Source organism: Cupressus sempervirens, chromosome 4 (assembly GCF_028749045.1).
Source record: "Cupressus sempervirens isolate cs-2001-9-10 chromosome 4, ASM2874904v1, whole genome shotgun sequence".
NCBI lineage: Eukaryota > Viridiplantae > Streptophyta > Pinopsida > Cupressales > Cupressaceae > Cupressus > Cupressus sempervirens.
In genome coordinates this window covers 850752849-850824937 of record NC_143121.1, presented here as the reverse complement: position 1 = coordinate 850824937, position 72089 = coordinate 850752849, and positions in this window count along the sequence as shown.

Sequence of the window (72089 nt, the reverse complement as noted above, 5' to 3'; positions counted from 1 at the left end):
ATGAAGATGTGCAAGCTTGTGCAAGAAGATGACTTCTTGTGTGAAAATCTAGTGTAAATTGGAAATTTTAATTTTTGAAAATTGATTTTCTCATTGTTATTTTGTGCTTTCATTTACCATGTTTACTTATCTAATATTGATTGTGTGCATGTTGTTTTCATGCATGTAGGTTAGCTTTCCCAATGTTAGATTTAGATCACATTACCTACCTTATGGAGCCCTACTATGATAGCTAGATGATGTTGACATGATACATATTGATGCCCTTGGCCTATCATATCTTTGCTAGATTCCTACATTGCTGGTGAATTACAGCCTATTGACAATGCTGGCTGAACATTTCCATTCGAAGATTAACACCTTCCATCTACCCTAGGGAGAGATGACCATTACACTAGAGGACATCTATAGCATTCTTCACATACCATTCCATGGGCCATAGGTAGTAAATGACACAATGCCATCAACAAGTGTAGAGGCACTAAGAGCCATTTTCTAGGAGGTTCTTATGATGGGTAGAGCCATCACATGGGATGAGCTAGTGCATGTACATACAAACCCACACACAGGTTGTCATTAGTATTGGCCATATTTATTAGCTACTTTTGGATGTCAGACAAAGGTCAGCATGGTTTAGAGTGTAGATGGGGATAGATTTTGTAGTTGATGCTAGAGCCACCTGAGAGATATAGATGGGGTTAGTGCATGCTCACCCGAATGTTCCATGAGATGCATGAGATCGTATACCATGAGAGAAAGAGCATGGCCGCCGGGGTCTATGTTCTTCTAGTATGGGCATGGGAGCATTTTCCATCATGAGACCTATTTTTGAAAATAAGAGATAGCCCTTGGAGCCATACATATGTAGATATCAAGGCTAGTTGACCTAGATAGCTCTAGGGAAGATTGAGCAGTGGAGAGGTTGAATGGATGACCTAGTAGCAGTAGTGTGGATACCGTGGAGGGAGATGGAGGCATGGGATGATGCGCCCATAGAGATGGGATACATGTTCATATCTTAACCACTAATTGGTCGCTCTGTAAAGGTGATAGAGAGATTCCCACTAACACAAGTTTGGTGACAGTATGGTCAGCCACAATACATCTCATAGGAGTACTATTCATAAGCATGATTCGCTATAGATCTGGATTGTGGGTGGTCAATGAGGTTAGACCCAGGTCATTCGATGATTGATGTGTGGACCATAGTGGTGACATAGTGGAATTACCTACCAATGGTAGTAGATGGGGGGATGACTCCAACATATTAGGCACACTTTGTGAGTCATCCCTTCCCTCATAGACCTAGTGGGGATGGTCATACCCATATAGCTAGTGCAGGCACAACATCCACCATTACAATAGCCACAATAGGAGAGAGCTAGGTAGAGGACCTAATAGATTTTGATTCCACCTCGACAGATGGGATTAGATCTAGATACTGGTGGTAGTGGGATAGGACACGTACACCCTTAGATCCCTAGGAGCCATCAAAGGGGATACCCAAAGTCCATGTAAAGAGACTGAGTGGATGGCCAATCAAGAAGAGCAAGTGGTAGGTGATGAGGAGATGTAGGATCAGCTTACTGCTAAGCCACAGGGTGGAGATATCCTAGCACAGACCTAGGATTCTGATGGGGACACAACCCCAAGCACAGAATGGACACAAAAAGAAAGGGAAAATTTTATTAACTGTAAAAAATATGCTAGTGCACTTAGTATAGAGAAATAGACTCCAAAATAGGCCCGATGGGCTTACAATAGAATAAAATTGGAGATAATTTCTTCTCCCAGTACCTTCTCTCAAACTCCACTTTGAACTACCTTTTACAATGCTAGAAATGTTCTTAAATAGACATCGTAGGGTTAAGGATTAGGAATACATCCTAGAAAGTGCTAGTTGGCATCCACCGACCAAGTAGAAGGCTCTAGAAGCTGCATTAGAAGTTGGCACAAATCTAGAAGAATCCAGAAATGGTAATCAAACTTTCGGGAGGCATAACTTTTGAACCGTAGCTCCGATTGATGAACCGTTTACATTTCTGGAAAGCTCTTGAAGCGCTCTATAGCCCTATGGACCAGCTTTACTCATCCCACATTTTTTGTCCCTATTTGAGGTCATTTAATGCTCCTAACCTAAATTTGAAGCATTCTTAGGAGGTCTCCAAAAACTGAAAAAATGTGATAACTTTCAAACCATGGGACCTTTTGACCTAATTCTTTTTTTAGAATGCTCTAAATTACAATTACAATCATCTGACCAATTTAAACCTAGTTCACCAAAATGATGGCTCAATTACATAATCCTATTTTTTTGGCATTTACATGTATCCCAAGGTGTTCAAATACTCTATCCTAGAACACTGATAGTGGAACTATGAGAGTTGGAACCTTTATTTGACCCAAATGGGTATCCAGGAATGAAAACACATGAAAAAAAAACTAAGTCTAAGTACATTTTTTTTTTAGATGACACAGGATTGCCCTTATACCTCTGAATGCTCCTGCATCAGATTCCCTAAGCAGATCAATAGATTTAGTAAGGATCACACAACGACAGTTGGGGGAGTTGCATATATAGCTCACTGTGAAACACACAGACATATCAGAGCAAAATTGAGAGATTTGCAAATTGCAAGAGCAAATGGAGTGAGAGGCCCATAGATTAGATAGTAACAGGATAAGATTCAACTACAATTAGTGAGAGTAGCATACTACTATGCAACATATGCTATAGTAGAACTAGATGAGGTAGAGTAGGTGTCCTAATTTTTATAGTATGCTAGAGAGTTAGGTGGTGCACGGCCTTCGGTGAGACCAAATATGCCTCCTCCTCCTCCATTGCCGACTAGAGAGGAGACAGATGGACAAAGTTAGACTTCTTTCTTCTAATTTTTCTCTAGCTATGTATCAAGTGGTGTGCCAGTGCCATTTTGTATCATTTTGAGATCGACAATGCTCGAGTAGCATACAATTTTGCACCAATGTACACTTGACTCCATATTTATGAGATTTTGATTTGAGTATCTTCACATGTATTATCTTTCTTTCTTTATAGTTTATTGTACATGAGATGTTTATGATATGATTATGAATGCAAATTAGATATGATGTATGAATGTAGTGTAGATAAGATGAACCATGATAATATGTATGAAATGCAAAATGTTAATGAACTAACATCTCATGCAGTGTTCCATTTTGTTAATAGTGACAAGTATCCCATGAAGATTGATAGGACAAACCAAAGAACCAAATGCTTGTGTAGTTGTGAAGAAATGTGATACTTTGAAGAAACCAACACTCCCTCATCACAAAGGATGCAAGTAGATTAGTGATCAAATAATGTACCTATGCAATACATCCCTATGCTAGATGCAAACCTAAGTCTAGTTACCAAGCTTCAAAAAATTTCACTTAGTGTTTATCTAAATCCCATATGTTTTATAATTCCCACTAACAGTGCAATCATAGGAATATGAATAGGACATATGTTCTAGTTTTGTTGGGATTAAATGTGAGCGTTTGAGGCACAAGAAGCCAGAATGACCAAAACATTTGTCTCTTTTAATGTAGCAAGCTAACATAAGTATCAAAGCATAAATGCTAGGATGACCAGAATGTTGATTGCATGTAGACGCACTAGATACATGAGAGATCCATCTTATGCTAAGTAATCAATAAGTATTCTATTTGTAAAAACCTTTGCATTCGCAACCTAATAAAAAAGTGTGCTAGGTATACTCGTAGTGACCCATATGTTCACTTAGTAGAACAAGTATCAATATTTACTATACCTAAAGGGTTCACTCCAACAAGTAAGGAGAAGAAACAACCTCAATGAAGAGTCCATATAAAATGAGTTGATGTACACATGGCCATCCAATACAAGATAAAGGCTCTTATAGTGGACACCCCTTTTATATGGATGCTTTAGATCATTGGAACTAAACCATCAAATAGGAAGAAAAGAAAAGATCATGCCCCCAATCCTTACTTCTCTAGTCAAAAGTGACATCATCGAGTTGTTGAAAGAGACATGATAAAGAAAAAGCAAAACAAATAAAGAAAAGCTCAGCATATCCCAAAAAAAATCATCATTTTGAGTTTTTTTGTGTGTTATAGGATTGATGTCAAGTGTCAATGTTGAAAACATGTGTGAAAAAAATCTCTTTAGTAGGGTGACAATAGTAGATAGACATAGTTAGAATAGCTAGTGACTAAAGTGAAAGAGGAATCTTTAGTAAGAAGAACCTTAGTAGGAAATTGAGCAACAATAGATAGACACAATTAGAACAACTAGTGACTAATGTGAGAGATTTTTTGTGAGAGGAATCTCTAAAGTGACATGAGTGACAATAGGAAAATGCGGTTAGAACAACTGGTGACTATCATGAAAGAGATCTTCTATGAGAGGAATCTCAAAATTAACACTAACAATTGTAGGAAGATGCAGTTAGAACAATTGGTGACTATCGTGAAAGAGATCTTCCATGAGAGGAATTTCAAAAGTGACACTAGTGATAGTAGGTAGATGTAGTTAGAACAACTAGTGACTAACACAAGAGATCTTTCATGGAAGGTATCTCAAAAGTGACACTAGCAACAATAGGCAGATGCATTTAGAACAACTGGTGACTAACACAAGAGATTTTTTGTAAGAGGAATCTCAAAAGTGACACTAGCAACAATAGGCAGATGTAGTTAGAACATCTAGTGACTAATACAAAAGAGATTCCTATGACACTATAGGATGTTGCCTTTGAGTTATGATAAGATGTGATCCATGGATGCATGAGTGAGAGCAGCAAACTAAAGCATAAAAGAAATTGTACAAGAGCTAGAAGATGTGCTATGAGATGTAGCATTTGAAACATGAGGTGCCTATTTACCAGGTCTTCACCTTCTTGGTAAAAAAAAAAAATTTGCTACCATGATGGCCATTTTCTAGGCTTTCGTCAATGGTACTTCTTTTGTTTTTCACTTTTTTGTATTTTTCTCTTTTTTAATTTTTTTTTTTTGTATTTTTTCTTTTTTGATTTTTTAAATATTTTTTTGATTTTTCAAATGCTTTTGGTACTACCAAGCTGCCTATTGCTAAGTTTTCACCAAGATAATGATTTTTCTAGACTTTTAAGTATTTGCAAAGAGCTTTTGGAATTAGATTACTTATAGAACCACTTTAGATGGAGAGTATTGGTGGGCTCCTTGAGTGCCTCTCCCTTAACTATAGAAAGTTGGTAAGCCTTAGATCTAAACACTACAATAACTATGTATGGACCAAGCTAGTTTTGTTCGAACTTCCCTTTTTGTACCCATTGTTGCTGATTATTAGGGTTTTCTCTTAGAATGAGATCACTTGGTTGGAAGTCACATGGCTTAACCTTCTTGTTGTAGCTTCTAGATATATGTTGTTGATAAGCTCAAAGATTATCACACACCACTTACCAATGCTCATCTAACAATTCTAGCTCTTGAAGCTGAGATATGTTATAGTCATCATCAGTAATGAGGCCCTTCATGGGGAATCTCAAAGTAGGAATCTCAACCTTAAATGTAAGCACAACATCCACTCTATATACCAAAGCAAAGGATGTTGTACCCATTGGAGTTTTGATACTTGTTTTGTAAGCCCATAGAATTGGATTAATTTGAAGGTGCTAGTCCCTTCCAAATTTGTTAGTTGTGCAATGCAAGATCTTAAGGATTTCCTAACCCACAAGATCAAAGGCCCATTTTTGAAATGGCCATAGTGTGATAGATGGAATTAGCTCCCTAGCTAGAGCATGAATTGGATTTCCATGGAGCTGGAATTGTTTGCAAGACTTGGCATATTTGATTGCCTCTTTCTCCATATTTGGCCAATAATAACCAGCTCTAATAACTTTACAAGCTAGTTTCAAACCATTAGAGTGAGATCCAAAAATTCCCTCATGTACATTAATTAATGTGTATTTGGACTCACTAGGTTCTAGACACCTAAGGAGTGTTCCATTGAGACCTCTACTAAACAAGTCATTAGCAATAATAACATACCATGAAGCATTGTGGATAAAGTGAAATTTTTCACTCTAGGTTAGATTATCTGGGATGGTTTGGTCATGTTGATAAGAGTATATATGGTGGTAGTGGGATTAATCATGTCCTACACTAGAACAAATCATTTGAGATTCAAGGGAATTATAATTAGGGTAGAGTAACTTTTCCACCAAGAACTCATATCAAAGATCATTCTCTGACATCCAAAACATGGAAGCAAGAGCAGTCATTACATCGAACACTTTCTTGTTTGCCCAAGGAATTTGTTGAAAAGTGATGCGAGAAAAGTACTTCTTCAAGTCATCAACCATGCATTTATAAGGTATCATTTTCTCATCCTTCATCTAGTACACATCATTGACCTAGTTGATTATGAGTTGTGAATCACCAATGATATTTAATTCATCCACTGTCCATTCAACTATGATCTTCATGCCATTAATTAAGGCTTCATATTCTACAATTTTGTTTGTGCAAGGAAATAGAATCTTGTATGCCTTAGGTAGTGAATACCTCTATGGTGTTATGAATAAGAGCCCAACACTAGATCCCTATTGTGTGAAGGAACCATCAAAGAACATCACCCAAGTTTGATGCTTTAGCATTAGAATTGATTCATTAGGGAAGCCAATGTTTAGTGGAAGAATACTATGCATTGGTGTTTTTGCTAATTAATTAGTGATCAATTGTCCTTTGATAGCCTTTCTCTCAACATACTGAATGTCAAATTTTCTTAATATCATGACCCATTTAGCCAACCTTCTTGTTAGAGCTGCCTTATTGAGTAAGTATTTCAGTGGATCAATTTTAGCAACCAGTCATGTAGTATGAGTGAGTAGGTAGTGTCTCAACTTTTGGGAAGCAAAGAAAACTACCAAGCAAGCCTTCTCAATGATACAAGAATTCATTTCATAAGAAATCAACATGTGACTCATATAGTAGATATCACTTTCCTTGTTATCATTGTCTTCTCGAGCTAGCAAGATACCAAGAGATGACTCTATTGCTGAGATGTAAAAAATAAGAGGCTTCCTATAGATAGGAGGCATCAAGATCAGTGGATTAGAAAGGTAATTCTTTATCTATATTATACTTTGATTGCAATCTTGGCTCTAGTTATATTTCACACCTTTATGTAGAGTCTTGGTAAAAGGTTGTGACCTATCTACCAACTATGAAATAAATTTTTGAATGGATTGATGTCTTCCTTGTAAGCCCCTCATCTGATTGATATTATGGGGTCGAGGCATGTCCATGATTGCTTGAACTTTCTCTAGATCGACCTCAATTCCTTTTGTAGAGACAATGTAACCAAGTAATTTCTCAAATGTTACACTAAATGCACATTTCTTGGGATTAAGTCTTAGACTAAATTTCTCCATACGATCTAGGATGGGTTCCAAATCTTGAAGGTGGGTGTTGCATTTTGTTCTCTTAAACAAGGTATCATTGACATATTCCTCCATGATCTTATGCATTATATCATGGAAAATTGTAGTAAATACACTTTGATATGTGGCACCAGCATTTTTCAAACAAATGGCATCACATTCCAACAAAAAGTTCCCCATGCACAAGTGAAAGTATTCTTTTCCTAATCTTCTGGTGCAATTTTGATCTGATTATAACCATAAAATCTATCCATGAGTGAGTACATTTCATATCATATTGTCATATCCACTATCATATCAATGTTGGGGAGTGGAAAATCATCTTTTGGACATGCTAATTTCATATCTCATAAATATGTTCAAACTTTGATAGATTTTAACATAGTGAACCACTGACGTCAGCAAAAATCTTCCCACTTGATGATGTCACTACTGACATGTCATGTATCGACTATATAGACTAAAAATGTGGCTATCTACATGGAAAAGCAGGGACAATGAGTTGTTGTTGACTAAATGGACAATGGAAGCTAAGTAGGTGGGTATAGCTGGCACCAGATGATGTGTCACCTTCTGTCTACATTGTGCTATAGAGTACATGTGGGGCTAACATGTCAGAGGGTCTCCGCATGGAGCAATTTCATTTGCACCATGTGGCATGTAGGAACATTTTGGATGTCTATTGTAGTCCAATTTTGGAGGGAGTTTTAAGCTACTAGAGACTCCGTAGTTGGCCAAAAATAATAAATGGAGCCTTTTGTTTCACAGCCACCAAAAACTTTAAGGCCAAAAACTTTTGTTTCACCAATGCTGATGCAGGAGCATCCAGAGGTATAAGGGCAATCCTGTGTCACCCAAAAAAAAAATATACTTAGACTTAGTTTTTGTTTCATGTCTTTACATTTTTGGATACCCATTTGGCTCAAATAAAGGTTCCAACTCTCATAGTTCAACTATCAGTGCATTTGAAAATCCCGAAAAAATAGGAACATGTAATTTGACCATCATTTTAGTGACCTAGAAGGTGCAACTTGGCCAGATGAATGTAATTGAGATTTAGAGCATTCCAAAAAAAGAATCAGGTCAAAAGGCCCCACAGTTTGAAAGTTATTACAGTTTTTCGAGTTTTGGAGACCTCCTAAGAATGCTTCAAAGTTAGGTTTGGGGCATTAAATGACCTCGAAAAGGGTCAAAAAATGGGGGACAAGCAAAGCTTGTCCATAGGGCTATAGAGCGCTTCGAGAGCTTTCCAAAAATGTAAACGGTTCGTCAATCAGAGTTACGGTTCAAAAGTTATGCCTCCCGAAAGTTCGGCTACCATTTCTGGATTCTTCTAGAATTTCACCGACTTCTAACGCAGCTTCCAGAACCTTCTATTTTGTCGGTGGATGCCTACTAGCACTTTCTAGAATGTACTCCTAGTCCTTAACCCTCCAGGGTCTATTTAAGGAGATTTCTGGCATTGTAAAAGGCAGTTCGGATTGGAGCTTGAGAGGAGGTGCTAAAAGGAGAAATATTCTCCAGATTTATGCTATTGTAAGCCCGCAGGGCATGTTTTGAAGTTTATTTTCTCTGCACTATTTGTACTGGCATATTTTCTCAGTTAATATAATTCCCCTTTCTATTGTGTCTATTCTATTGCTGGGTTGTATCCCCATCAAATGCCAGGAACTAAAAGGTTGGAGCCTTTTGTTTTGTAGTCACTAGGTACTTCAAGGCCAAAAACTTTTGTTTTGCCCCTGCTAGATTTGCATTTTAGTGGTCATCAGTGGGATGGAATATATCTCACATGCATGTGGTGGGGAACTTTGCAATGTTTAAAAGCAAAGATCTTTGATATTGAAAAGAAATTAAAGGCCATTGGTTATGTAATGCAATCCACTGGTTGTGTGGGTTATTTCCTAGTTTCTAGTTTGGAATATGAAGTGAAGGCTAGAATTTGCTTTGCAAAAGAAAAATAGAATATTCTGCCAAATATTCATTATAGGGGCTAGGGTTTTAGCACCCGTTTCCTATGAAAAATTTCTCTACAGGCCCTACTAGCCAAAAAAAAAGGTGAAAAAATTAAAAAATTCAAAAATAATTGCAGAGAAAAATTAATTATAGATTTGAAAATTAAAAAAATTGCAAATTTAATAGATCATACTAGATTTGCAAATCGGGCCTTTGGGTGCTAGTTTGCAAAAAAAAATTGCTTCAAAATTGACTTTGGCCCAACATAGGCAAATTTATAGTCAATTTTCACTGAATCAATGCTCTGGATGCAATGGTGAGCTCCTCTTTGGCTCTAGACACTCTCAACATCTGCAAATTCTCTAGATCTGAGTTAAGGTGTCCTCAGAGAGGTGAAGCAAGATTGATCTCCAATGGCTATGAAATGATGCCTCTATGGATCTGATACCATGCAAGAATTTTCCTTAGGGAAAAATTCACCCAAGACCAAGAAACACAATAACTAGCACAAAAGACCAACAAAGTATGATTAGAATAACAATATGATATTGAATTCATTGTATAGTACACTAGAGGTGCCTATATATAAAGGCCTCTATGATGCATCTAGAATGCCTAGGAGTTAGAAACATGATAAGTCTTACAACTAGCTACATGTCCACCAAGTGTAAATTATACTCCATTAAGCATAGGAGTTAGTGCAATGATGAGAGGATAAGCCTATAAAGGTGTAGCATGTACAATTATGTTGTAGACAACATGTGCTAAAATTATAGTGCAAACAACTGTGTTGTCTACATGATGACTCAGTTGTTTATGCAAACTCCAGTGTTGTGGACACCATGTACTAAATTAGAGTTGCTTACTCCTATTTTGTCAACATAACAACTCATATGAGTATGCAAACTCCTAGGTGTCTTACCTAAGAAATAATAAAATAATGCATTTATCCTAAGTAAGCTTAAGTAAAGCATAAATAATAATTATTTACACTAACACCCCCCCTTAAGTGCAATTTAAGGGAATGAACTTAAGCTCACAAAAGCTATGATTAAATGCATAGTGGGTCCTAGCTACAAGGCCATGTTAGGTACCCAAGTACAATGCAATGGTGAAATGCATGAAATCTCTCTACAAATGGAGAAATAGGGAAAACCTCATGGGGAAAACCCTACCATAAAAAAGAGAGATATGTACAATAGAAGAGAAAGATCATGTGACCCCCTTGGTGAAAAATCCCTCACCCCCAAGAGATCTTACAAATGAATAAACTTGACCTCTATAAAGAGCTTGGTAAAGATGTTGGCTACCTGCTACTTAGTAGGGAAATACTATAGTGTGATGACCTACTCATGGATCAACTCTCTTATGTAGTGCATATGAACCTCAATATGTTTTGTTTACTGATGCTAAACTAGATGTTTTGAGATCCCAATAGCACTTTGGTTATCACTATGGATGAATGTGGGTTAGGGTAGATCAAATCCAAACTCCTTCAGAATCTATTGTAGCCAAATAGCTTCTGTCACTACATTCATATCTCCTTGATACTTAGCCTCAGTCGATGAAAGAGTAATGTTATTTTTCTTTTTACTCTACTAACAAATAGGGTTGGAACCAAGATGAAATAGATATCCTGAAGTAGAAGTTCAAGAATTAAGGTCTTCTACACAGGCTGAGTCTATATATCCCATTAACAGAAGACCTATACTAGCTACATAATGTATCCCATGTGTTTGTGTACCCTAGATGTAACATAGGATGTGTTTGGTTGCCTTCCAATGAAGTTCATGTGGTTCTTGCATGAAGCAAGAAACCATGCCAATTACAAATGAAATATCAGAGTGTGTATGTGTCAAGTAGATGAGGCTTTCCACCAATCATCTATACAAAGTCACATCAACAAGTGGAGAGGAACACTTTGTTTCTAACTTAACAACTAAATGGAATGGGGTAGGTGTAGGCTTATAGTCACTCATGTGAAACCGAGCTAGAAGATCAAAAGCATACTTGGGTTGTGATAGTGTGATCCCTAATTAGGACTAATGTATCTCTATACCAAGTAAATAGTGAAGTAGTTTCAAGTTTGTCATCAAAAAAATTGTCCTACAAAGTAGCCTTAATATTCTTGATGATGGATGCAGTACTTCCTATAATGATCAAGTCATCCAAATAAAGTACAAGGAGCAAATGTGAATCATCCCTTTCAAGAATGGAGACATTCAAATCGTAATGACATTTGATGAAGCCATTAGAGAGAAGGAAGGAATCCATCTTGGAGTACTAAGCTTTGGAAGCTTTTTTAAGTCCACAGATAGACTTCTTTACCTTGCAGACCAAGGAAGTATCCTTTATGAATCCCTATGGCTGCTCCATATATATCTCTTCATTTCAATCACCATTCAAAAATGCGCTCTTCACATTCATCTGATGAACAATCCATCTCTGAGTTGTTGTAATAGCTATTATTAAGTGAATGGAATTCATCTTTGCCACTGGTGAAAATGTCTTAGTGTAATCAATTCCAAGTACCTAACAAAAACCTTTTGCAACAAGTTGAGCTTTATGTTTATCAATACTTCCATCCACTATGAATTTGGTCCAATAGATCCACTTACATCAAACCAATTTTCTTCCCTTAAGAAGAGAGACTAAGTCCCATGTATCATTTCTCATAAGAGAGTTATCCTTTTCCTCCATTACTCTATCCCATTCCAAAATATATGATGCTTCTTTGAATGATTGTGGATCTGAAGCAACTACAATATAAGCATGTGGGAGTGAGTTGTGTTGTGATCTTGTCCTCCTTGTATCTGAATGATACCCTACCAATGGTCCTGCTACATCCAATGTCTACTTAGCACATCTAGATCTTGTGGAGGAAGATGTATTAAAAGTATCATTAATCTCAACTAGTTGATGCCTCTATGTTGGTTCGGGATGAACTTCTTCCAAGTCATTATTTTCACTATCACTCTCTTCAATGAAGGAGGAAGAAGGAGGAGTTCAAGAAAAAAATCTTGGACAACTTTCTTCAAAATTTACACTCCTCTCATAGAATATATCATGTGTCTCTAGATCCATTAACTTGTAGGCTTTATGTGAGTTTGCATAGCCAACAAAAATGCAAGGTTTGCTTTGAGCTTCTAATGCCTTGCATTTTTGTGGAGGTATTCTTGCCCATGCTGGACAACCAAAGACTCTGAAGTGCTTAATTGTAGGTTTCCTACCAATCCATGCTTCAAAAGGAGCTATACCATCCAAAGCTTTTTGATGACTCCTATTTTGAATATAGTTAGCACAATTCATTTCTTCAGCCCAAAAGACTTGATTAGGAGATTGTTTAATAGCATGCAAGTGGTCATCTCTTTGAGAGTTCTATTTTTCCATTCAGCAACACCATTCTACTATGGCATATATGGTAGTGAATGTTGAAGGTCAATACCCTCTTGAGTGTAAAAGTCTATAATCTTGTGTTCACATACTCACCCCCATTGTCTATTCAAAGAACTTTGATGAATTTCCTTGATTGCTTTTCCACTTGAGCTTTGAAGCTGAGAAATTTTTCTTACACTTCACTCATATGAGCCATGAAGAAAACCCTAGTAAAGTGAGAGTATTCATCTATGAATATGAGTGCATAGCATGACTTGCCAAATGACGGTATTGGAAATGGTCCCACCACATCACTATGAACCAATTTAAGAACATGTTGTGCTCTCCAAGATTTCCCCTTTTCAAACAACTTTTCTAGATGTTTTCCAAGTGAGCAATCTAAACAAACACCTTCTAAAAACTAAATTTGAGGTAGACCATTGAAAATTTTCTTAATGTTGAGCTATTGAAGATATTTGTAGTTGAGATGTCCATATCTCTCATGCCATAATTTACTTTCTAAATTTGAATGTAATAACAAGGCTTGTACATTTGATGTTCTTTAACTCATCAATTTGTTTGTGGTAACACTCATGTTCATCATGACCCAACTTCTTGCAATAAGCACATTTTTTATTCTCCTTATTAGTGTCCCCCTTCTTGTTTATATTTGAGGAAGACTTGCCTTGTTGATTTGATGTTGATATTGTCTTTTTTGCATCCTCTTGTTTGTTATTCTTCCACTTCTTCTTTTTTCCCTTTCCTTCATTTGAAGTTTGACTAACTAAATTTTGAGAACCCTCATTATTAGCCACCAATGCCTTAAACTTAGACAACTTGAGAATTACCATTGATTTTAACTTCTTTTCTTCATCATCCAATAGTTGAGCATAACCATCAAAAGTAACTTTCTGATAGGTAGCCCCTAATGTCGTCTTTATGGTGTTGTAAGAAGAAACAAATGTGGAGTACTTAGATGGTAGCTTATTATGAATGAGATAGATTAACCTGACATCTTTAACAAAACTACCACAGTCATCAAGTTGTGTTATTAATTCATTCACCTTAATGATAAAATCCTATATAAAGTCAAATGTCTTAGGATCTAGGGAGACAAGCTCATCTTCTATTTTGTAAACATCCTCTACACTAACTTTACCATATAGGTTTTTGAGGGCATCCCATGGTTCCTTGGATGTCTTATACTTCTTGATTTGATAGAAGATTTTATCTTCAACTCCCAACATAATATCACCTAGGGCTTTTCTATCTACCATTTCCCAAGCAATAATATCACTTTTAGATACTTGATCACTTGTTGGTTTAGGAAGGGTACCATCTACATATTGAGAAACTTCATTATGCATTAATTGACACCACATTTTAATAGACCATGTAGTATATTTATGTGGTGTTAATTTTGGAAACTTAAGATTTCTCATGATGCAAGAAATGAAAGATAGCAGCCAAAAAAGAGGAACACAACACCAAGAGAAACACCACCACCCCCCCTGCCCCCCCCCCAAATGAAAGATTTTGGCCCTTTATACTCAGTGTATTTACAATTGTCACTTGCCAATTTTGGCCTTAGATGTCTTCTAATTTTCTATTTACAACCTCCTTTTGGAGTTCAAAATGGAAATTTACAATGTATCTTAGATATACAACAATTCTAAAGTTATATCAAAGCATTACAATGTAGAAAAGGACCTAATTCTGAAAGTGATATTTATATCCACACAAGCCTATAATCTAATTGCTGATCTGGAAAGCAAATGAAAAATAACACATTTTCAAAAAAAATGCAACCTGATTTTGAGTCCAGATGAGCCCCGTACGAAGCATTTGAAGTTGCAAAATGTAGGATTGGATAGGTATAGTCACCAAAAATTTTAATTTCTAACAAATCCATGCACCAAAACTAGGAAATAAGTACACCATTAAAAAATCTAGGAGATTGTATCCAAAATATTAAAAAATGCACCTAATTTGGAGCCTAGATGAATGAGATATGGTTGTTCAAAGCCACACTATCAAATCAAAACTAAATCTAGAGAGGGGTATGATCAACAAAACATGAGGTTAAATTTTATAGTCAAATGGTTGTCATAGTAGTTCTATGTGGCTTGGAAATGATGGTTAGATGTCCATCAATTTTAACATAGTGAAACACTAATGTCAGAAAAATTTGCCCACTTGATGATGTCACTACTGACATGTCTTGTACAGACTGTATAGACTATAAACATGGCTCTCCACATGGAAAAGTATGGATGATGAGCTATTGCTACCTAGATAGATAATGGAAGCTGAGTAGGTAGGTATAGATAGCATTGGTTGATGTGTCACCTACAATCTACATTGTGATACAAAGTACACATGGGGCTAACATGTCGGAGGGATCTTTGCATGGAGCAATTTTGTTTGCACCACATGGCACACAGGAAGGTTTTAGATCTCTATATTAGTCTAGTTCCAGAGGGATTTTTTGGCTATTGGAGACTTTGGAATTGGCCAAAAATAATAAAAGGAGCCTTCTGTTTCACCGCCACTGGAAACTGCAAGGCTAGAAACTTTTGTTTCATCACTACTAGAAACTGCAAGGCTGGAGCCTTTTTTTCATGGTTGCTGGGTACTTCAAGGCTTGAAACTTTTGTTTTGTTGCTACCAAATTTAGATTTTAGTGGTCATTGGTGGGATGGAATATATCCCACATGCACACAATGGGGAACTTTGCAATGTTTAAAAGAAAAGGTCAGGAATATTGAAAAGAAATTAAAGGCCAATGATTATGTAATGCAGTCTGCCATATGTGTGGGCTATTTGCCAATTTTTGGTCTCGAATATGCATTGAAGGCTAGAATTTTTTGTGAAAAAGAAAAATAGAATATTTTGCCTAATATTCTCTATTGGGGCCAAGGTTTCAGCACTCGGTTCTTGCAAAAAAAATTCTTTGTAGGCCATACTGGCCAAAAAAAATCTAAAAAAAATACAAAAATTTAAAAATAATTGTAGAGAAAAATTAATTACATATCTGAAAATAAAATAAATGGAAAATCTAATAGATCATAACAGATTTGCAAATTGGGCCTTTGGGTGCTAGTTTGCAAAAAAAACTGCCTCAAAATCAACTTTGGCCCAACATAGGCAAATTTATAGACAATTTTCACCAAATCGATGCTCTGAATGCAATGGTGAGGTTCACTTTGGCTCCAGACACTCTCAATATCTATGAATTCTGTAGATCTAAGTTAAGTTATCCTCAAAGAGGTGAAGCAAGATCGATCTCCAATGGCTATGAAATGATGCCTCTATGGATCTGATATCATGTAAGAATTTTTCTTAGGGAAAAATTCACCCAAGACCAAGAAGCACAATAACTAGCACAAAAGACCAAAAACGTATGATCAAAATAACAATATGATATTGAACTCATTGTATAGTACACTAGAGGTGCCTATATATAAAGGCCTCTATGATGCATCTAGAATGACTAGGAGTTAGCAACATGATAAGTCTTACAACTAGGTACATGTCCACCAAGTGTGGACTATCCTCCATTAAGCATAGGTGTTAGTGCAATGATGAGAGGATAAGCCTATAAAGGTGTAGCACATATAATTATGTTGTAGACAACATGTGCTAAAATAATAGTGCAAACAACTATGTTGTCTACATGATGACTCAGTTTTTTATGCTTAATTCATAACTTGAACTTTCACATTCACATTCATGTTACATTCATTCCATACTTTGGATGTGATACACTACATTACATTTATACCAATCCAATTACAAAATTACAAAGTCAGCCACAATACAATTTTACACAAATATTACAAAGTCGGCTAAAGTGTAGAAACTTGGGTTCTAAAGATTGACTTAGCGAGGTTCTAATACTCAACATCCACTATCAATGCTTGGCATCATCATGCACTCAGTAGATATAGAAGCTCGATCCATACTAACTACTTCTATGTAGTCCTAAACTTGGTCTACTCTGGTGACTTGGTAGACATTGTGAAACTTGTCATATAAACTAACTCACTTGATTTACATTATATGACTTAGTAAATATTCTCACCTCAAGTTTGGTATAAATTGAGTCACTTGGTTAACACTGGGAAGCTTAGTTAACACTAGACTCTCATCACATCCATTGCAAACTCAGTGAACACTGCACTGCTTGATAACCACTAATAAACTTGGCATCAACTAAAATGTACACTTTACAATACTGGACTTCACATTAACTAAATCTACTTAGTAACCAATGAGTTTTGTCCAAAGGACTCAGTAGCAACTATAGAACTCAGTGACAACTGAAATACATGGCAAACACTATAAACTTTACAATGAGCTTGGTATCTATATACAATCTGAATAAGTGTGTGTCACTAATAACAAACTTGACTAATATTTCAACAATATCCCCCTTTGGTATTAGTTACAAAAACACTTATTAGCCAAAGTTGAATACCTTTCATCACCATGTGATACTGGCTTAGTAGTGTATACTATTTTTGGGATATACAGTAACTAATTTGGTAAGGTATATACAGTATACTATACATCTTTTTGCTATATAGAACATTTCTTACTTATTTTAAGTTCTCCCCCAATACCATATTTCTCCTTATACTATGTGTCTCTTTGTACATGTCTTACTCCCCCATAACACATGGTTTTCACCAATATATCTTTTCTTCCCCTTTTTGACATCAATGCCAAAGACTTATTCTATTTTATTTATATAGAGACACCAAAATGAGATAAAAATTTAGAATGTACCTTAAGAATGATTGCCAAAGTTTTATCCCAATTTTCTTACAGGAACTTGCATGTATGAAGTGCAATGTGTACCTCTATTGATAGTTCAATCATATGGTCCACAATAGAGAAGTTACTATCATGGATCAAAGTTTTTGAATATACAATATGTTTTTGCATTTCATCCATGTTTGGAAGGATCATATTTTTTATGTCAATCAATGTAGATCTAATCATTGCTTCTTCTCTTAGCAATTTAGCTTACGTGTCTAAAAAAAAATGATTTTCTTGAAGTGTGCAGAGCTTGAACTAGGGTCAAGTTGTAGCTCTTGAGCACTAGCCTTTAGATCTATATCTATTTTGGATAATTTTTCTTTTATTTCCTTTGTAAACTTAGAGACATGACATAATTTCCCAAAAAGTGATGACATATTTGAACAGGAAAATTCAAGATTGACCAAAATTGTAGAGAGTTCTACTTGATGAATGGCTATTTATTGAGCAATGTGCTCCAAAAATTTATTATTAAATTTCTTTTTAGCATTTTCTACTAGTTTATCTTGTCCATCATTGTCTTCATTAAATTTTTGGACTACTTCTACTAGCTGATACAAAATAGGTTGAGAAGAATCAATCTCATTTCCTATTGCCTCTGTAAGAATGTTCTTGGCATCTTCAATTATCTTATATTCTTTATCTCTCTCCTCTCTTAGTCTTTGTTGTTTAGCCTTTTTCTAGAGGAGTTCACCAAATGTCTACATTTGGTCTGTAGTAAGCTTGTAAGTATCCTAATTGTGGATTACTATTTCCTCATCTAAATCTATGTCTTCCTTTATCTCTTTTCCTTTCCCCAAAAAATTTGTGCTTGGTTGACCCTTGGGCTCAACTATCCTTGCACTTATTGCTTTTGTATCTAGAATGGAAATAATAGTAGACATACTTGGGCTTATAGTAAAAACTAATAATGTACTTTCTAATGGAATACTAGAAATACTTGATGAATCCAAAATTGATGAAGTCAAAATTATAGTACCCAAAACTAAAGTAGTTAGAACTGGTGTACTTACCACTGATGTACTCAAAACTAAAGTATTCATTGTATCCATAATTGATGGTGCCAATTTGGTTAATGAAGAAGGAGTTTGTAGCTCAGTAGATGAAGTAGAAGTTACTTCTATCAATGATGTGCTAAGCTGAGTAGGGGCAAAGAGTGATTGGACATTTGATGTATCACTAGTAGTCACAATCAAAATTGCTGAAGTTGTCTCCATACTTGATGTAGTCAATGACTTGCTTGGTGAGTGAGGAAGAGAGGTAATGATTGCTATAGCTATTTTGACTGGGTTAGCCTCCTCATCATTTTTCTTTTCTTCCTCAGTAGCCTCTTGTCTTAGACCCTCTTCATCTTCTTCATTGTCAAAGTGAGTTACTTCTTCAACATTCTCTTCTTCATCTTTCTCCTTGTCTTCTTCATCATCATCATCATCCTTTACTTCAACTAGAAATTCACTTGGTTTGTGAAGATGATAGAAATTTTGCCAAGTGTTTTTTGCATTCCTAAAAACATGCTCAATGTCCATCAAAACTAGACAAGTATTAAACTTTAGAGTCAATTTTTCTTCATATTTATTTAATGACTCTTTCACCTTAGTATCTGATATGCTTGATAATAACTGCCTCAGGGTTTGTGCCTATGTCTTTAACTATTTGCATAGCAAAATCCCATCTTGGCTTTATCTTTTCTAATAATTCATTAGGAACTTGAGAAGTGATTTGATCTGGTTTGTATTTCCACTTACCCATTTTATTCAGCACCAGATCTTCAACTTGCTTCTATTCTTTAGTTGTCCTAATCTCATATTTCAATTATTTAAAATTTTTTATCCCTACTCCTTGCAATTTCTTTAACCTTTCCTAGAAGGTGGGTAGAGGTCTACTGAATATAATGTCACCTCCTTCCTTGTCAGCTTTTTTTGTGACCTACTTGTGAAGACTGTAGTGGATGACTTTGTTGGCTTGGTGATGATCACCTTACCCTTTTTCTTCAAAGGATCTTCCTTCTCTAATTCTTCCTCATCCTCTGCTTCCTCCACATCCTCACCTTTTCCCTTGGTTAACAAGAGAGGTGCACTTAATTTCAGCTTTGCTATCCTTCTCATTCATTTGTTGACCACTTAAGGGAGCTTTAATTCAAGTTCAATCCTAGCCTTGGCTTCATCATACATTTCAAAGTAAGAGGCCTTGGGATCAACTGGTTCATTAACAAGAGCTTCAATGATGTCTTTTGTTTCATCAATATTTATCTCATAGCCAAGAGGTTTCACCCACACTATTCTAGGCTTAACTACCTGGATATACACCTTGTCACTATCCACCATGAAGCATACATCATCCTTATAGTCTTCAACTAACTTATTTGAAATCCTATACCTATTTTTCATTTTCTCCTTAAATACATCAAAGTAGTTGTCCATGATACTACTATAATTCTCACCCATCTTAGCAATATACTCATTTATTTGGTAGAGCATAGGTACATCTTTTCTACAAACTACAGTGCCTTTAGAAGGGAATAACTTCTATCCATAAAAGAATAGGCAGGTTAATAATGAACCAAACTTACATGGGTTGTTCTTTGATGTTCTTATACTTTTCATGTTTTTGTTGAACTGTATCAAAAATAGGTCAGCAAGGTCATATGACAAGTTGTTCTTAACCACCTTGTATGCCAAATCCACAACTTCACATGACACACTATTTAGTCAACTTGAACTATATATCTTGTGTGCAATAACATGAATTCCAAATATTTATTCTACATCAACAACACTACTAATCTTCATTCCTCTGCCATCCCATTCAACTAGAGTTTTCTTCTGCAACTCTGCCCGATCAAGGGTTGTTGTTGTTTTGGCTTTGGCTAGCATAGGGAGGTTAGTGATTCGATGAATCATCTTCTTTGTTATTATAATTGGTTGTTCTAACCATAGTTTCCTGTTATGTACCTAGCTGAGGATAAACTTAATCCATTTGATTTGAAATTCTTGGGGCATATGAGGGATATGTGTCAACCCTTTGGCTTCTGGATGTTGATGCTCGGGTTTTGAGGCTCCATTTACACATAGCTGACCTAGGGCATCATCCATTTCTATAGTACCAATTTCTTGAATAGTACATTTGAAATGAGTATGAATATTGTTGATAAGAAGTACCTTAGGAGGAATTTGGGATTAAGCTCTACTTCGATCTAGGGTTTTAGCAACCACAGGAGTGAGTTTGAAATCTGCCGCCTTCCATTCAACTCCATGAACCAACATGTCAGTTCCTCACTTGACCTTGCTACTGCTAGATGACATTTTGCTTGGTATATTTAGAGAACTTCAAAGAAATTTCACTATAAATTCACTCAAGTCACTTTGATTGCAATAAAAATTTCTCTTCGCAATAGCACTTGAAAATTCATGGAAAGAAATGAATTCAATTCCATGCCTTTTGATAAAAAAATTTCCATTAATGCTCAGTACAAAAGTAGATATGTTGACAAATTCTCATCCACTACATGGCATTAAATACTCGGTGACATCTTTATGACTTGATAACCATAGGTGTTTTATTATTCCTGACCTTGCTCAGTAAAGTCTAGGACCTAACCTTACTTGGTAGAGAAGATAACTTAGTAATAACTGATACCAATCTTGCTCAGTGATCCCTTTATATCTTGTATACAAATTTGAATCTTTGTCACCTTTCAATTGGAATTGATGCAGATGTCTTCTTTGATAACCTAGTTCTAGTTCTTCCTTGAGAACTTAATTATAAATGGTAGAGTCACCCAATTCTTGAATGACTTGACCATCATTGCTCAAACTAGTATCCTCGGTAGACGTAGGAATCCATTGTTGTCTCATTTGCTTTCAGATGCTATTAGCCTTTGCCTTCTTTTCATCTTCAATTCTACCAGTATTCATGCAATTCTTGGAAAGATGACCAAGTTCTATGCAAATGAAACAACTTTTTGTGGTATCTATTTTCCTCATATGATGTTTAACACAATTCATACCAATGTGTCCAAATGCTCCATAGTTATGACATCTACACTATATATTGCAGTCCCAACCAAATATTTCTTTTACAATTTTCTCTGTAGGATTTAATGTCTTGGTTTTGTATTTTGATGCCTTGCGTCCATATTTTCTACATTTATGACAATTGCCTTCAAATATTGTTTTCTCTTTGCATTCATTAGCCCTATGACCATGCTTATTGTAATTTTAGCATTTTCCATTGAATTTGGCTTTCTCATTGCTCCAACATTTTTTTGATGTATGACCTATCTTACCATAGTGATTGCAAGTAGGTCTTGGATTCTTTTGAGCACCTTGTTTGGAGGATTCACCTTCTTCTTTGTATCCAATTCCTACTTTTCCTTTTTGCCTATAGAGGTTTTGTTCATTCAATTGTTTCATGTCTACTTGAGATTTCATCATTCTCTCATCAATTTTCTTTTTAAAGTTTAGATCATTCCTCAATCTTTCATTGATTTGTCTTTCAAATTTTAGATCATTTTTCATTCTTTCATTGATTTGCCTTTTAGATTTTAGATCATTCCTTATTCTTTCATTTTCAAATCTTAGGCTCATGATTTCCTCATTTGCATTGGAGAGCTGATCAATAAGGTCTACTTGTTGAAGGGATTGGTTCTTGATTTCATTGTTCCTTCTATCAATTTCCTCTTTTATCTTTTTTCTCTATTCCAAGACTTCACATAACCTTACTAACTAAATTTCTTATTCTCTTCTTAGCTTTCTTACTTCTTGCAAGGAACCATTCTTCTCTAGGAGTTCCTTGACTGTATCATTTGCTTTATCTAAGCTGCTTGAAGGATGAAATTCTTGTTTTCACTTAGGTTTGCACCCTTGTCCAAAGCCTATGCATGAGGACAACCTAGTGAAACATGGAAACAACCTCCAAGCTATGGGACTTGAACTGTGAGGTTGAGTCTCCGGAGAAGGCTGGCTTCCTCTTACTATTAGGGTGCACCTAACTACTCTTGGAGGGGAAAAGGAAGAAGGAGAGCATGAAACAAATCTACCTAGCCTAATCTAAAGAGGTGATGCACCAAAATAGAGTGTTTAGACCAATCTCTACCCATATATGCACTATTGAACTAGAATGAAACTAAGGATATACACATTCAATTGCTTTAATCAAATAACCACATGCAGATCAAGATGATCAAGATGAATGTCACAAGGAAAGAGAGATTCACTTATATACCATTCACAAGCCAACAAAGATAAAGTCATGTAGATTATGGACTTTCACAAAATAATGGTGAAGGCAAGGAGTTCTTGCACTTTCATACCAATGGTTGAAGGAGATAAAATTGAGAATCATACAGTTCAGAGGCACAGGGGAATTTACACTAGAATTGTAGAACAATGGCAGAGAAAAGCCAGACAAAGGTTTGACCTCAAAAAAATCTACAAAAGTTTCCTTTATAGTTCAGGCATAACTAAGATCTCTTCCAACTGAAGTGACTTCGCAGCTACCTGCCATTAAGTTCTGCAGAGAACAATCAAGGGGAAATCTGATCTAGATGTAGATCGAGACACAATGATTTGGAACAGGGCCCTGAAAAGATATAAATGGCACCATAACTATGCTTTGACCTAGTAGATAGATCAAAAGATGGGTGGTGGAGTGTTCTTCTCATTCTGCATTCATTTCATGGTAGTTGGAATTGATCATGAAGATCAGATCGTGCAACAAAACTGATTACCTTCATTTTTTGGGTTGTGAATCAGTAGAGTCAATGAGTCAACCTATTCTGTAAGAAGGATAGACCACATAGACCAACAGCCTCTTTTTATTTTGCCACCTTGTGGAAGTCCTACATAGTTAACCATCTCTTCATCACTAACCGTGCCAACTCCTCAAACTCTAGCTGCAATGGTTACACTAACTGCTAGCCGTTAACTGTCAACCTTGGTTGGGCCTGCGAGACACCTGTCACCGAGGCACTATGTCACTATGGTTAAAATTCTCATAGTTCTCCATAGCGAGATAGCGCCCATCATTGATCTTTCTTAATCTAACGATTGTGGAGACTCGTCATGTTCCACACTTTCCTTTTCAACTTCTGGGCCCGTGAAACACTGTCAGCACACTTGGTATCTACCTGACACAACCTGGTGTCATCCTTGAGGTTCATGAGATAACACGGGCCCATCTGACATGTTTCACTGAGGCACTATGTCACTATGGCATATAGTGTGCAACTTTCAATAGTGTGATAATGCCAACCATCAATCTTCCTAAAATTTGACGATCGTGAAGACTCATCGTAATACTATGCTTGTTCTTACCCAAGCCCATCATACCTGGTGCCATCTCGGCAACTGCACCACACTTGAATGACACCTCCTAATCCTTGGCACACATACCTTAGTGAGACCTGGCCCCCTGGTCCATGTGGCAAAAGGGTGCTATGTCACTATGGTTAAAATTCTCATAGTTCTCCATAGCGAGATAGCACCTGTCATAGATCTATCTTAGATCTACAGTGGTCCATAAAATTGTACAACTACATCTCGAGCTGGCTAAATGGACCAATGAAAAAATGCCACTATATTCTGACCCATCTGACAACTGCCACTAAGGATTAGACGTACTATCACTTTGAAGAAGGGTGGGTCGATTACATCATCTATGCCATGCATCATCAAGGCATTATGTTGCTATGGGTATCTATCGTGCAACTCTCAATAGTGACATGATGCCAATTATGGATCAAATTCACATCTACGATGCTCAGAATCTTTACAAGACTGCATACCTGGTTAATTGGATGGGCTAATAAGATCCACCTACATACTCTGACCTGTCTGACAGCTGCCATGGAAGACAAGACACCTGTTCATCTTGCAGCCCACAAGATGAAAATGGACCCACATGCCATGCATCATCAAGGTGCTATGTCACTATGGTTAAAATTCTCACAGTTCTCCATAGTGAGATAGCACTCATCGTTGATCTGAACTGATCTAATAGCAAGCAAGATAGATCTGACTTCTCAATGCATAGCCAATAGGAATTTACCATGTGCCAACTATTTGACGAACCCCTATCTGCAGCCTGCCAAGGAAAGTAGGACCTATACTCCACACAATTATACTTAGCCAATGAAAAGATGAATCCACTGCCAACGTGTCTAACAAATCCTCGTTGATATCTGACAGGGCACACCTGGGACCCACTGTACTTCCAAACCTTGCCTCAGGATCACTTTCCATCTGGGCGCTATGTCGCTAATGACGTGAAGCTCAAATTTTTTGATAGCACCATGGAACCCACCGTGGAACTGGAAAAACCTAGCACTACAGAAATAATTGAGGAAAAGGGGACCCACCTGACACACGACAGAAGGGCACTATGTTGCTAACATATCCACTGTGCAACTTCCCATGGCGAGATAGTGCCAACTGTAAATATTATTTAGATCTGATGATGGAAGAATTGTGGGCCACAGAACATATTATAAGGTTTGATCAGGTATTTAAAATAATATTAACTCTGCACACTAGCCGTTGGTAGGTAAAACATTTAAAATTTGAACCTTGGCGATGCGTAAAAAATCATAACATTTCTAGTGACTCACAAGGGATGTGAGCCTACTATGCATAAGACTAGTGGCCTAAAGTGTCCATTGGGCTATAGAGTCAAAAAGATGTAGATCTTGTGCATTGTGAAACCCTAACCCTACTTCTGAGAGAAAAACCTAGAAATCTCTACCTCTGCAACTGGAACTAGAGACCAAAACTCCCTACAATCTTCAAAATTTTGAAAACCTGCTATCTCATAGAGAGACCACCCTATGCTCAAGCACTTCTTGAAAAATAGGAAAAAAAAAAGAACTAAACTAAACTAACTATATACATGGAACCCCAAACCCTATCAGAAACATGGCTTAAGGTAAATCCCATTGACTGGGATGGGCAGAATCTCACCATCAGGCCTGCTTAATTAGAAAGCATTGGCCTACTTACAACTGATAATTAGATAAGGACCAAACCACATCAAACTTTGAGTGTCTTCTTGGTTTTTCCCTATTTGCATCCCACTTCAGAACCAAATCTCCCTCCTTGAAGATCCTGACCCTAGCCTTCTTGTCAAAACTCCTCTTCACCTGCTACTGGTGTGCCTCTAGGGTCTGCATGGCCTAATTTCTCTTTTCTTCTAGCTCCATCAGTTTTTCCATTCTCACTTTCATGGAATCATCCTCAATCAACTCCAGCTGATGAGCTAGTTCTAGGGCTGAGAACTCCAATGAAATTGGACGCCTTGCTTCTCTACCATATACCAACACAAATGTGAATTCCTTATTAATCTTTTAGGTGTTATCTTGTCAGCCCATAGTGCAGTCTTCATCCTTTTATGCCAACACCTCTGATTATCCTCTATTGTCCTTTTCATGATCCTGATTAGGTTCTTGTTGGATGACTTAGTCAAACCATTACCCTGAGGATAGTAATTTAAGGATGTGCTCATATAGATATTACGATCCACTTCCCATGCACAAATCTGAGCTCCAACAAAAGACTTGGCATTATCTAAAATAATGGTTGAAGGGTCACCAAACCTAGTCACAATTCCATCAAGGAACTCAACAACTAAAGATTTTGTGGTATCCTTCAATGCCACTACCTTTGTCCACCTAGTAAAGTAATCTGTAGCAGCTAAAATCCATTTGTGACTAGAACTGGAAGGAGGATTGATAGGGCCTATGAAATCCAACCCCCACTGAGCAAAAGGTTGATCCACCTGGATAGGATGGAGGGGAAGAGCTGCAAGTCTTTGTTTGCCAAAGAATAAGGCACATTTTTCACACTTGCTTACATACTTATGACAGTCATGGAACAAAGATGGCCAGTAATAACCATCCCTCATGATCTTCATTGCAGTTGTTCTAGCTGAGAAGTGGCCACCATCAAGACCATCATGAAGTTCCTTGATCTTTCTTTCAGCCTGGTTTATATCAAGGCACCTTAATAGGGCTCCATTAAAATCTCTTCTAAAAAGGATATCATCAACTATGACATAAGGAATTGACTGTAGCCTATACCATCTCTTTTTAGCTTTGTCTAATCCTTGAGGGTATCCATTCCCTAATAAGAAATCCTTCATGTCATCCATCCAATTCCCTGGGCCATCATTTCTTGCTTCCTATTCTTTTGTTAATACCATGACAACTTCTTCATTAGGCTCTTGAGATGATAACATCTTCTTACACAATCCCTTACCTCTTACCAGCTTAGTGACCTAGATATCGACATCATACTCCATCACTCTTGTAATCCAACTAGCCCTTTTCTCACTAATATCTTTTCTCAAAAGGAAATCCTTCACACTGGCATGGGGTACTAACAAATGAATCTAGTTATGGGACAGGAGGTATCTAAATTTCCTTAAAGCTCTGATGACTGCAAGGGCTTGCTTCTCTGCATAACTGTACCTATCTTCATACTCCTTAAGCTCTTCACTAAAGAAAGCTATGGGATGTTCTTTATTCTTGTCATTTGTTTGAGTCAAGATAGCAGAAATGCTTGACTCACCACCTAAGGTATAAAGAATGAAATCCTTCTCAAATTTTGGGTTCATGAGAGTAGGGGCTGAGGCTATGGTTTTCTTGATCTCTTCAAAACTTTCCTTCCCTTCCTTGGTCCATGAAAAGACCATACCTTTCCTAAGAATAGTTGTAAGGGGTTTCACCATGGTAGCAAGATTTGGGATAAATCTTCTCACAAAAATTATCCTACCTAGGAAACTTTGCAGCCCTTTCTTGTGTTTAGGAAGAGGGAGAGCAAGTATTTCTTTTGTTCTCTCTAGATCAATGGTTAATCCATCCTTAGATAAAATATGCCCTAATAATTTTCCTTGGTTAGTAGCAAAGATACACTTGCTTGGGTTATGGGAAACCCCAAACTCTCTACATCTTAAGAATACCTGTCTGAGATGATGAAAATGATCATCTACATCCTTTGAATACACAGTGATATCATCAAGGTAAACTAAGACAAACTTGTCAATCAATTTCTTGAAGGCCATCTCCATTGCCTTCTGAAATGTAGCACCTACATTGGTTAGCCCAAATGGCATCTTACAAAAATCATAGGTACCCCATTTAGTGGTAAATGCGGTCTTGTACCTGTCAGACTCTTTAATTAGCACTTGATTGTAACTATAGAATCCATCAAGAAAGGAGAATCTCTTTGAAACACTAACCTTGGACAAAATTTACTCCATAGAAGGGAGAGGATGGTGATCTTTAAGGGAAGCTTGGTTAAGGTCCCTAAAGTCCACACACAATCTAATTTCCCCATTCTTCTTCCTAACACGGACAAGGTTTGCTACCCATGATGAGTGTTTGATAGGAAAAATTGTGTGGACCTCAATCAATTTGGATAGATCTTTTCTCATTAATGGTTCAATCTTGGGATTCAATAGTCTTTTTTTTTGTCTTACTAGTTTTGCATCATCAACTAAATCTATGGTATGCTGAAATAACCTTGGGTCAAAACCCTTTAAGTCATCATATGTCCAAGCAAATATATCATTAAATTCCTGACATAGATGAATAAAATTTTCTTGTTCAATTTCAGAACATACCTTCCCCATGTTTAATGATTTTCCATCAGCAACCATGACTGGAGTATGGTCACCCTCATCAGTAGCTAGGTTCATGGCCCTATCCTTTGCTTGATCATCAAGATGAAAAACACTCTCTAAAGTAATGAGACCTTTAGGCAGCTTATTAGAATGAAATAAATGATCTGATCACCATACTGATCTTGCAGTCTTGACTGATTTCTCTCTGAAAATTCTACCTCATTCTGCAAGAAGCTGACAATTTGCTCATTAGACTCAAACACTTGCCAGTGGGTGTTATTGTCAAGGATGGCATGCCTTACTACCACTTTGAATTGTTGCTTCTTCTCCTCCTCAAGATTCCTTGGCACATCATAAGATGCATCTATTGCTGCAATTCTATCAGCATGTCTATTTTCTTTTCTAGGGATGCTTTGGATGTTAAATGCATTGAAACCCTCAAGAAAATCCCAAACTCTATGTTTATAAGACTTGAGCAAACCATTTTTGGCAATATTCTGATTTCTCACTTGATTAACCACCAACTCACTATCTCCATAGACCCTTAAGGCTTGAATTCCTCTTTTTCAAGCAAGTAAGAGACCTTGGATCAAGGATTCATACTCGGCCACATTATTGGTGCAACTGAATTGGAGCCTAAATGAGAAGTAATACCTTATTTGTACAGGGGAAATTAACATTACACCAGCTCCTGATCCATTTTTATTCCTTGATCCATCGAAGTACATACTCCATATCCCACTTTCATCTTCTTTAGCATCCACAAAATTGGGAACCAGGGCATCCTTTTCCAATATACAATATGTACTAAGACCTATCTCGAGGATCTCTAACATAGGGTCAAATTGATATGCGTCAGCCCACTCATCCAAGAAGAAATCGATTATCTCTTGTTAGGATAAACAACGGACATAAATAAAAACTACATGCAAATATAACCAATAACAAAAAATAATAGAACACACAGAAATGAACACAAGGCACCAAGATTTAACGTGGTTCACCCAATCCCTGGGCTACGTCCACCAAACAGCAAGTCTGATCTTATTACAATCCAGTGATTACAACCTGATTACAATCCGTAATCCCTTACAGCTCAATACCGCCGCAAGAACCAATTTCGCATCACAACATAATGAAAAAATACCCAACCCTAAGCCCTTTTATACAAGTATTAAACCACTTTAGGGTTATAACATATCAGCCATATGTTGGCTACCATGTCGGCCACAATCTAACAATCTCCCACTTGGGGACTGATCAGGGTCCACACTAAACAACAATCTCCCACTTGGAGACTGATCCTATAGCAATACAACTACCACATGGGGCTCCCACTGGATCAAACCGCCCTAGACTCTGTTGTTCTTTTATTCATGTTCAGTCTAAAAGACCAACCGAAGCTGAAGAGGAGTTCAGCTTCTCCCTTGTTACAACCTTTGTAACCATATCTGTTGGATTGTCATTGGTATGTATCTTCTCTAGCTTTAACTATCCATCCTCCAAAACTGATCGAATGAAATGGTACCGCAATTGTATGTGTTTGGTCTTAGAATGTAGAGCTGAATTCTTAGCAAGATGAATGGCACTCTGACTATCTATAAACAAATAATTATCCTTCTGAGGATGTCCCAATTCTTCCAAGAAGAACTAAAGCCATATCATCTCCTTGGTTGCCTCTATAGTAGCAACATACTCTGCCTCTGTAGTGGATAAAGCATTAATCTTATGTAACCTAGAAACCTAGCTCACGACTGCCCCACCAATGGTAAAGACATAACCTGTAGTACTCTGCCTGGTATCAATATCCCCTGCCAAATCTGAGACAACATAGCCCTGTAAATTAGTAGTAGAGCCCCCAAAGTGTAAACACTTAATGGATGTCCCTCTCAAATATCTGAGAATCCACTTGAGAGCATTCCAATGCTCAAATCCTGGATGACTCATATACCTGCTAACGACTCCCACTGCATATGCAATATCTGGCCTAGTGCATACCATAGCATACATCAAACTTCCTATAGCTGAAGCATAGGGTACCTTGGACATCTTATCCTCCTCTTCCTGTGTCTTGGGACACATCTCCTTAGTCAATTTCAAATGACCAGGTAAAGGTGTGCTAATAGATTTAGCATTCTCCATATAGAAACATTGCAACACCTTCTCAACATAATCAGCCTGAGATAGTGTCAAGGTTCTGTTCTTCCTATCTCTGCAAATCTTCATACCAAGGATTTTTTTTGCTGCCCCCAAATCCTTCATAGCAAATGTATGTGCTAACTAGCATTTTAGCCCCTTAATATGAGCCATGTTAGACCCAGCTATAAGCATATCATCAACATATAGACATAAAATAATGTATCTATCATCATCCAACCTCTTAAAATAAACACAATAATCTGAATGACACCTGTTATATCCATGCTCATGCATAAAACTGTCAAATTTCAGATACCATTGCCGAGGTGCTTGCTTCAAGCCATATAAACTTTTCTTCAATTTCCACACTAAGTTCTCCTTACCTTTGACCTCAAAACCCTGTGGCTGAGCCATATATATTTCTTCATCCAAATCACCATGAAGAAAGGTTGTTTTAACATCCATGTGCTCCAAATGCAAATCTTCAGTAGCCACAAGACTTAAAATAGTATGAATAGAAGTCATTTTAACAACAGGAGAAAATATATCATCAAAATCAATTCCCTTTTTCTGTGAAAATTCTTTTACAACTAACCTGGCCTTAAATCTTTTCTTACCTCCTTCCTCTTCTTTCAACCTATAAACCCACTTATTCTATAAAGTCTTTTTACCCGCAGGTAACTTGCACAAATCCCATGTCTTATTTTTCAGCAAAGAGTCCATTTCATCTTTCATTGCAGACTCCCACTGAATCTTAGTATCCACCTGCACAGCTTCATCATAACTTTCAGGTTCACCAGCATCAGTAAGTAAAATAGAATATAAAGAGGGAGAAAACCTTTGTGGAGGTTTAATTTGCCTTGTTGATCATCTAACATTTACTAGTGTGTGTGGTATTTGTTGTTGTAGTTGTTGCACATCATGAGGAATGGCTGGAACATTAGCTTTTGGAGTATCATCCAGCACCACATAATCATCTTCTTTCTTCTCATGTTGTTGCAACAAATCTTTGTACAACACTTTCTCATTGAATATGACATCCCAACTTCTAACAATTTTAAGATTTTCAAAATCTCAAAGCCTATAACCAAATTCATTAATGCCATATCCAACAAAGACACATTTCTTTGATTTAGCTTCTAGCTTGGTTCTATTTTCAGAGTCTATATGAGAAAAAGCTTCACAACTGAAGGTCTTGAGAAAAGAATAACTCACCTTCTTACCAGTCCATGCTTCCTCTGGAATACCACAGCCCAAAGGTATAGAGGGAGCTCTATTAATCAAATATACTACAGTATTGAAAGCCTCCACCCACATGTGTAATGGCAACCCAGCATGCAACCTCATGCTCCTTGCACACTCCATTATAGTCCTATTCATGTGTTCGGCCACTCCATTTTCCTATGGAATCCTTGGAACATTTTTTTGTCTACAAAAACCATTAGTGGAGCAATAATCTTCAAATTCATGACTACAATACTCACAACCATTATCAGATTTGAGACATTTTAATTTCTTACCAGTCTTATTTTCAACCAAGCATTTCCATTTCTTAAAAGTTTGAAATACATTAGATTTCTTTCTAAGGAAATAAACCCATACTTTTCTAGTTGCATCATCAATAAATGTAACATAATAATGAGAGCCACCAAGGGAAGATACCTGAGTTGGTCCCCATACAACTGTATGCACAAGCTCTAATTTCTCCTTTTTGTTTTCCTTCCCTGTCTTTACAAAACTCAATCTCTTTTGTTTTCCATACACACAACTTTCATAGAAATCCATATTCACACATTTTAGACCTATTAATACTTTCTCACTCATGTGCCCAAGTCTATTGTGCCATAGTGCTGTATCAGAATCTACAGCAGCTATTTGTTCTCCCTGCTCAACTACAGCAATTGTTTTTGAACATTCATTTTTCTCTGAAACAATCAAAGTAGAAGGAACAATATGACCTGTACAAAGATATAAGGTGCCTACTTTCACACCTTTTGCTACTACAAGGGAACCTTTTGAAACCTTCCAATTTTTATCATTAAAAGTAACTACACAACCCTCATCACCGAGTTGCCTTGCTGAAATTAAATTCCTACTTATTTTTGGAACATGTCTTACCTCATGCAGTAGCCAATGATTCCCATTCTATAACTTAATCTTAATTTTTCCCTTTCCAACAATCTGACAGGGTTCATTATCCCCCAAATAAACAAGCCCAAAATCCCCTTGGACATAATCAATGAAATAACCTCTATGAGGTGTAGCATGAAATGAAGCACCAGAATCTAAAACCCATGAATCATCAACACTCTCTAAAGATAGAAGCAAAGCATCCTCTTCAGATTTTTTACTTACCACATTTGCCTCCTTGTCTCCATTTGATTTATCTCCTTCATTTTTCTTCCAATTCCAGCAATCTTTCTTTTTGTGCCCCGGTTTCCCACAGTACCAGCAATCACTTGGTCCTCTCGATTGAGACCTCTTCCCCTTTGACTTTCCTCTTGATTTCCCATGATTTCCAGAGTAACTCTTTTAGTCGTTCTACCTCTGCTTTGTGCATTTAAAGCACTTCCTAATGTAGATCCACCTAAGGATTTCCTACGAGTTTTCTCACTTAAAATAACACTGATCACATCATCATATTTTAGGGTACCAGATCCAGGAACAGAATTACTCACAACCATTACCAAGCCATTCCAACTTTCAGGTAAAGAACACAAAATCAAGAGAGCCCTAATTTCTTGATCAAAATTGATACCCGCAGAAGATAATTGACTAGTAATAGTATTAAACTCATTTAAATGATCTGCAACAGATCCACCTTCTGCCATTTTCATATTAAATAAATGCTTTATGAGAAATACCTTGTTTGAAGCAGAGGGCTTTTCATACAATGTCGCTAGGGTTTTCATCAAATCTTCTGTCGTCTTTTCTTTTGTAATATTAAATGCCACCAATGGTGCCAAGCATAATCAAATGCTTTTGAGTGCCTTTCTGTCCAAGAGATCCCATTCAGCCTCTGACATAGTTTCCTGATTCTTGGCTTTGCCTTTTAATGGCTTCCATAATTGAAAGTTTTGCCCATTAAACCTGTCAACCCTCATCTTACCCTCATCTGCCATCGCTCCCACTCAACCATGAGACTCCCACTTAACCATGAGACTTTCCTGCAGAGGATAACTGAAAGACAACCTCGCTCTGATACCACTTGTTAGGATAAACCACGGACAAAAATAAAAATTCAATGCAAATATAACCAATAACAAAAAATAATAGAACACATAGAAATGAACACAAACGTGGTTCACCCAATCCCTGGGCTACATCCACCAAACAGCAAGTCTGATCTTATTACAATCCAATGATTACAACCTGATTACAATCCGTAATCCCTTATAGCTCAATACCACCACAAGAACCAATTTTGCATCACAACATAATGAAAAAATACCTAACCCTAAGCCCTTCTATACAAGTACTAAACCTCTTTAGGGTTATAACATGTCGGCTATATGTCGACCATAATATGTCAGCTACCATGTCGGCCATAGCCCAAAAAAAAATTTCTACTATTTATGAAGTATGTACAATACTTTCCTGATCAGTCACCACAATCTAACATCTCTACTAGGAAGGTGGTGTGCTCCTTCACTATGCCATTCTCATCTATCTCTAGAATAGGGCAATTCATGTTGATGGGGTTGGGGGTGTAAGGTTCAGTATGATGGAGGGCTTGAGGCTCTGCTTTGATTGAAGCGTTAGCTCCATATCTAGTTTTAAAAGACATATATGACCAATCAAAAGATATGAAACCACCTATTTGAGTAGTAAAGTCTCTTGACAAACAGATGGAAAAATATGGCTTGACTTTAGCAATAGAAATATCTTGGGTTACAGTACAACTAGGGCATGCATGTAGGGCCATCTCCACATTCCTAAAGATCCCTACAGTCTTGATAGTACTACCATCCAACTGTAATACATTCCTAACAATGGGCTCATATTTCATTCCCAAAGCATCAGCAACACACCTAGGCATCACTGAACTACTGGCCCCTAAATCAATCATGCAATTATGGACTAGTTTGCCTCCTATAATTAGGGAAACTTAGAATGGAGGAGGTCTAACCCTTTTACTTGTTTCTTCCTCCCTTGATGGTTGCACTATGCTTGTGGCACTTTCCATGCTAGTTGTCTGATCCTTTGGTTCAATTCTTTCTAACTCTTCCTGCAGCAACCTCCTTTGCATTGGTATATTAGCAACAACATCCCACATGGAGATATTCACATTTGTCTTGTTCATTTTCTCTACCACACTAAATGGCATAGCAGATGTTTTGGTAGAAACCTTGGGGGCTACAATTGTATGGGGTTGTGATGGGATGGCCTGAGGATCACTTGTATCATTTCTACCATAGTTTTTCCTTTGCTGCTGAAAGGCAGTTGATTGATTATTTTTTGCTTGCTCATGAGGTACTATACTCAAAGTTGAGGCTTGATTGGGATGAGGAGGGACAACATCTTCCATAGCTCTTCTTTTGCTTCTAGTGTTATGAGCAATGGAATCCTGATTTATAGTACAATGCTCCTCCATCTGATGATTCATAAAAGAGAAATCACCCTATCTTTACATATCTGAGGCATCCTTAAATTGGTCCTCCTTGTATGCTTGTTTTGCTACAAGTTCTTGGACTATCAAGGCCAAATAAGATTCAGCCTTCTGACACATACAATAGGTATAGGAGTGGTTACAAGAGGGACAAAAATCTTGATCTTGAGCCATATTGTTTTGATGGATTATGGCCCTACTTTGGTTTACATTTGAGGTTGAAACCTGGCCACCTTGCCTACTCTGATCAAAAGAATGGTTCCAATGATTAGGATTTGGAGGCCTACCACTCTCTGGAGTTTGATATTGCAATTGATGAGGCTTACTACCTTGAGCTTGCTATCTTTCTAAAGTCACCACTTTGTTGCTTACTTTCCGCATCATAGAGAAATTATCCTCCAACCTCCTTCCTTGGTCTTCTAACTTCTTCCCTTGATGTTGCAATCTTTTATCAAGGTTCTTGTCTCTTTTGTCCATGTTTTGCATCATAGATTACATCATCTCCTTGATTTCATCTATCCCATGTGAGGATGTGGAAGCTTGAGGGACTGGAGTAAGGGATTGTGATATAGAAGTTTTGGAAAGGGGAGCCATTACTAGTTGATGATTTGGAACATCAGGGAAGAAGGGCATAGGAGGCCTTGGAGCTAACTTACCTACTTGTATCAAGAAGTTGTCCACCCTTATTGCTATGTCATAAGCGTTAGGCAAGGTATCTCCTCCCATAGTTTGGATTGTAGTGGCAATATCATTGTTAAAAGCTCTAAGGTAATGCAAGAAGGCATTACCAGGGGTAGGCTTCACTGAAGTAGGTATTATATCCCATGTCTTTTGGAATCTATAGTTAAAATCAGTCATATATTCATGGGGGGCTCTTTTTATAGTAGTCAACTTCTCTAAACGTGACAAATAGTCACTCTTATCCTTAAAATGTTTGCACAATCCTACTCCTAATCCATCCCAATTTGTTATAGAACCATGAGCTAAACCTCTATACCATTGTAGTGCTTTTCCTTTAAAGGATGAGGCTAGGAGCCTAACTACAAAATCATCCTCTATAATGCCATGGATATTGCAGACATTTGCAACCTCTTGAATGTGTTTTGAGGGGGAGGTAGAAGTTTCACCAGTAAATTTTGGTATACTTTTGAGTCGAGCTACTGGTATGTCATGTCTTTGGGCTAACAAGAGAGGGCTCCCACCATTAAAGGTGGTAAAAGTATGAGCTCTAGGCAATGCCATATAGACAAGTGATCTATTGATACATGCTGATAGCAATCTAGGCTAAGATCTAACAATAGGAGGAGTAGAGATAGATCTTGCAAGAGTATTTGTTACTACTGTGCTCCTAGCTAGTGATAAGGATATTCTAGTCTTCCTTCTTCTAGGGTTTGAAAGTGAAAGCTCTTGGTATTGAAAATTACCTCTAGAAGATGTCCTTGTCTCAACTTTGGGCATGAATCATTGCAACTTTGGTCTGGAACCACATATGTGTTTGAAGCTCAGAGTCACCAAGTACTTTGAAGAATGAGCCTCTTAAAGGCTTAAACACTGAAGCCATTACTATCTCTTTAGTATTAATCTTGAAATCTTCCCTTTTGACACTAGTAGACTTGAAATTTTCTGAAATGAGTCCCACCAGGCATGCCAAAAATTGTTTTCACTTAGGTTTGCACCCTTGTCTAGAGCCTATGCATGAGGACAACCTAGTGAAACATGGAAACAACCTCCAAGCTGTGGGACTTGAACTATGAGGTTGAGTCTCCGGAGAAGGCTAGCTTCCTCTTACTATTAGGGTGCACCTAACTACTCTTGGAGGGGAAAGGGGAGAAGGAGAGCATGAAACAAATCTACCTAGCCTAATCTATAGAGGCAATGCACCAAAATAGAGTGTTTAGACCAATCTCTTCCCATATATGCACTATTGAACCAAAATAAAACTAAGGATATACACATTTAGACTTGCTTTAATCAAATAACCACATGTAGATCAAGATGATCAAGATGAATGTCACATGGAAAGAGAGATTCACTTATATACCATTTAGAAGCCAACAGAGATACAGTCATGCGGATTACGGACTTTTACAAAACAATGGTGAAGGCAAGGAGTTCTTGCACTTTCATACCAATGGTTGAAGGAGATAAAATAGAGAATCATACAATTCAGAGGCACAGGGAATTTATAATAGAATTGCAAAGCAATAGCAGAGAAAAGCTAGAGAAAGGTCCGACCTCAACAAAATCTACAAAATTTTCCTTTATAGTTTAGGCATAACTGAGATCTCTTCCAGCTGAAGTGACTTTGTAGCTACCTGCCATTAAGTTCTATGGAGAACAATCAAGGGGAAATCTGATCTAGATGTGGATCGAGACATAATGATTTGGAATAGGGCCTTGAGAAGATAGAAACGGTTTCATAACTGCACTCTGACCCGGTAGATGGATCAAAAGATGCATGGTGGAGTGTTCTTCTTGTTCTGCATTCATTTCATGGTAGTTGGAATCAATCATGAAGATCAAATCGCGCAACAAAATTGAATACCTTCAATTTTTGAGTTGTGAATCAGCAGAGTCAGTGAGTCAACCTATTCTGTAAGTAGGATGGACCACGTGGACCAACAGCCTCTTTTTATTTTTCCACCTCATGAAATTCCTACATAGTTGACCATCTCTTCATCACTAACCACGTCAACTCCTCAAACTCCAGCTACGATGGTTACACTAACTGCCAACCGTTAACTGTCAACCTTGGTTGGGCCCACGAGACACATGTCACCAAGGTGCTATGTTACTATGGTTAAAATTCTCACAATTCTCCATAGCGAGATAGCACCCATTGTTGATCTTTCTTAATCTAATGATCGTGGAGGCTCATTGTGTTTTGCACTTTGCTTTTCAACTTTTGGGCCCGTGAAACGCTGTCAGCACACCTGGTATCTACCTGGCACAACCTGGCATCATCCTTGAGGTTCACAAGATAACACGAGCCCATCTAACATGTTTCACTAAGGTGCTATGTCGCTATGGTATATAGTGTGCAACTTTCAATAGCGCGATAATGCCAACCATCGATCTTCCTAAATTTTGATGATCGTGAAGACTTGTCATAATACTATGCTTGTTCTTACCTAAGCCCATCATACCTGGCACCATCTCGGCAATTGCACCACACTCGAATGACACCTAGCAATCCTTGGCACACATACCTTGGTGAGACCTGGCCCCTTGGTCCACGTGGTGAAAGGGCGCTATGTCACTATGGTTAAATTTCTCACAATTCTCCATAGTGAGATAGCGCCTATTGTAGATCTGCCTTAGATCTACGGTGGTCCACAAAACTATACAAATACATCTCAAGCTGGCTGAATGGACCAATAAAAAAATGCCACTGTAGTCTGACCCATCTAACAACTGCCACTGAGGATGAGATGTATTATCACTTTGAAGAAGGGTGGGCCCATTACATCATCTATGCCATGCGTCATCGAGGCATTATGTCGCTATGGGTATCTATTGTGCAACTCTCAATAGTTACATGACGCTAACCGTGGATCAAATTCACATCTACGGTGCTCAAACTCTTTGCAAGACTACATACCTGGTTAACTGGATGGGCTAATAAGATCTGCCTACGTAGTCTGATCTGTCTAACAGCTACCACGGAAGACAAGACACCTGTTCATCCTGCAACCCACAAGATGAAAATGGACCCACATGCCATGCATCACCGAGGTGCTATGTCGCTATGGTTAAAATTCTCACAGTTCTCCATAGCAAGATAGCACCCATTGTTGATCTAAACTAATCTGACGGTGAGCAAGATAGATCTGACTTCTTCGTGCATAGCCAATAAGAACTAGCCACGTGCCAACTATCTGACGAACCCCTGTTTGCAGCCTGCCAAGAAAAGTAGGACCTATACTCTAGGCAGTTATACTTAGCCAATGAAAAGATGAATCCACCGCCAACATGTTTAACAAATCCTCACCAATATCTGACAAGGCACACTTGGGACCCACCCTACTTCCAAACCTTGCCGCAGGATCACTTTTCATCTGGGTGCTATGTTGCTAACAACGAGAAGCTCAAATTTTTTGATAGCGCCATGGCGCCCATCATGGAACTAGAAAAACCCAGCACCAAAGAAATAATCGAGGAAAAGGGGACCCACCTGACATGCGGTAGAAGGGTGCTATGTCACTAACATATCCACCATGCAACTTCCCATGGTGAGATAGTGCCAACCGTAGATATTCTTTAGATCTGACGATGGAAGACTTCGAGGCCACAGAACATATTATAAGGTTTGATCGGGTATTTAAAATAATATTAACTCTATACACTAGTCGTTGGCAGGTAAAACATTTAAAATTTGAATCTTGGCGAGGCATAAAAAATGATAACTAGTCTTCAATTCTTTCTTCAATGTAGAGATGATCATTCATTTGATTTGAAAGTTCCTTTTTTCTTTGTAGGGATTGGGAAAGAGTCTCCTTAGCTTTCTTGAGTTGGGCAATGTCCATTTCCAGATCCAACTTTTCATGGTCAATGGCTTTGTCAAGTTTGAATATCTCCATATCCTTGATCTTTGCTCAAGTTGTTAAACTTTCTCCTAAGAACCACAAAGCTCTAATACCAATTGTTAGAAATATTCAAGACTATGCTAAGTTACTGAGAGGGGAGGGGTGAATCAATAACTTCTAAAATTTTGACAATTTTAATTCTTAATAATTCAATTAGCAATTAATTCATCACATCTGATCTAATTGCATGCATGAGAAACTAAAACCATGAAAGCATCCATAACACTTTGACATAAAGATTTCATGGCCCAAAAACCTTCCAAATAGAAAGTAAAACTAGGGTGGGGATGATACCTACAAACTTTAGTACTACAACATAGAATTCACTTTTTAAGGCTTAAATTGATCACTTCTAATGATCTACCCTATTAGGAGCAATTAGGACTACTAGGTCCATCTTGTGAGAGGATTTACAAACATACAATGAAGTATGTACTCGGTAAAGAGATTTATGAAAGACTGTTAGGTCTACCTTGTTAAAGGATTTTGACTGGTTCACCTATTAGGATGAAGTAGTAGAAGATCTCTAGTTTGCAATTGGGTTTGCTAAAAGAGATTCCTTTGTGTACTAATCACCTTTCTATGATAGATATGTCTCTGCTACTCCTTATGTTGTTATGGCCTTTACAATTTTCTCTTTTTCTACTAAATTCATAACTTGAACTTTTGCATCCACATTCACTTTATATTTATTCCATGCTTTAGATGTGATATAATACATTATATATATAACAATCCAACTACAAAATTACAAAGTTAGACACAATACAAGTTTACACAAATATTACAAAGTCGACAAAAGTGTAGAAACTTGGGTTCTGAAGACTAACTTGGTGAGGTTCTCATACTCGGCATCCACTATCAATACTTGGCATTTTCACGCACTCGGTAGATGTAGAAGCTTGGGCCATACTAATCACTTCTAAGTACTCCTAAACTCAGTCTGCACTGATGACTTGATAGACATTATGAAACTCATCATATAAATTGAGTCACTTGATTTACATTATATGACTTGGTAAATATTCTCACCTCAAGCTTTATATAAACTAAGTCACTTGGTTAACATTGGGAAGCTCGGTTAACACTAAACTCTCATCACATGCACTACGAACTTGGTGAACACTATACTGCTTGGTAACCACTGATAAACTCATCATCAATTGAAATGCATGGTTTACACTGTTGGTCTTCATATTAATTGAATATACTTGATAACCACTAGGTTTTTTCCAAAGGACTCAATAGGAATTATAGAACTCAGTGATAATTGAAATACATGGCAAACACTATAAATTATACAATGAGCTTGGTAGCTATATACAATTTGACTAAGTGTGTGTCACTAATAACAAACTTGATTGATATGTCAACACCAATACCTTAACTTAGTAGGTCACTGCCCTAGGTCAAAATAACTTTGTAGAAATGTAAGCATTAAATACCATAAAATTATTTACAAAATTTTACACAAGGATTTTATGTGGAAACCCAATTTGGGAAAAACCCCTAGTAACATGCTACCAGTTTTCACTCTTATGAAGTGATGCTTTGTTAAAGGCCAACCTTGTTAAAGGTTAAATTACACATTGTTAAATGTGACTTTGTTAAAGGATTTAAATCACCCTATTAGGAGTGAGACTTGAGAGGACTTTAGAACATTCCATTAGAATGTCACCTAGTTAAAGGATTTACAAATGACTTTTATGTCAATGTTAATCCAAAGGATTTATCTAGATTGATACAGTTGTTAGAATGTAATAGTAGGACTTGATCTAATAATAAACACAACTCACTTACATATTATAGATCTTTGGTTTAGTCCTCCAGTCTTCATGGCATTCATACACTTTATCTCTAATAGCTTGTTCACCCTTCAATAATTCATCCTCTTAAGCCTTCTTGCTTTGTATGCCAATTGCAGTTTCTTTTATTTGGACACCATATGAAGCAATACCCTAGACTTCGTATCTTCCTTAGGTTCTCAAAAATGACAATTATTGCTTCTAGCCTTCTATCTCTATAAATAGAGAATTTAGGTCTTTTTTGTTTAACCATGATCATCCATTTTAGGGTTAGGTAAGATTAAATGAATCTACCCACTTTTCAATTTTAGTCCCTTCTAGAAACTTCTTTTGCAATCCTCTTTGAATTTCCCTTAAAATGGTTTATCTTGGATTCTGTGTCACTAGCTCATCATAGAAATATTCCACATGCTTCACATAGTTCAAGAAATCAACTTTGTCAACTTAGATTTGTCAAATCCTTGATTAAACTCTTTTAACTATCACTTGACATCCACATTGTTCACTTGGAAATAACAACCTTTTGATGCTCGGCCAACATTGGGTTACTTGACATCAACTAAGTCTTCCTTGCTTGGTCACTAGTATTATTTTCTTGATGTTTGGCACATGCTATATTTTTATGATGCTTGACACTTAATAACTTGTTGACACTCGACACATACTGAATTCTGCTTAGCCTAAACAAAGTTTTCTTGGCTTATACTATTTGCTTGGCTAGGCTTGGCAGACACTTTTTATGAAAACTCTTCTTCTAGGCTTAGCTTAAGTAACCATTTTTGTTAGCCTTAAGTAGATCAAAAATACATAATATCATCAATGTCTTACTTGGTCTTGATACTCCTTTTATACACCAAATAACTCAACCTTTCTCTAGGTTCTCTTGTTATCTTATCTTTTCAAATCATCTTCATCAATCAAAAAAATGATAGCATTCAGACCAAAGAGCAATTACCAGTAAGTAGTAGGTTTGACATTATTGACAAAATAATGATTGTTCCATGATAGGTTTGACACTTCAAACAATCTCTTTTCAACAATTTGATATGTTTTACTCTTAATGTTTTACATTTTGCAAGTTTGATAATTATTAGGACAGTGGACTACAAGTTTATGTTACTAATTGTTTACTATAGAGATTGAGCTATTGAATGATTAGATCTGAAGTATTTGAAACATTTAAAAGTTTAATTGGTACATCTGAACTTTGGATAACTAATTCACCCCCTCCCACCAGTTATTCTAAATATTCTAAAAATTGGTATCAAAGAATCAGTGCTTGTAGAGAAATTTTTTGAAGGTATTTGGAGCTAAAGATCAAGATATACAAAAGGAAGGTGCCAAAGTTGAACAAAGATAACTTCCTTGCATGGAAGAGTTTGAGAAAGTTACATCTGGAAAGAATTGGAGATGGTACATTATACTATATAGAAAATGAATATGTGACTACTAAAATAGTTTCTCTGACAGCTCAATAGAAGAAAGAGAAGCAAGAACACAACTAGGCTAATGTGGAGACTGCATCAACCCTTAGTTATGTCAAGTTTGATGACATAAATAATTTCACTACTACTAAGAAAATATGGGATACACTCCAGACTATTATGGACAATACACAAATGGTTTGAGGATTGAGAGGTAAATTTGATGAAATGAAAATGATGGAAGGTGAGAATATTGTTTAGTATTATGGAAGAATCATAGAGGTAGTAGATGTTATAAGAGGGGAAAATGGAAATATTGATGATTAAATTATGATCAACAAGGTATTGATAACTTTACTTCCTATCTATGCTATTAGAGTTTTTGCAATACAATAATTGAGATGTACCCCTAGTAATAACCTAACTTTGGAAGGTGTAATTGGTAGACTTGCTTCTTTTGAAATAATGGAACCATACAAAGGTAGTTGTGTTAAGTTTGGTAATGATGCACCATGTCTTGTGAGAGGTAAATGATCAATACTAATTGACTGATAAGATCAAGTGTGACAATATTTTTTGGTTAAAGGACATAACTATAATTTGTTGAGTGTTTTAGAGTTGAACAAAACAAGATACAAAGTTGAATTCTATCACAAGAAGGTTAAGATATTTGATGCTACTGGTGAACTAATTGGAAGTGGGGATTAGACAAGAGGTAATTTTTTCTATCTAGATTTATCTAATGAGACATGTTTGTTTACACAAAATGAATATATATTGTTATGGCATAAGAGTTTATGTCATGTAAACTTTGAAAATTTAGTTAGCATTACTATGATGAAAAAAGTAAGAGGATTACCAAGATTGAAGAAACCTAATAATAGTATGTGTAAATAATGTCAATTGGAAAAAATGACAAAGTCTAGTTTCAAGAACAAGACATACCCATCTAATGATATTTTGGAATTGGTTCCAACTAACCTTTATGGACTTATTGATGTACAAAGCTACTATGGAGACACATATTTCATTATATTTTTTTATGACTATTCTAGAATGATGACTATAATGTTTCTTAAAGAAAAATATGATGCTTTTCAGTTCTTTAAGTGGTATTTGGTCAAAGTTGAAAAGAAAATAGGTTAGAGTCTGAAGTGCTTGAGATATGATAGAGGAGGAGATTTTATCTCTAATGAATTTAATATATTCTGCAATTATAGAGAAATCAAAAGGTAGATGTCAGCACCTAGGACCCCTCCTCAAAATGGAATATCTAAAAGGAGAAATAGATCAATCATGGATTATGCTAGAACACTGATGATGGAGAAGAATGTGTTACAAAAATTCTAGAGAGAAGTTGTAAGTACAATAATTTATACTTTAAATAGAGTATAAGTCAAGAAAGGTACAAATGTTACACCCTTTGAATTGTGGTATGGGTATGCACCTAAAGTGAAGTATTTTAAAAATTTAGAAGATTCTATATACTAAAGGATAATAGAAATGGAAAACTTGATGCTAAAAGTGGCAAAGGCATATTCTTAGGATATTCCACTAAGAGAAAAGTTTACAAGTGTTTGAACTCTAACAATAGCAAAGTTGTGGAAAGTGCAAATGTGAAATTTGATGAATATGTAGAAAAGAATAAAGTTGAATACAAGATAGAACCTGAAGATTACAACACATTCATTTGTGTGAATGAAGGTGTTCCTTGCACCTTATTTGAAGTAGAGAATAAATCTACTAAGAAATAATGAATAGTGAATGTTAAGTTGCAATAGTAGGTTGTCAAGTAATAGACTACAACTGTTGAGTGTCAAGAGAATGAAGTCAAAAGACATGTAGAAGCAGAGATGGAAAATGAACTTGAAATATTTTTTAAAGATGAACCTACAAAGACTCCGGAGTTATGGTAAGGAAAAGACTTAGAATTGATACATGTTTACTTTGTGATTTTGAGCCTAAATCAGTAAAAGATTCTTTAGAGAGTGAAGACTAGACTCAAGCTATGAATAAGGAAATTGAATAGATAGAGAAGAAAAAAACCTAGACATTAGTACCTAGACCAAAGGACAAGAGTATTATTGGAACTAAGTGGGTATTCAGGAAAAAGCTTAATTAAAAAGGAGAATTTACAAGGAACAAAGCTAGATTGGTATGAAAATGATATGCACAAGAAGAAGGTGTTGATTGTGGGGAAACATTTGCCCCAATTGCAAGATAGGAAGTAGTTAGAATGCTACTTGCCTATTATTCTTATAAAGGATTTAAATTGTACCAAATGGATATCGAATCTACATTTCTGAATATGGTATGTAAACTAGAAAAAGCTCTATATGAATTGAATCAAGCTCCTAAAGCATGGTATGAAAGGTTGCATAATTATTTGATGAAGATTGGATTTGCAAGAAATAATGATAACAATGATTTGTACTTGAAGACCAAAGGCATAAAATAGATACCTTTAGCTGAAATATTTGTTCATGATATCATATTTGGAGGACAAGATGAATTATGCAAATCATTTGTAGAAGAAATGAAGAAGGAATTTGAAATGTCCACATTTGGTGAGATCAATTTTTTTGTGCATTTACAAGTATATTATAAGAAGCAAGGTGTCTACATTACATGGTGAAAATACATCAAAGAGATACTAAAAATTTTTGGAATGGAAGATTCAAGACCAGTCAGTACACCTATGGCTACATGACATAAGCTATCTAAGAATGATGATTCAACTAATGTGAACTAGACATTATATAGATCAATAATAGGTAACTTACAATGTGTTGTTCATAACATATGTGATATTTCCCTAGCAATTGGGATTGTTGCAAGATTTTCTACAAATCCTAAGGAGAATCACATGGTGGAAGTGAAAAGGATATTAAGATATCTGAAAGGAATAGAAGACTATGGCTTGTATTACAAGAAGAATGGCAAGTCTAAATTAAAAGTATACACTAATGCTGATTGGACAGACAATGCCGATGACAAAAAATTACAAGTGGTGGAGCTTTCTTTCTATGAAAGTGACTAGTCTCATCGACAAGCATGAAACATAATTGCATTTCATAATCAATAGTTGAAGCTAAATATTTAGCAACAAGAGTAAATTGTTCAAATATTATTTTGATCAAAAAATTGTTGAAAGAGATAAAGGAAGAAATCATTGATCTAGTTGTTATCTATTGTGACAAAAAAAAAATTATAAATATATCAAAGAACCCTATAATGCACACAAAGACTAGGCATATTTCTATCAAGTATCATTACTTGAGAGAGCTAGTTGAAGACAAAGAAGTGAGATTGAAGTATGTGAACACTAAGGAGAAAATTGTTGATATTTCACTTCAGATTTACCTAAGGATGCTCATGAGTATCTAATAAGTAAATTAGGGGTGATTCCCCTAGACAAGGCTACTTAATCTAAGAGGGATCTCTACATTGAATGAGTTGATCATAATATCTTGCAAGTTGATGCAACAAGTCATACTTCAGGAGGTGCCTAAAGTAGTAAAGGAAGAAGAACATAATGATGTATTAGTCATAAAACCATATGATAGATTGTGAATAAGATTCATAAGTGCTGACATGAAGATATGTACATGATGAAGATGTATGAGACAAATGAAGTGTCTTTGGCATTATTGTCAAAGAGGGAGAATATTGAAGCAGTTACCTATGCAGTGATCAAAAAGAGGGAAATATATCAATAGAGAATGAAAAAAAGGGGAGAGTTTATGTTAGTTACCATATGTAGATGGATTTATTCAATAAGAGATGTTACAAAAAGGGAAAATGTATGCAAGGTATTGCCAACAATCTAGAGGAAGTTAATTGATTTCATGATTTGAAATGATAAAGGGATTTTATGTGTTGCATATCAAAGTTTCATGGATGAGAATCAAAATGAAACTGAGAGAGAGAGAGAGAGAGAGAGAGAGAGAGAGAGAGAGAGAGAGAGAGAGAGAGAGAGAGAGAGAGAGAGATTTGGACAAAGAGATGAGACTCAGAATGTAACTAAGGATATTATCAAAGATTTAACACTAAATATAGAGGGAGATGCCTGAAGTAGTACATATTTTGGATTATATGGTAACTAGAGGTGTTTCCTATTGGATACAATTGTTAATTGTGTATTGTCTTTTATGTTACACAAATGTCATATCAGTCATCAGATAGAGTCTACTGAGCTTAGATGATCAGCAAAGCAATTTACAGTGTCTACTGAGCATTCTCAAACATTACTTAGTAAAGTTAGTTCTTACCGAGCTCACTCGAGCATCAAAAGATTTTGTAGCAGAAAGTTAGTGTTAATCGAGCTCCCAAGCTTAACAAAGAAAAGTTAATGTTTACCAAGCTCACTCGAGCATCAAAGGATTTTGTAGAAGAAAGTTAGTGTTAACCGAGCTCCTAAGGTTAACGAAGAAAAGTTAATGTCTACCAAGCTCACTTGGTTATCAAAGGAAATGTGGCAGAGAGATAGCTTCTACTGAGCTCACAAGGTCAGCAAAGCAAGGTCAATGCTAACCGAGTTCACTCAGTCTCCATATGATTTTTGTAGGGTTTGTAGTGTTTATCGAGCCTCACTTGGTTAACACTAGAAAACTATTCTAGAGAAGTGGTTACCGAGCTAGGTCGGCCAGCAAAGGATTTTATTGTTTTGATATTAAGTTCAATTATTTCATGCAACTGATTGATGTAATAATTTTTTCAGTTGTTGTAACTTATATTTGAGTCGACTTGATAATTTGAAAGGTATATATTTAGATGTTCAAGTTGTGAATTAAAGTGTGAGTGTGAGTATATGGATGAGGATGGAATAAGAGAATATTGAGAGAATTATGATGAAGGATTAGATATCCTACTGGAGCTGCAAAGTTTTATTCAATCAATGAGGATCTAGTGAAGTCGAATAGAGATCTATAATCAGCAAAAGATAAGTTGCATATCATCTAGATCACTTCATTGTTGCTTTCTAATAATTGTAACAGTGAATCCATAATCTCTTTATAGACTTGATTTAATAGCCATTTTGTAAATCCTCTAACAAGGTGACAGTTCAATTGAATTGTTCTAAAGACCTCTAACTAGGTCACTCCTAATAGGGTGATTAAATCCTCTAACAAGGTAGCACCTAATAGTGTGAATTGTAACCTTTAACAAGGTTAGCTCCTAATAGGGCTCACTTCAGAAGAGTGAAAATTGGTGACTAGTTACTTGGTGGTTTTTCCCATATTGGGTTTCCATGTTAAATTTGGTGTCTCTTGTGTTCATTTATTTTAACCTTTGCAAGCACAATAATAACTATGAATATTAGATGATCAGTAATTAGTTAATTTACTGAGTATCAGCAGTAAGTAAGTATTATATAGACATCTAAGGGATTTTTGGAATTGTTTTTGTGGTAAGTGATTCACCCCTCCCCTCTCAATTACTTCATCTATATTTCCAACAATTGGTATCAGAGATTTTGGTGCTTATAGGATAAGATTTCAAGGATCTAAGTCAAAGATCAAGATGTCTTATAAGAGAGAAATTCCAAGACTTAACAAAGAAAACTTCTCAGCATGGCAAGGGTTGATGAGACTTCATCTAGCTTCTATTGGAGATACAGGACTAAAATACCTTGATGAAAAATATGCAAAACCATCTGGTACACTATCTATCAATGATATTGTTGAAAAGAAGACCCACAACATTATGATGATAGATATAGCATCTGCGCTAAGTAGTGAAGAATTTGATGACATCAAGGACTGAAAATCTGCGTTTGAAATGTGGGAAAAGCTAAAAGAAATCTATGGAGGAGATGATAATGTAAGAAGATCCAAAATAGAAAGTTTGAGAGGACAATTTGATCAAATGAGGATGAGAGAGGATGAAAACATTGCAAAATATGTTGAAAGAGTCAAAGCATGTGTCAGTGCAATCAAAGCATCTAGAGGAGATATCAAGGAGGAGACAATAATAAGTAAATTTCTTAGAACTCTACTTCTCATTTATGCAATCAGAGTTTTTGCAATTCAAGAAAGAAGATGTGAAGCAAATCACAAGATAAATATAGAGTCCATAGTTGGAAGATTAACTGCATTTGAACTAGACAACTTTGACAACTATGTTCTAGCTTCCAAGAACATTGAATCATCATTTGAAACCAAGCTTTAACTCAAGGAGAAAAGCAAAAAGAAAAAGGAATCTCAGTCAAGAAGTGAAGATGAATTAGACCAAAGTTCAGACAGTGATTGTGAAGTGATTGAAGCTCTACTAGCAAGGAAATATTCTAGAGGCAGAGGAAAATATAAAGGTAAAGTTCCTCTAATCTGCTTTTTATGTGAAGAAGTTGCTGCTAGGTACCCAAACAAGTAGAATAAAGATGAGAAGAAAGGCTACAAGTACAATGGCAAGAAATACTTCAAATCATTCAAGGATAAAGGTAAGAAAATATTTTTTATGGCTAAAGATTCTAATGATTCTAATGATGAAGAAGAAGATGAAATTGTCTACATTGCTATGAAAGATGAATCTGATAATGATGAAGAAATGGCACTCATTTCTCATATGAGAAAAAATGATACATGGATCATAGATAGTGGTTTTTCTCATCACATGACTTGTGATAAAACTAAGTTTGAATACTTTGAAGACTATGATGGTGGCAGTGTAAGATTTGGTAACAATGAACCTTGTTGTATAAAAAGAAGAGGAAGAATCTCTCTAACCAAAGAACTTATATGTGATAATGCCTATTGGGTAGAAATACTAAGGCATAATTTGTTGAGTGTGGCATAGCTACTCAATAATGGATTCAAAGTAGAATTCATGCATGAAAAAGCAAGACTACTGGATGGAAAAGGAATACTGATTGGATCAGGCACTCAAACAAAAGGTAACTTGTTCTATCTTGAACTAGGTGAATGTTCATGTTTTATTGCTCAAGTTGAAGAAATTTGGTTATGGCATAAAAGATTGTGTCATGTCAATTTTGATAACTTGGTGAAATAAGAAAATTCAAGAAAGTATGAGGCATTCCTAATATAAAAAAACCTGAGGTTAGTCTATGCAAGAATTGTCAGATTAGTAAAATGGGAAAGACTAGTTTTAGAAGTAAAAACTATCAGTCTAAAGATATATTAAAAATTGTGCATACTGATTTATGTGGACCCATTGGAATTGAAAACTGTACTGGAGAAAAGTTCTTCATTCTTTTTGTTGATGATTACTCAAGAATGATGACTATCATGTATCTAAAGAACAAATCAGAAGCATTTGAGAAATTAAAATGGTATTTGGCTAGAGTAGAAAAGGAAATATGGAAAATATTGAAATGCTTGAGGTTAGACAGAGGTGGAGAATTCATTTCACATGAGTTCAATAACTTTTGCATTGAATGAGGAATCAAAAGATAGGTATCAGCTCCTAGAACTCCTAAACAAAATGGAATAGCTAAAAGGAGGAATAGATCTATCATGGATTGTGAAAGAACCTTAATGATCAAAAAGAGCATTTCTATCAAATACTGGAAGGAAGCTATCAACACTGCCGTTCATACCTTGAATCAGGTACAGCTGAAAAAGGACTCATTCAAAACTCCCTATGAGCTATGGTATGGCTATAAACCTAATGTAAGTTATCTAAAAGTATTTGGTCTAGACACCTAAAATCCCTTAGAAAATAAAGTATTTTTATTTTCTAAAAAAATCCCTGATTACATCATCATTTATTAATTAATTATTTTTTTTTTATGTCATTAAATCCCCTTGTCTTAATTAAAAATATTTAATTAAAGAATCCCTCCCAAAAATGTTTAAATCTTATTTAAACATTATTTTCTTATTTATTAATTATTTAATTAATAAATTGATCAAAAATTCCAAAATAAATATTTAATTTATTTTTTGCCCAAAACTTGGCCAATTTCCTTAATACCACTAACCTCTTCCAAAATCTTCTAATCCTTCTTTAATTTTGATTAAAGGCTAATCCCATCATTTTCTACCCCTAATCCCAACTCAAAATATTTAACTAAGGTTAAATATTAATTCTCATATTTATTTAAAATGTTTTAATAAATATCTCCTCAAATCAAACCTATGAGATAAATAAACTTTATTTATCCTAACCCTAAGCCTATCCCTAAACCCCCTTCTTAGCCTAATCCACCCCATCCACCCATACTAACCAAGCTTAGCTACTAACTCATCCACCCTCATTGAATGCCATCCACTTGCATATCTCTAGCATCCCTAATCTAATCCTAAATCACCTCTAATCCCACCCCTAACCTTGTCACATTCCCTAAGCAAGCTTAAGACTTTCCTAAGCCAAGTAAAGTCAACAATCTCAACTCCCTCCAAAATATTCCAACCACTAAGCCTTCAATGCTCTTACAAAGCCATAAAAGACTCTTACAAGCCCATTCATTGCTCTTACAAGCCATTATGAAGGTTCTTTATGAAGATATTATCCCTTGAGCCTCCTTTGTTGACTCATCCTTGCCCTTTCCTCCATCCACTCACCCTATGACATGTGTCACTCCCTAATTGGCTATAAGGAAGCACAATCCATGTGCTCTCCTCTCATGCAATCTGAGCCCTCCATGAGCTTTTCCCCATCCTTGCATCTTAGCCCTCCATCCTTCAAACCCTTTGCTTATAAATTGAATCCCCTCCCAAGCCATTTTAACACAATCCTTGAGTTAAAGTTATAATGTTAGTTTGAGAAGCCAAAATCTATACTTTTTGCATACATCTACACCCAAATTCCAAGAATCCATTGAAGCTAGCTTGAGTGTCTTGAGCACATATCCCATATCCAAATTAGACTCATCACTAAATCAAGAGAACAAATCTCATTGAGAGAGCCCCTTAATGGCTCACATTCTCATTTGAGTTTTGTTTCCTCTTAGTCTCTCTTAAAGTTTATATTAATCTTTGTTAGTTAATCCTTTGTTCTCTTAATAGATTAGTGTTTCTTGCTAACATATTAGTATACACGTTTGGAAGTAAATGTTACATTTTGAAAGAATCTAAAAAAGAAAAATTTGATGTAAAAGGTGATGAAAGAATATTTTTGGGATACTCTTGCAAAAGTAAAGCATATAGATGTTTGAACTTGTCTACTTACAAAGTCATAGAAAGTGCACATGTGAAAGTTGATGAGTTTGTAGAAAGGACTAAAGAAAAAAGCAAAAGGGAACCAAAAGATTATAGAAGGTTTTTTTTCACTGAACCTGATACAGTACCAGTCAATCAGGAATCTTCTACTCCTGAGTCACCAGTAACTGAGTTACAAGAAGTTCAAACCAAGCTACAGCAACCCGAGTTACATTCTGATGCTACTGAACAAGTGTCTACTGAGTCTGAAGGACCCGAGCCAATATCTACCAAGCCAGAACCTAAAGTTGAAGTGCAAGAGGATAACAATGAAATTCATTTAAAAGGCAAGGAACCTATATTAGCAAAATATGTCAGGAGACATCATTCAGCAGATCAGATCATTGGAGACAAATCTGAAGGAACCATGACAAGAAGTAAGGTGAAAGGTACTTGTTTACTTGCTGATTTTGAACCTAGAAATATCAAAGATGCATTGAGAAATGATAGTTGGATTGAGGTTATGAATGAAGAAATAGAGAAGATAGAGAAAAACAAGACATGGACTCTTGTACCCAGGCCTAAAGATAAAAATGTGATTGGAACTAAGTGGATATTCAAAAACAAGTTGACTAAAAATGGTAAGGTATCAAGAAACAAAGCTAGACTAGTATGCAAAGGATATGCTCAAGAAGGAATAGACTATGGAGAAACTTTTGCTCCTATTGCAAGATTGGAAGGAGTCAGAAACTTACTTGCATATGCTGGTCACAAAAGATTCAAAGTTTATCAGATGGATGTCAAGTCAGCATTCCTCAATGGTATACTAGATGAAGAGGTTTACATTGAACAACCTGAAGGTGTTGTTGATCTAGATAAAAGGAACATGGTCTGCAAATTACACAAGGCATTGTATGGTCTAAAACAAACCCCTAGAGCATGGTATGAAAGATTCCATAACTATCTTATTTAAATTGGTTTTCTAGGAACTAATGATAACAATAGCTTATATATAAAGGAAGGACCAGATAATAAGATTGTCTTGGTAGAAATATTTGTAGATGATACTATTTTCACAGGGAATGATGATCTTTACAAAGAATTTTCAGAAAAAATGAACAAAGAATTTGCAATGTCTATGTTTGGAGAGATCAAATTCTTTGTTGGTCTTCAAATTTAGCAGAATAAAAATGGTATCTACATCACTCAATCAAAATACATCAAGGAGATATTGAAAAAGTTTGGTATGGAAGATTGTAAACTAGTTGTGACTCCTATGTGTACTGGATTAAAACTTACCAAGGAAGATGAATCAAAAGAAGTAGATCAAACATTGTATAGATCTATGATTGGAAAGTTGCAGTATATAGTTCATACTAGGCCAGATATTGCCCTTGTAGTTGGTATTGTAGCAAGATTTTCAGCAAAACCAAGAGAAAATCACATGATGGCAATCAAAAGAATAATGAGATATTTGAAAGGAACTGAAGATTATGGTTTATGGTATAAATTTGGAGATAATCTAGATTTGAAAGTTTTTACTGATGCTAATTGGGCAAAAAACATTGATGACAAAAAATGTACAAGTGGAGGAGCATTCTTTCTTGGAAAGAGGTTGGTTTCTTGGACAAGCAAAAAGCAAAATTGTACATCCCAATCTACAGCAGAAGCAAAGTATGTTGTTGTAGCAGTAAACTGTTCTAATATTGTTTGGTTTAAACAGTTGTTGGGAGGCATGAAGGTGGAAATCAAAGAACCAGTTGTCATGTTCTGTGATAATACAAGTGCAATCAACATATTTAAGAATCCAGTGATGCATTCCAAAACCAAGCACATTGCAATAAAATATCATTTTGTTAGAGAATTGGTGCAAGATAAGGAGATCAAATTGGAATATGTCAATACAAAGGAACAAATTGCTGACATATTCACAAAACCATTACCTAAGGATGCATTCTTGTATCTAAGAGGTAAGTTAGGGGTCACTCCCCTATCTAAAGTTCACTAAAGTGAAGTTTTAGTGATGCATCAATGCATACCAAGTTGAAGATCTATCAATTGATGTAGCATAATCAAAAAATATTGCATATGAATCAGTACTAAAGGTACATTAAAATTCATTTGAGTTGTGTTGTCTTTAGCATGTGTTATCAAAGAGGGAGAGTTTTACTGTCATATCTTTCTAAAATTTGTTTAAGAGGAAAAGTTTACTATGGAATTCTTTCACAGAGGGAGATTACTAAAAGATGAAGAGTTTGCTATCTAATAGAGAAAGTTATTTTGACAGGAAAAGACTTGTTAGACTTGTTTTCAAATTTTATTCTACTATGACATGTTGTGTTGCCATCAATGCCAAAGAGGGAGATTGTTGGATACAATTGTTAATTGTGCATTATCTTTGATGTTACACAAATGTCATACCAGTCATCAGACAAAGTCTATCGAGCTCAGATGATCAGCACAGCAATTTAAAATGTCTACCAAGCATTCCCAAACATTACTTAGTAAAGTCGGTTCTTACCAAGCTCACTCGGGTATCAAAATATTTTGTAGCAGAAAGTTAGTGTTAACCAAGCTCCCAAGGTTAACAAAGAAAAGTTAATGTTTACTGAGCTCACTTGGGCATCAAAGGATTTTGTAGCAAAAAGTTAGTGTTAACTGAGCTCCCAAGGTTAATGAAGAAAATTTAATGTCTATCGAGCTCACTCAGTTATCAAAGGAAATGTGGCAGAGAGTTAGCTTCTACCAAGCTCACAAGGTCAGCAAAGGAAGGTCAGTGCTAACCAAGTTCACTCAGTGTCCAAAGGATTTTCATAGGGTTTGTAGTGTTTACCAAGCCTCACTTGGTTAACACTAGAAAACCATTCTAGAGAAATGATTACCAAGCTGGGTCGGCCAGCAAAGGATTTTATTGTTTTGATATTAAGTTCAATTGTTTTATGCAGTCGACTAATGTAATGATTTTTTCAATTGTTGTAACTTATATTTGAGCTGACTTGATAATCTGAAAGGTATATATTTAGATGTTCAAGTTATGAATTAAAGTGTGAGTGTGAGTATATGGATGAGGATGGAATAAGTGAATATTGAGCAAATTCTGATGAAGGATTAGATATCCTGCTAGAGCTGTAAAGTTGTATTCAATCAATAAGCATCCAATGAAGCCGAATAGAGATCTATAATCAAAAAAATATAAGTTGCATATCATTCAGATCACTTCATTGTTTCTTTCTAATCATTGTAACAGTGAATCCAAAATCTCTTTATAGAGTTGGTTTAACAGCCATTTTGTAAATCCTCTAACAAGGTGACAGTTTGATTGAATTGTTCTAAAGACCTCTAACCAGGTCACTCCTAATAGGGTGATTAAATCCTCTAACAAGGTCACACCTAACAGTGTGAATTGTAACCTTTAACAGGGTTGGCTCCTAACAAGGCTCACTTCAGAAGAGTGAAAATTGGTGACTAGTTACTTGGTGGTTTTTCCCATATTGGGTTTCCACGTTAAAGCTGGTGTCTCTTGTGTTCATTTATTTTAACCTTTGCAAGAAAAATAATAACTATGAATATTAGATGATCAGTAATTAGTTAATTTACTGAGTATCAGCAGTAAGTAAGTATTATAGATATCTAAGAGATTTTTTGAATTGTTTTGTGGTAACTGATTCACCCCTCCCCTCTCAGTTACTTCATCTATATTTCCAACAATTTTCATCAATGCCAAAGAGGGAGATTGTTGGAACTTGCAATTGACACAATAATTGTGTTATAATTTATGTCAAACCTTATTGATAAGACAAATTTCTACCTGATTTGAGTATCATATCTAGATGGTTGATGAAGAGGATTTGAGAAGGACATAACAAAAAGACCTAGAGGAAAGGTTGAGTTATGAGGAATTATAATAGACACATGATTAGTTAGAATTTGACAAGATAAAGTTATTTTTTAATCATGCTATAAGCAGAGATGATAGTTGTACTAAAGCCTAGAAGAAGTGATCAAAGAATGACCAAATATGTAGGCTTAACCAAGCAAAAGAGAAGAAAACTAAGGAACTTGAAGTTTATCTCAAGTGATGCTAGTGTTGATCGAGTGCCAATATAAGCTGATAAAAGATAGTGTTGTTCAAGTATCAATATCGATTGAGTGATAGTATATGTGTCAAGCAAAGAAATTTAGTAGTGATCAAGTAATCTAGTGTTGACTAAGTTTCAAAACATAGTGTTGGTTGAGTGACAACATTTGATAGATTAAGGGGAAATCATGATTTCCATTTGACATAGTTGTTTTCTTAGAAAATGTAAAGCATGTGGAAGATAAGGATCAATGAAATGGATCATTTAATTAGAGGAAAACTGTGTTTGGGTCTTTCTATGCAAAAATTCAAGGAAAAGTTTGGAGAAGTTTCTAGAAGAGAAAAAAGGAGACAAAATGATGGATAGATTCGATGAATCTAACCAAACCCTAAGATCTATTGTGATGTTTAAGTTGCAAAATATCAGAATTACTTATTTAAGGAGGTATAGGGGATAACCTAGATAGGTTGGAGTAGTTGTTGATTCTATTCATTGGTGAATTTTAGTAGGAGGTTGAATAGTGAAGTGAAGAGTTAAAGTGTGATTGCTTGAAGGGTTTCCAAGAAGATCAAAGACATAGATGATAATGGAGGCCAATCAGTGGATCAACATGTGAATCAAATTGTGATATATATTTGTAAAGTGAGATATATTTGTCAGAAAAATATTTTTTTACTTTATAACCATTGTATCAGTATTGAAATCCTTTAATCAAGGTGGCATTCAAATGGAATGGTCTTAATTCCTCCAAAAAGGCCACTCCTAACAAGGTGATTAAAATATTTAACAAGGTCACATTTAATAGTGTGTCGTGTAACCTTTAACAAGGTTGGTTCCTAACAAAGCTCACTTCAGAAGAGTGAAAAATTGGTGACATGTTATTAGTGGTTTTTTTCCAAATTGGGTTTCCATATCAAATCTCAATATCATACTTGTGTGGATGTTATTTCAAATGTTTTACTGTTAATATTTTACATTGTTCTAGTTTGATAATTATTAGGATAATGGATTGCAAGTTTATGTCACTAATTGTTTACAATAGAGACTGAGCTATTAAATGATTAGATCTAACGTATCTAAAGTGTTTAAAAGTTAAATTTCTTCATGTGAACCTTGGATAACTGATTCACACCCCCCCCCCCCCCCGGTAATTTTTTTTGTTCTAACATCAGGTTCATTAACTGAGTTACATAAATAATAATAGTTTTAACATGTAAAAGTAAATAACATGAAAAACATCTATGCACTCATTAACATCATGATTTTTAGTGTGGAAACTCAATTGGGGTAAAAACCACCTAGGCCTAGTCACCCAAAAATATTTTCACTCTTCTGAAGTGAGCTTGGTTAAGAACCAACCTTGTCAAAGGTTATAAACACACTTGTTAGGTGTGACCATGTTAGGGGATTCTCACCAAAGATTATCTCGACCTTGTCACCCATAAATAAGTGACCTCTCTAAAGGACTTACATTCATTGGAATGTCACCTTAAAATAATGGTTTACAAAGTAAAATATTGTTAAGTCCACTTAGTTAGGAGATTTTCTATTACAATGGTTAGAGAGTTACGCTTAAATGATCTGATAAATATGCAACTCACTTTTCTTGTTCATCTCTCCATTCAAATAATATCATCTATTCACTAACTAGCCATCACATCAACAATTTAACACTTCAATTCACACTCCAAATCTTATCGGTGTGATCTCCTTCAACAACTTCTCATCAACTTGACTATTAACTAGACCAGCAACAAATTCCTTCTCACTTATCTCTTATATAGATAGATTTTTTCCACATCATCTCATTCCTTAGATTTTTTCACTTAATCACAATCATTCGTTCATCTCCCAACTCAAATAAAATTAATTTAGAAAATTTTACCTCGAACTTTGAAATTTTCCTTAGATTACGAAATACATTTCAAATCTTCACAATATGGTCTTTCCCTAATTATCACAGTCATTGATCTTGCTAATTGTCTTTGTCTTTATCTTAGAATCTTCTAGAATAGTCTAAATCTTCATTTTATTTTTTCCTTCACTTGATCTTTCACAAATTATTCTTTTGTGTTCTTCCTTCACCGAATACATCCATCACTTGGTTAACACTAAAATTTATTTTTCTTGGTGAATACTATTCTACTCGATGAATATTGTTATGTGTTCTAAACTTACTTAACCATACTTTCTCTCCATTTACCTATTTACTAAGTGTAACTTGCTGATTCCTTGTCTTTTCATTTTCCACCTTCATTCATCTCTTACCAACCAAAACAACTTTCTTGTACATCATCTCAATGCTTCACAAAATCATGTAAAAAAATCAAACCAACATTATATTGTCATATATTGATTCGTTAGTTTATCAATTAGGTTCACATACTCAATCTTCACTTCTATATGTCACTTTCTTACTTTATCTTACACTTCTCTATTCAACATCACATCCTTTAGATGATTGCAACTTACATGAACTAGTAGATTCAATTAGCTTGACATCAATGACAATATAATAACTGATCTAACTCTTATACATGAACTTTGTAGCTTAGTTTCTCACCTTGTTCTTTATCAACATCACTTTTATCCAAAAATCTCCCCCTTTCACATTGGTGGAAATGTGTTATGAAACATACCATCAAATACCAAACTTCATCTCCTCAGCGATACATTAGTTGTGTCCAACATATATGATCTTATTTTTCATTCTTTATCTCTTCTTCTCTACTATGTTCTTCATCAGGTTCTCATCTTGTTCTATTCTTCTACAGCTTATATATGTATATACTATTCTCCCTTTGCTCATATAATCCCCCTTAGAGTATACACCATCTTACTTATTAATCTCTATTTATCTCCCTCTCATCTCTCCAAGTAACTCTTTCCTCATTTATACTTTCTCTCCTCCATTGGGTGTACACTAAATCATTGGTTGACTCTCATATTCTCCCCCTTTGGCAACAATTCCAAAGGTAACAATAAGTTTTAGTTATAAAATCATTGTAGTTGTACCTTGTACGTTTTTTAGTAAACAAATTGTCTTGTCAATTATTTAATAAAATCGCTCTATGCCCAAGGTACTGGAAAACACAAAATGTTCACAATAGTTGAGAAAACTTCATATTATTTGGTTCTCTCTACATTTAAAAGGTATAGCTTACTTATAGAATTTTGAATGAATTCAAAGTTTATCTTTGCACTTTTACCAAAAAGCACATTAGGTTCTCTCACATACTCCTAGGTAGTGAGGTAAGAATTCATTCAAATAATAAAGATGAACTTTATCAGTCTCTACTTCTATAGAACATCTATTCAAAGAAATGAATAATACCACAACTTGATATCAACCACTCAATAATCCTAATTAAAAATGAACTTATATTAGGAACAACAATAGATATCTTGAATCAATAAATCAGAACTCACAAAGCAACAATGATTTAAACACTTTTAATGCCAAGTTTCCAAGCCAAATCCAAGATCGCACACACACACACACACACACACACACACATACATATACATAGATATATATATGCATATATGTACATATATATAGATATATATGTATATATTTATGTATATATGTGTATAGATATATATGTATATATATATGTATATGTATGTATATATATATATATATATATGTATATGTATATATATATGTATATGTATATATATATATGTATATGTATATATATATGTGTGTGTGTGTGTATATGTATATATATGTATATATACATATATATACATATATATTTATATATATTTATATATGTATATATGTGTGTGTGTGTGTGTGTGTGTGTGTGTGTGTAACTTCCTTCATGCACACAGTCATTCAAAAAGTAAACATATATATGTTATCTTTTGATCGCTATTTTAAAGTATCTATCTATCAAAATCTCTAGCTATCTATTTCTATATCCTAATTAGTTCAATACCCCAGCATTTATAGTTTCATCACAGATCTAAAAGGCCTCCATCAAAACCTAGCTATTTTGGTTTAAACAAGCAACAGTTATAAACAAGAAAATAGTTATAGAAATAGCTATCAAAAAGTAACTGAAAACAACTATCTAGTTCAAGCCTCATCACCAGTTTTCTCTTCTTTACCCATGGTCTATCACACCAACTTCAAGCTTTTGAAGACATTCATGAACTCCTACATTGCATGGGAATGTTGATTCTTTAAACTCAATATCCTAGCCCTACACACATACTTTTTCCATTTGAACTCCTTGATCTTCAAACTCTGATGTGGTATGAGGTTCTTGTTAAGACATAGCATGGATTCTGTTGGAGTTCTTTCTTGTAAAGAACATATCATATGGATTTAAACCTGATATCAGTAAACAAAGACAAAGACAAACCTAAGGATGAGCTAAATCCTATATTCAATAAGGCTAAATCTTATTTCTAAGCCAATTAATAGAGTCAACAAGACTCACTTCACTTTAGGCTCTGGTAAGCCAAGGCGAGCAAACCTTAAAGATTTATCTCATTGATTTGATATTCTCTCTATGCAAGACTGTCCCCTATAGCAAAAATGGTCAATATTCTTCTATAATTTGTTGATAAACTTCTTGATTATAGTAGAAAACTACAATAACAGAAAGAAATAGCAAACAAGCCATGACCCATACTTTTATCTCTTCAATACATAAAATGGGAAATTGATATTGTTGTTGTATAAATGTCTTGTAGTTATATGAATGTTCCAGTATGCCTTCAAACTTTGGGATGGGCTAGTGCCTTATCCATTGGGCTATAGAGTCAATGATTAGCAATTTTAGACCTTTTAATCAACTTTTGATTAAGAGAGTCAACATTAAACTTTTAGTTTCATTCTAATTCTCATCCTTTTCATAAACCTTAAACCTTATCAATTATAGAAAGCAATTACCTAATTCTTTAAATTAGTAGCAATCAATAAGAGATATACAACCATTTAGATTGCATTAAATTGAAGAGAAAAAATTATCTATTTAGTCTCAAAGCTATAGATATATGAAAAAGAGACAAAACTTCAAAGATAATAATAATTAGGAGAAATCCTTCTATTTTTATTTCAATATTGCTAATGAAACTCAGAATATAACACAAGGACAAAACCACTTTTCTAGAATGTTTTCCCTTTTCTATTCAAAAATGCATACAACAAAACTCATTCAAGTAAATACATAACACTCTGGATGGATTGCAAAATAATAATATGACATATATGAAAATTCTATTGAAAACCAACCTCTACTTCTCATCTTGGGAATCCATAAATAGGATTGCAAGAAGCTACAAATGAGAGGAGGACACATGTCAAAAATTTGATGAAAACCAAAAACTTTTGGAAGATGTACATAATAAATACATAGATAATTCTTTCAAAATATCAATCAAAAAGATAAGTAGCTAAGGAAGCAGAAAAAGATTAATCTTGAATCTTTGATCTTTTCTTCTCCTTGTACTTTATTTGCCTTGTATGCAAAAAATCTTAGCTACCTTCTACTGGCAAAGCCTTTATTTCACCCACTGCTTCCCAAACATAAATTTCTTTTTTGGTGGGTCAGTCGGTATTCTTCACCTCTTATAGATCTTGAGTGGCGTTGGTCCATGTTGCATCCATAATTGATTTGGGTTCAACAATAAACTTATTCAAATTTATTTCTTCCTTGAAAAGAGAATCAACCAAAGTATGGAAAGGGGAATCAAAGGTATCTTCAAAAACTACTATAGTAGTCTCCCGAATCAAAATGTCATCAAAAGAAGTTGACCACTCCTGCCAGTCCCTTACTATATTGATAGCACTAAATATTGATGGTATACAAGGTTCTACTCCATCAGACAAAATTTTCAATTTACGTTGTATAACTTGCAATTTATTAGTAAAGAAGCCACTTAATTCTTTTACCACCTCTAGGCTCTCCTTTATAGTGAAAATTTTATTTGGAAAATCTAGCTTTTTAGCCATCAATACAATTAATCTATCCAAAAATTGAATGTAGGGTCCTGATAGACCAAAAGTGGGCATTAACCATGAGAGTGTCTCATTGCAAAACTGCTCAACACTTTGTAATGCAACAAATGAATTATGAGCCTATTCGGATATATTCTTTAAAATGTCAACCTTGTGGCTCATCATGCTTTTAAGGATCTCTATCCTTATGTAACCTCCCTACTAGACTGAGTGAGTGTCAATTCTCATTCTCCTTGGCTATGAGGACTCATCCTCCTTTGTATCCTTAGTTTGAACTAAAGCCTTAGTAGTTTCCCTGACTGGCATTGCAATCCCTTGTCCTTCTTCTCCCTAAGTTGGAGCCATTCTCTACTCTACCTATGCTAGTTTCTCTTTGAGAGATGCAATTTCATCCTCAAGTTCCTAGACTTTAGCCTCAAGCTCAGCAATTCTTTCCTTATAGACATGACTACTCCTAAGCTCATTTTCATATAGCTTCCTGACATCAATATAGTCATGTATTAACTGGGGTAATCATGTTTCCATTTCCTCTACCTTGGCTTCATTCATAAATGAAAAATGTTTCAATGCCTTGGAGATCTCTATGCTAGAGGTGTCCTATAGAGTCCATATTATCATGTTGCCTTGCTCTATGCTTTGCACATCCATCAATTTAGGTTTGTTAGAAGTAGGGGCCATGCTCCAGAGTACTAGGGATTTGGTGTCAATGTTAAAACTAGTCCCTCTCTTCAATCCCTCAGCACCAATTGCCTCATAGAAGATGGCATTTTCCTATCTTCTAATTTGATCAAGCATAAAAACTTGCTCCAAGTCCCAACTAGGCACCAACAAAATACCAATTCTCTAAACTAAATCCCTGGCCTCCTCTAAAGTCATTACTTCACTTTTAGGATCATAGGCTTGCAACTTATCAATCAATTCCATCCTTTGCTCATCTGATTCATCAAGTTTCATTTTGAGGACAAGCTTACTTTGTTTGATTTTATATAAAAAGATTTTTAATTGATTGGATTTGATGAATTCATGATCCTCCAAGAATTGTTGAGCTTGGATGATCCTGTCATCTAGTCTAGTTGTTGCCAACTCCAAATCTGTTAAGGTATTTTCTACTACATCAGCCCTAGTTTGGAGGTAGTTCTGCCTCATGTTAGCAAAATACTAACTACTCCCTGGCAAAATTTGAAAAGTTCTTTTCCTAACTTGGGGAGGGATCTACACAATTTTTTGCCTTTTGTGTCCTTTTGTCATCCAAGATGCCTAGGGTGCATCCTCCTCCTCTACCTCAAGGGTTACATCATGTTTTGGGCTATTAGGGCACACTCTTTCATCTTCCCCCACTGGACCTTCTAGAAACTTGGCCATTATCTCTGCATGGTCCACGACCATCTTTTTAATTCTCTAGGGGTAAGGGTTATCCATGTAAAAACCTAGAAATTGGGGATCAATTCTTTTTCCACCCTTAGAACATCATCAAACTTTGCAAGCTTTTCAGCTGCCTCCCCCTCTACCACTATTTTTGGGATGATGTCTTCATGGGGCAACTCCAAGGAATTGGGTAATACATAGTTTCTCATTTCTTCCAATGTTTCCCTCATCCATTCCTTAGAGTCATACATTCTATAAGGGCCTATGCATAAATTATAGTGGTGTAGGAAAGAATGAATAGAATCTAGGGCCTCTTTGCCAATGGTAAAATCACCAATTTTAAAAGATCTACACAAAAATGTTTCCTTGTGCACCTTAGGTCCTAGATACTCTCTATTAACAATGAACAATTGCCAAATAAATTCAAGTATTCCTAATCTAAGAGGAACGAAATTTGGTAAGATATGGGGTGGTTGGGGACAACCATAGACTCTCATTAGAGAAAATGTAGGAAATAGGAATATATCCCCTAAATTATGATCTAATCTTTTTCCTTTAGGCAATAAGTTTGGTCTCAAAAGACCTTTCAAAATTTTAGGGGCTCTAAAGTACCCTAGGTCTAACATTTTCATTATAACAACACTAAAATTATTGAAAAAGGACACAAAATTAGAAAAATGATAGGTGTTATCCCATACCCATATCCATAGTTGCACTGGAAAATATCCATTCAAATCAAAATTTTGATCAATAAAATTAGAGCTGATATATCCCACATTCTTATAGAGAATCAAATGCATCAACAAGGAGTAATAGGAGAAAGTGAATTCTCTCATATCTCCAGTCCTAGCTCTGGCAATATTCTCCTTCATTATATCTAATATATGACTAACATAGTCATATTCACAGGCATGGTAGGCATCTTGCACAACCCTAGAAATTATGTACTCTATGCCCCAAACCTCATTAGATCCATCTTTTCCAACTACTTTGTGGACACCATATATAGTCTTAACAAAATAGCTTTTGAATTTGTCTAGGGACATCTTTTTCTGAATTTTCTTTTGGTAATCACCCACCTTCTTTAAATCACCATGAATATGTTGTAGCAATGAGGCTCCTGTGAAAGCATTGGGGTTTTCCTCAAATCTCCTCTGCAAGTCTTTCAAATCTATAGGCTAACCCATTGCTCCAATTAATCCAAAGGCTTCAATAAAAGATTCTCAATCTAAGGTAAATAGAATAGTTCCATCCTTTCTATGAAAAGAGTTGGTGGTTGAGTTGTAACACTAGAATAGGGAATTCATCAAGTCTACATCCATGAAGACCTCCAGGAAAATTAACTTGGCAAGGTTCTTCTTCCATGGATTAAAAATAGGAACCTTCTTTTCCCTATTGCAATAGAAAAAGTAGAAAAGCTCAGAACCAGAAAAATTAGAGCACTTGGCATCTCTGCACCTAGCATATGGATCAAATAAGGCATGATCATCCATAGAGTTTTCATTTATAGATGTTGGGAATAGTTTCATCCACTCTTCTAGGAATCGGCTAGGCTTCTTCTGTCTAGTTTTAACTCCCTTTGAGGTCGAGGTATCTAAGACGGCCATTTCTAAGGCTTGGATTTCTTCCACTTCCTAGTCTAAAATTTTAAAAATTTTCAACTAAATTACCCAAAATTGAAAATGATATGTCTCTTACAAGCTGTGAAACAACAATTTAGAATGCATAGAAAACACAAGAAAAGCTCAAATTCTCTCTCTTTGCAAATGGTGAACTATAATAATGAGAAAAGAAGATCTTATAAGTTGATATGTGTAGACTAATGTCTATGTTGCATTGATTTCAACATGCTTTAAAAATGATCTCAATCCTTTTTTTCAACTTCATGGAGTGTCACCATTAATTTCCAACTATGCACTTTTCATATTGCATTCAAATCTGATTGGTTGAGAAGCCCATATTTCATTTCTCGTCATTATTTTTTCTATCAAGATTAGATTCTATGATATTATGACAAGGTGGCTTAAAATACCTTTTGTAACATTGCACCATTATATTGATGGCCCTGTGATTATATGACACCCTTTTTAAATTTATATTGTCCAATCAAAAATGGTGGCAAAACCTCTTATGATCCTATGACACCCATTATTTTCATAGCATTGGTAACTAACTGTATCCTTTCCATGATCTCATGACAAGTAGTTTTGAAACATCAAGGATCATCTTCTTTTACCTTATGATCATACGATAATAGTTAAGCTCACCCTCTCGTAACATCGCAAAGGATACTATTTTCTTTTACAATGTTACAGCAACCTTAAAACCCTTATCTCATAGCATCAGTGGCTTATAACTTTTCTTGTGCAATCTTACAATCAAGCCCTAGTCATGGCATAATAGAGCCTCCTCTCATAACCCTAAGATATTATGATGAAGGATTCATCATAAGATTGGGGACCCAAAGTTATTGATTAACTTAAATCTTTTCTGGTCCCACAGATGTTGACAATGAACACATCTGCACTCATACACTAGTTCTATCCAATCAAGAAAGGGACACCTATCTTGACAACTCACCACCTATTTTCCTTTATAATCTTTATGATCCTATGATGACAGAATGTCATACCATTGCAACATCACCTTTATCCCTTATATGATCACATGACCAAACTATTATCGTAGCATCTTAGCCCTCAAAACCAAACTTCTCAACCACACGAAAAACATCGTGAGACTGTAGACCTCCCATTTCACCTTACAATCTAATGATAAACACTTTAGTGTAGGATCATGACCGCACCAATTCTCTACTCCCAATGCCACGATGAACCCTTTATTGCAACATTGGAGAAGACCAAAATGTGAACAAAATAAAATGCTATACAATCATATGACACGAAGGACATCATATGATCGAGGAACATCAAAAATTTACCTCTAATAAAATGGTACAACATTATTCATAAGATTGGAAAAGGTCCTCATGCTTACTCACGATAGTCCATTAACCCTCCACTATAACATTGTAGGACACAATGTACTTAGGAAAATGAAACCTGCTCACTTGATATGGTCTAGGGTTATAGAATAGAAATTTATGGGGATTAAGAAAATTTTGTTAGGGTTAAACTATAAATAGGAAAAAATATAATCATAACCCTGTCAAAAAAATTCAAACTCTTACCACAAAATATAGAAATTTATCATCAATGGAAAAAGGAGCTACCATATTCGATATTAGAAATTGCTAGTAGTGGATGATTCATTATCCCTAATTTTCTCAATGGCTCCATTGAAGCCCTTAGTCAATTTTTTAGGATTCATACTCCCATCATCAAACTATAGAATCCCTATAGGGTTTACTATATTCATGTCTTTAAGGAGTTCATCATGCATCTCAGCAATTTTTCTCTCAATGGCCTGCATTTCTTTGATTGCTTCTATTTAAACTGATTCTTTCCACCCCATATTATTTTTCATGATGAATAACATGTAGGGTTCTACATTATTCATCAAATTTTTATTCATAAAATTAAGCACTCCAAACTTCTCAACTTCAGTTACCTGGAATACAACTGCCTAGCATTGGCTCTGTTTAGTTTCTCATCCTAGAATCAAACTTTGAATTTCTCCCAAAATCATTTCTCCTTCGACATATACAATGGTGAATTCTAGAATAAACTTGTTACCTTGCTTGATGATAGCATCCACCCAATATTTCATTACATTTGACAGTAGCTTCCCCCTTTGTATTTGCTTTACCAATTGTTGGCTATCTACAGAATTTGAGTTGAAGGATTGAGGGGCTTGAACAACTAGTAGGGCTCCAAGATTGATCAAAGAATCAACATAAGTAGTCATAGTCATCACTAAACCTTTAAGTTCCTTTTTCTCCCTACTACCTTTTTCAAACTGAGTCAACATATGGTCGGCAAAAAACTTCAAAAAGTGATTGCCTGTGCTCCTATTAATGGTTCCCGGTTTGACTAAAGTGACTTTGAAACCCTCACTGTTAGTCTCCCCAAACTTTGTCTTTTTCTTATAAGTGGCTACTTTAGCTATTATCTTTCCAGTCACTAGGTCTTTAGTTAGATGAGCATAAGTTTTCAATTTCTTAACTTTTGAACCTCGAGCAACATACTTGGTTATAATATCTCTTACAAGTGTTGGAACTAGCTATAGATTTCTTTACTTATTGATTGTATTAGATAAATAGGATGGGATAATAGGGCTTACAAAGATTTTCTAAGCATCTCTAGTGAGAGTCATGAACCTTGGCTGATCCACCTTGGGGGCTTTCATGAATTGCACATCACCATCGGAACCATCCAAGAGGTTGAGACCATCATTTGAATCTTGTCCCTAAATTGACATCCATTCTTTTTTAACCTCGTGCTACTTAAGGGCCTCAGATTTGGCTTTAGACCTAGTTCTAGGAGCCATATTTTGTATATGGATTGGCATCCTTTTCTACTTACCTTGAGCCAACACACTACCTGCAATAGGAGATGAAAGTTTGGTTTCAAATGTTGATGGTTCAATAAAAGAAACCACCCTTGAAGAAGGTTCATTAACAAATTTCTTGATTTATTTCTTTAGCCAATCATCTATGTAAGTGGGTATAAATCTAGCCCTTGGATTTATATCATCTTCCTCATCCTAATTCTAGTCTACTTCCAATGATTTTAATTCATTGGATTCTTCCTAGATTGGTTCAATCATGTTTGAGCCATCCTCAATTATCCCTTCTGTTTGAAATTTTAGTTTTAGGGAATTGATTTGTTGCAATGTCAATCTTGAATGGCCTCTTCTCAATACTTCTTCCTTATCTTTACAGTCCTGGAACAAATCCTCTAATTGTGGAGTTGTTGATGGGTGACCTTTAAGACCAAGAATTTGAACTACAAAGCCTTTGCTATCAAAATTTCTTCTACTATGGTAAGAACCAAGACTAAACCCAAGTAGATTACTTCCCATTACAAAGGCATTGATCATACTATTACAAACTAAGGAACCAAGTTTGATAGGGAAAAATGTCTCCCAATTCTCCTGTGGCAGGTTATCTTTAATAATAGAGAATAATTGTCTACAAATTTCAGCTAAAATTAAGCAATCCAATGCATATTGTGGAAGCTTTATTGGTTCATCTTCAAATCCATCTATTCTCAAATAGGTGAACTTGGGAAATTGTATGAAATAGCTTCCATATTGTTGAACCAATCTCTAAGCTTTAGAAGACAATCTGAGCATGGGTGTTTTCTCTAAAGATACATGCACATTTTCAATCAATACATCATGAACCTTTCTAAAATTCTCTAGCACTCTATCTTTTTGGATCAAGGGGCAATATTTATATACTATTATTTCTTCATTCTAGACTTCATGAGGGAGAGGAGAAAGATTACTAACACAAGAAATGCAGTATGTCAAATATGAGGCCATGTAGAAACTTTCCCTAGATTCTTTGGCATGTTTTAGCTATATCCTCAATGTATTAAAAATAATTTCAGCCTAGTCCATCCACTGCTCTCCTTTCAAAATGATTTCTACATAATGATACATCCATTCTTCAAAGAGGAAACCACTGACCGAAACCTTGACCCAATGTAACAACACTACAAGGTTATGAATATGAGGCTTAAGATGATCCTTGGTGACTATCTTAGGTAACCTAGAACCTCAACCATAGTTAGTTTCAATCCATTTCCTAGCTAGAATATTGCAGTATCGGTTTGGAGTTTCTCGGTATTCAACCAAGGCTTGAATGGGATAAAATGTGGCAAATGTTTTTTCTGGTACACGTAGTATAGAGGCAATGGTTTCCCTTGAAATTGATAACATTGGTTCACCATCCTTGTTTACAATAATTTTACTCCTTGCATCATAGTGATCAATACAAATTTGAAGCAATTTGGGCCTCAAAAGGGATGAGGGAAAAGTTGTAGCTTCAACTAGACCACTAGTTAGAATTTCCATACACCCATTTGATTCATCAACATGCTCAAGAAAATTTGTTCGCAATTTCTCCAACTTAACACCCTCTAGGTTGGTATCACCTATGATAGGCCTTTTACATTCTAAACTTGAAATGTTACCAAAGAAATGTAACACAGATTTCATCTTTAAATCAAATATAGCAAGGCTTCAAACTGATTATCTTGAAAAACACAGAGATTGCAAAACAAAAACAAGAATTTCTCTATTTCTCACCTATAATCTACCAAAAAATAATATTTTTCTCTTTCTTTCCTCCTTAATAGCTTCTTCCTCTAATTCTTAATTCTTCACACGACAAACAAAAAGGGAAAGTCAAGCTCATTTTAAGAAGGAAAGAGTACTTACATGCAAAAGTACTACCTCATTATGAGGCATTCATGACAAATCACCTACATTAAATTTCACCCATTCGAAGGCCTTCTGAAATAACCATCTTATTTAATGACTCCCTTTGCGGCTATATCACTAATGATTAGCCTCATTATAATATCCAATCCCATTTTCGGCGAAATATTTTCCATTTTTAATCACAATGATGATTCTTCACATTGGGAATTAAAACACCTTTTTAATTATTATTTTCTGAAACCACAATAAATTCTTTGTGAGATGATGGCTCATTTGCACAACATGGTCTACTTTCACCAAGAAGCCTTTATTGTTGAACAAATTTGAACTACTTTGAACTGAGGTTGAAAGTGATTCAAAAGAACACCACCCTACTTTGACGTGCATTTCCTACAAGAAAATCATTAGAGAAAAAATCCTTTTCTTGAACTACTTTGAACTACTTTGAACCAGAGTTCAAAGTGGTTCAAATGAGTAGACAATGACTGGAAGTTTTCAGGAACTTTGTACAACACTTTGAGTGTTAAAAAATACATGGAGCAACAAAAGAAAGACTTTGGTAGTTGGATATGCAAAAAATTAAGGAAATATTTTTAAATATGGCAACGCATTGGATAACTAATAGGGGCTTTGACTGGGGACTGGGTACGCTGAGTACACAAAGAACTCAAAAAGCTAGAAATAGGAACTAACCTAATAGAAAAGGAAAATAGCAAGAAAGGAAAATAGGACACACACCAAAATAAAAATATATGGACATGACTGGGAACTTCAAGATACTCAGACCTTTGTTAACTTTAGATCCTTCCCATTGTAGGTAAAGGGATGAACTTTTCTATTTGGATAACTCAAATGAAAGGTATTTGGGCCAATGACTTTTGAAATGATAAATGGACCCTTCTAGAGAGAATCAAATTTACCATGTGCTCCCTTTGGTTCTCTTCTTTTGTCCCATAGAAGAACTTCATCATTCTTAAAGAAACCATGAGGTCTAGCTCTCATGTCAAAGATTTGTTTCACCTTCATTTGATGTTCAGTAATATGATCAACAAGCTTCTTTCTTTCTTCTTCCAACTTGTTCAAATACATTATCCTCTTCTCTAGAGAATCTTTAAATAAATGATCTTCAATTACATATTGTGATTTGGCAGTAGACAACTCTAGAGGCAAGGACACTTAAGTGCCAATTCCATACACCAATTCAAATGGAGCCATGCCTATAGCTTTCTTAGGGGTAATCCGATCAGACCATAATGCTTTTTATAGTTTCTTATTCCAATCTTGAGGATTATCAAACACCAATTTTTTAATTATGGCAATCAAGTTCTTATTACTAGACTTCGCTTGTCCATTCCCTTGGGGAAAATAATCTAAGGAATGGGCTAGTGATATGCCATGTTCATAGCAGAAGAGAGAGATTTTCTTAGATGAAAAATAAGTTGCATTGCCTAAGACTATCTTTTGGGGAATTCCAAATCTAACAAAAGTATATTCCAATAAGAAATCACATACCACTTGAGAATTGGCCCTCTTGGTTAGGATAGCCTCCACCCATTTGGTGAAGTAATTAGTAGCCATTAATATGTATAAATGCCCAATTTTGGATGGGGGATTCATAGGTCCAATAAAATAAATTCCCCATTGATGAAAGGGTTCATCAATCACTACTAGTCTGAGAGGTAAGGTCGCTAACTAAGGATGCCCAGTGAAAAGTTGACATTTCTCACAATTCTTTACAAACTTGTAGGCATATTTGAACATACCTGGCCAATAGAACCAATTCCTTAAGATTTTAAAGGTTGTCATGGTAGATGAGAAATTTCCTCCACATACCTCTAAATGATATGCCTTTAGCAACTTTTCTTGTTGCTCTGCATCTACACACCTTAAAAAGGTCTCGTCTACCCCTCTCTTGTACAAGATACCATTTAAAATCACATATTTAGTAACCTTTAGTCTAAGATTTTTCTTTTCTTTATAGCTCATGTTTGGGGGGCATTCACCATATGTTAAAGAATATGTGACATTAGAGAACCAAGGGTTTGTAAGGCTGACTAACAAAATAGTGGGTGTTTCTCCAGCACTGTCAAGAGATGAATCTTGGTTCTCAGCTATCAATTTGCATAAACCTCACCCTCTCACCAAAGAAGTAGGCTTAATGGTTAAGTTATATTCTTGAACTTTAGTTACCCATCCAACTCTTTTATTCATCCCAACTTATTGCTAAGTTAATATACTTTTAATTGTTGTCTCTACTACATACACAACTGAATGGGAATGTAGAATGTAATACCTGAATTGCTTCAATGCTTTCACCAGAGAAAATGCATGTTTTTTCATTTGAGTATAGTTTAACTCATGCTTCTTTAATGGGACACTCATGAAGGCAATTTCAGATTCATTATCCTAATCATCCTTTTGAGTCAAAATGCTAGATAGGGAATGCTCCAAAGCATAGCA